Source organism: Adiantum capillus-veneris, chromosome 10, assembly GCF_014529385.1.
Source record: "Adiantum capillus-veneris isolate H3 chromosome 10, ASM1452938v2, whole genome shotgun sequence".
Classification (NCBI taxonomy): domain Eukaryota; kingdom Viridiplantae; phylum Streptophyta; class Polypodiopsida; order Polypodiales; family Pteridaceae; genus Adiantum; species Adiantum capillus-veneris.
In genome coordinates this window covers 95,616,250-95,688,338 of record NC_140940.1, presented here as the reverse complement: position 1 = coordinate 95,688,338, position 72,089 = coordinate 95,616,250, and the positions used below count along the sequence as shown (strand labels likewise).

The 72,089-nt window shown below is 43.2% G+C and overlaps 3 protein-coding genes and 4 pseudogenes across 3 annotated transcripts in view; 3 read left to right on the top strand and 4 right to left on the bottom strand.

The window, feature by feature from the left end:
• LOC147449293 (F-box/kelch-repeat protein SKIP20-like) overlaps positions 1 to 211 on the top strand; it is a 1,585-nt gene extending 1,374 nt beyond the window's left edge. Inside the window, exon 1 of the mRNA XM_086521777.1 lies at positions 1 to 211. This exon is cut by the window's left edge and continues 1,374 nt beyond it. The gene's annotated coding sequence lies outside the window, so the exon portion shown is untranslated.
• A 17,014-nt stretch (positions 212 to 17,225) lies between these two features.
• Positions 17,226 to 44,734, bottom strand: LOC147449289 (uncharacterized; annotated as a pseudogene).
• On the top strand, positions 18,319 to 19,398 carry LOC147449292 (uncharacterized). The gene has a single exon (XM_086522591.1). It carries the CDS (start codon positions 18,781 to 18,783, stop codon positions 19,396 to 19,398), a length of 618 nt encoding a protein of 205 aa, XP_086378717.1. The 5' UTR covers positions 18,319 to 18,780.
• Positions 24,929 to 25,593, bottom strand: LOC147449291 (uncharacterized; annotated as a pseudogene).
• Positions 25,874 to 26,509, bottom strand: LOC147449290 (uncharacterized). Its single transcript, XM_086522542.1, has one exon. The coding sequence runs from the start codon at positions 26,507 to 26,509 to the stop codon at positions 25,874 to 25,876; it is 636 nt and encodes a 211-aa protein (XP_086378668.1).
• Positions 44,735 to 44,747: 13 nt separating the features above from the next.
• LOC147449288 (uncharacterized) lies at positions 44,748 to 49,341 on the bottom strand (annotated as a pseudogene).
• A 557-nt stretch (positions 49,342 to 49,898) lies between these two features.
• On the top strand, positions 49,899 to 52,016 carry LOC147449287 (uncharacterized; annotated as a pseudogene).
• The last annotated feature ends 20,073 nt before the right edge of the window (positions 52,017 to 72,089 follow it).

The window sequence follows — 72,089 nt, the reverse complement described above, 5'->3', positions numbered from 1 at the left end:
TGTCATCGACCATTGACATTACACATACCTACCTGCAAGACCCTATGTAAGTTTACTCAAAGCATGAATTATGCCAAAGCATGAAGTATGCATAACTGTAGAACTTGATATCTACCATGATGTAAATTTTATCTTTGCCTAGTCAAATAATACTGATTCTGAAGAGGTCAAATTTCATTTATTAAATAGCAATTGCAATGGCATAGATGGATGTTTTTGTGTTGTGTTGTCAAGTCCGTAGCTTGATGGCTGAGCTCAATGCGTGTTGACGGAGTCATTTACAAAGGCCAAAGAGCTATCTTCTACTATGAATTTCTTTCTTCTTGATAGCTTATTCTCAAAACTTCAAATGGATTATTGGTTATTGAAACCAAAGAATAATCAATCTCATGGGCATTGGATGTCTTTGACTTGTTGTTTCGGATTGTAAGATAAATTGCCAGACAATGGGCAGCTCAATTGTGAAGGACATGAAACCATTGACCGCCATTAAGCCTCTTGGCCTATGAATTAGGGTTTAGACTTCATGGGGCCATGCAAGAAGATGAGCCAAAGAAGAACAAGTACATTGTGGTAACTACCTGCTCATCTGATGAAAACATTCCTTCCACAAGTTTCACAAGATGTTTTGGACAAATTCTCACAATAATTCCCACATTGCGACTTACCTAAACATCATGAGCTTCGGTGAGGGAGGCATTGCATACCTAGCTAGGTATGCGGTGACTCTCGAGCAGAAGCTCGTGATGTTGTGCATTGTACAAAAAACATTGTAAGAGACTCCGTTTTCCTACATGAGAAAATTTCTAAATCTTCCTGTGTTTGCGTGGTGAGGCAGCAAGGTATTTGACAGTGTGAAACTTTCTAGGTTGCTACTACTTCAAGTGGCTTGGTTTGGCAAGAATAAACATTAAGAAATGTAGTCGAAGGTGCAAATGATACTAATCAAGCACATTCGTCAACCTCTTTACAGCTTTGTAAATTTGCCTCTATCAAGGTTGGCCATCATTTCCCTAGCTTATTCTCATGGTCACTACTGTCTGCCCTCGCTCGGCCGAGTTACTACAAGAGCCAATACATACATGACTCTCTTCTCTATACCCAAGAAATTCTGAAACACTTCTTGCATACAATTGTTTCCTTAGGGATTCAAGGATGTTTACGAGACATTGCTTCAGAGGGAGGCAATGTCCCATCATTTATAGCATCGGGACCATGGAGCACATGTGGCTAGGTGCATAGAGCACATCATGGGTGCCATGGTTCAGGCGTGGAGGCGGGAGACCATGGTTGGCGAGAGGAGTGTGTAGCTTGGCACACCAAAGCTTGAGTCATGTTCGACCAAGTCTGAGGAACGGCCAAGGCCCACATCAGGCCAGTCTATTAAGATGAACTCCTATGGTTGGGTGATGAGCGATTGTCAGGGCTCCTTGCAGAGACAGAGCTTTTAAGGCGAGCTCTTCCAAGCGGCTTTCCTCTACGTTCACCTAAACCATAAACTTAAATCATAATTGCTTCCCTAAAACATAATTCTAAACTTGGATAGTGTATAAAACTTACATGCAAATCTTAAACTATAAATATAAATCTAAAATCATATACTAAAAAACCATATATCACTACTTTTTGCTCTACGTTCTTCTTTGCGTTCCTCTAAATCTAAATTTAATCCATAAACTTCAATCATAACTGCTAACTTAAAATCTGAACCTAAACCTTAACCATATATTAAAACTTAAACATAAACCTACAATGCAAAATTTAAACAAAAAACCTAAAATTAAACTATAAATGTAAAACTTAAACTTAAATTTGGAATCATCTATGAAAATTTAAACTTAAACATAAACCCTAGACTAGAACCATAACTTAAAATCACATGCCATTGCATTTTGCTCTATATTCACTCAAACTTCAACCATAAACATAGACTTAAAACCATATACCACTACATTTTCTTTGCATTCACTTAAACCTAAATTGAAACCATAAAACTAAAAACCAAATACCACCGCAATTTCTTTTGCGCTCGCTCAAACTTAAATTTAAACCATAAACCTAAACCATAACCACTAACTTAAAACTCAAATTTAAATTTAAATCTTATACTAAAACCTAAACTTACTACAATGAGCTGGTCACTTTTGAAAGCTATTCACGTTGGAGACTTGGAGTTAATAATCAAATCAGATATAGAAACCACTTCAGACTTCAGATAACACAGAAATCAGATAGAAACTAAAATGGAAGTACAAAGACATGAATTGAACAAGAGAAATGGACTTGGTATATTCATATACAGATAAAAGTATAGTAGCACTAGGTAAATCTATAAGAGATCTCAATAATGCTAAGAGAAATTGCTCAATGATTACAAGGGTTAGCTCTAGTCTCTACAGAATGATAGCCCTGTACAATGAAGTAGTGGGTCCTATTTATAGGCACATGGTGTTGGGGTATAAAGCCCAATGTGGTCGCCCAGGTAAGTGGGCAGGCCGCCAGGTATGTACACATATTCTTTTGTAAAAACCTAATAAGAACTCACTATGCTGTACACATTACAGTAGAGCGAGTTCACCATATCGTCGTGCTCTTCTTCTCGCACTCTTTCTCGTGTCGCACTTCCGCTCGTACTCCTTCAACTGGTATCAGAGCTCAGATCGAAGCTCGGGGCAGCACTGCAGGAGGCTAGAGTCACCAGCTCAGATTGGAGTGAAATTCGACAGGCAAAGACACGAACCCAAATCTCGTGGGTGACCCTGAAGGGCTCGGTGTTGTCAGAAATTCATTCTGAGGTCATCTCGGCCACCGTTCGGCTTCGACAAAGGTCTGTGCAGGCCATTTTCGACTACGTGGTCTCAGCGGGTGCAGATCCGACTCTGCAAATTTGGGATTTTCGGCCGACGACTGCAGGTGCTGAGGATATCGACACTCCCAGAGTGTTGATTTGTGGCTGTCTACACATCGAAGGACGGCTCACAGTTCTTGGAGGCGTGTCACATACGACACGGGCGCATCTACACACAGACTGTAGGCGACATCCACTAGTTCATCAGGTAGCTTGTGTTTGCTGCTTGATATTCCAGATTTCATCCTGACATTGCAGGTACTTCCACATGGGATGTATTGTCAGAGATGATGTATGTCTGTTGAGGGTTTGCTGGCTGTGAGTCACGCAGCAAACAACCGCCGCAGCGGTTACAACATACAGTGGGAAATTTGTGGATGCATGACTTTGTGGGAAGTCTATGTACTGTCAGATTTACTGCAGCCTTTGTTGAGGGTCGAGTGAGGTTTTATTGAGCTGGGGGATTCTCGAATGTTGAGATCCTTTCGGTGATACAGGTCTTGGAGCGATCCCTCAAGCACTCTTAGATAGGCAACTAGGATGTATTGACTGTGAGTTAGACAGTTGGGATTGCATATTTGCTTTATTGCCGTTGAGGCATTGTCGCAGTCTATGCTTATAGGACAGTGACAGGACAGTGAGAGAGAGTACAGGTGCAGGACAGGTTTACCCGCAACTTACAGTGTCAGAGAGACAGTGTTTTTTGAGCTGTTTTTTGGTCTGTTTTTAGTACACCAGAGCCATTTTACAAAGGAGACTCTGCCAAAATTTCTGCAGAATCTGAAGCTTTCTTGGTTCATTTGACAGGTTGATATTGGTTCAGAGGTCAGTTTACAAGGGAAACTCTGCCGAATTTTCCCCAAAAAAGTAAACTACTGTGAAGCGTAGCTATGGCTGGATCACAGGACACTGCTCTTTACAATATCAAGAAGCTGGATGGAACCAATTTCCCATTGTGGAAGAAGCAGATTTGACACGTGTTGGTACAAAAGAAGCAGATAAAACCTATAAAGCTCAAGGGGATAAAACCAGAAGATATGGACGAAGATGAATGGAGCGAAATGGATGAATTGGCACTTTCTACCATTATGCTGACTTTGGCAGAAAACGTTTACTTCAATGTAGCAGACGAGATGTCGGCTTATCAAGCATGGTTAAAGCTGAGTGATCTTTATGAGAAGCAGAGTGCAGCTTCACAGGTATACTGGCTTAAGAAGCTTGTTGACTTGAAGATGAAAGAAGGGACACCTATGTCCAATCATCTGAATGAATTCAACACAATCTATAGTCAGTTGTCAGCTCAAGGTGTCAAGTTTGATGAACCTGCTAGAGCTATGGTCCTGTTGATCACATTGCCGGAAAGTTGGGACACTTTTCGCACAACTTTGAGTAATTCTGCACCTCCAGATGGTTTGAACATAGCAGGTGTAGAAGGAAGTCTGCTTACTGAAGAAACCAATAGAAAGACAATGGACAAAGGCAAAGGAACAGCCTTAGTTGTCAGGGGAAGGACCAAAGAAAATTACAAAGGTGGAAAGAGGAATCAGTCTCGTAGCAAGTCCCGCAGTGCTAAAGGCAAGAGTGACATAGAATGCTACCATTGTGTCAAGAAGGGTCACATGAAAAGAGACTGCAGAGAATGGAAAGCAGAAGAAGGCAAAGAGAAAGCTGAAGACCATGGTGAGAAGAACAAGTCCTCAGTGAAGATTCAAGAAATAAATGTGACAAACACTGTTGCAGAGGATGACAGTCTAGTGTCAGGAGACATCTAATTCTTGAAGAATACAATGGACTCAATTCTTCTTACAGCATCTGATGGAAATGCACTGAGTGACTGGATTATAGACTCAGGGGCATCACTTCATGTGTCTCCAAACAAGGAGTGGTTTACTTCTTATGTGACCACTAAAGATCATGTTCGGCTAGGCAATGGGCAGACATGTGAGATCTTAGGTGTTGGAGATGTTCAATTGAAGTTTCAGAATGGCTCTTCTTTCACGCTGAAGAATGTGAGACATGTTCCCGCAATTACAAAGAGCTTGATCAGCACAAGTTTACTAGATGATGCTGGCTACGTCACCATTTTTGGACAGAACATGTGGAAGATATCCAAGGGTTCTATGACAGTAGCACATGGAGTAAAGTCTGGAGGACTTTACATGATTTATGTATCAAATGTCTCTAAAAATGTAACCAATGTAACCGAGCAGCTGAACGTTTCTTTGTGGCATAGCCGGTTAGGACATATGTCCAAGAAGGGAATGGAAATCTTGTCTCGTTCTGGTTATTTGCCTGGCTTTTTATTTAATGATTTTGAATTCTGTGAACATTGTCTATATGGTAAGCAAACACAGCAGCCACATAGCATAGAAGCAGTAGAAGAGATACACAGTTGGCACTTGTTCATAGTGATTTGTGTGGACCTATGCCTAACCTATCTGTAGGGGGAGCTTCTTACTTTATGACATTTATAGATGATTACTCGAGGAAAGTGTGGGTTTACTTTCTCAAGCACAAGGATGAAGCGTTTAGTGTTTTCAAAACGTTTGTGACACTTGTGGAGAATCAGAGTGGCAAGAAGCTTAAATGCTTACGCACTGACAATGGTGGAGAGTATGTTTCAAAGGCCTTTAAGGACTTTTGTGAGTCAAAAGGTATAAAACGTGAACTTACTGCTCCTTACAATCCTCCTCAAAATGGTGTTGCTGAGAGGATGAATAGGACCATACAAGAGAAGGTCAGAAGTATGTTGTCTAATGCACAACTGCCAAATGGGTTTTGGGCTGAAGCTGTGGGCTGAAGCTGTATCAACAACTGTTCATCTTGTAAATAGATCTCCTAGCAAGGTTTTGCAGAAGGATTCAGTGCTAGAGATGGTATGGTCAGGCAAGGTGCCCTCATACAAGCATCTCAGAGTCTTTGGCTGTGAGGCATATACTCACGTTCCAAAGGAATTTAGGAACAAACTTGAGCCAAAGAGTAGAAAGTGCATCTTTCTAGGCTATGGTAATTCTGGTGAGATGGGGTACAGACTTTGGGATCCCGAATCCAGAAAGGTTGTCCGCAGCAATGATGTTCACTTTAATGAATCCAAATATCATTCTAAACCAGAGAGGGTTGAGGAGATTAGAAGAGTTGTCTTCCAAGAAGATGGACCTGCACGTGCAAGACAAAATGTCAGGGCTCAAGAGGAGCAAGGACAGGATAGAGTGGAACCACAGGTTGTGGCTGAGCCTGAGCCACCTATTGTGCGTAGATCTGGACGTGTCACGCGACCTCCTGATAGGTTTGTTCCACGCGACCTCCTGATAGGTTTGTCATGTTGACTGATTGCAATGAGCCTTCATGTTACAAGGAAGCAGTGCAAATGAAGGACTCTGGGAATTGGCAATTGGCCATGCAGTCAGAGATGACAGCTCTGCATAAAAACCAGACATGGAAGCTAGTTAAATTACCACGGGGCAAAAAGGCTCTACCCTGTAAATGGGTTTACAGGTATAAGATCACCGCTCATGATAGTCAGCCAAAGTACAAAGCAAGGCTTGTTGCCAAGGGCTTTAAGCAAGAACAAGGCATTGACTTTGATGAAGTCTTCTCTCCGGTGGTCAAGATGACTACATTGAGATGCTTTCTTGCATTGGTTGCCATATTAGATTTGGTGTTGCACCAAATGGATGTCAAGACAGCGTTCTTGCATGGTGATTTAGATGTGGAAATTTACATGCAGCAGCCAGAAGGGTTTGTTGAGAAAGGCAAGGAAGATTGGGTATGCCAGTTGTTAAAGAGTCTTTATGGCTTAAAACAATCACCGAGGGCATGGTACCATAAATTCCACAAGTTTATGCTTTCTCAAGTCTACAAACGTAGTGAGTTCGATCACTGTCTATATACAAAGAAGGCTAAGGATGGCAGTTGGCTGATCCTTATTTTGTATGTGGATGACATGTTGATTGCTGGCAAGCACTTGGAAGAAATTTCAGCTTTGAAGTCAAAGATGGCAAAATCGTTTGACATGAAAGACATGGGTGAGGCAAGTCATATACTTGGTATGCGCATTGAGAGAGACAGATCAAAGAAGTTGATTTGGTTATCTCAAACAGAGTATATTGACAAGGTTTTGCAACGTTTCAATATGGAGAAGGGAAAGGCACTGAGTGTTCCATTGCCACCATATGTGAAACTTAGAAAACAAGATTGTCCTGTGTCTGAGGAAGAACAGGCTGAAATGGATAAGATTCCATATGCGTCTGCAGTGGGTAGTTTGATGTATGCAATGATTGCTACTCGCCCAGACATTGCATTTGCAGTGGGAGTAGTAAGTCGATACATGTCAAACCCAGGCAAGAAACATTGGGAGGCAGTGAAAGGAATATTGAGATACCTGAAAGCTACAAAGAGTATGCGTATATGCTATGGGAGTCAGGAGCTAAGTGTAAAGGGTTTTACAGACTCAGATTATGCAGGTGACTTAGACAACCGAAGGTCTACGTCAGGGTATGTCTTTACATTGGCTGGTGGAGCAGTATCATGGCGTTCTAGATTACAAGATTGTGTTACTCAGTCTACTACAGAGGCTGAATATGTTGCAGCATCAGAGGCATGCAAAGAATCAATTTGGCTTAATCGACTAGTAACAGATTTGGGAATCAAAGAAGAGATGCCTGTGTTAGATTGTGATAGTAAAAGTGCTATACAATTGGCTCGCAATCCAGTTTATCACTCAAAGACAAAGCATGTGGATGTGAAGTATCATTTCATCAGGGAAATGCTCGAGGATAAGCAACTTCAGCTTGTCAAAGTTCACACCACAGAAAATCCTGCTGATCTACTTACAAAAGGACTTCCCTCAAAGAGCTTTGCGCATTTTCGCAAGCAGTTAGGTGTAGGGTAGTACATCACTTCTCTACATCTCTTGTATATTAGCTTGTATAGTAGCTTCTCTCACACTTAAAGTACCACATTGGACTTTAAGTGGGAGGTTGTTGGGGTATAAAGCCCAATGTGCTCGCCCAGGTAAGTGGGCGGGCCGCCAGGTATGTACACATATTCTTTTGTAAAAACCTAATAAGAACTCACTATGCTCTACACATTACAATAGAGCGAGTTCACCATATCGTCGTGCTCTTCTTCTCGCACTCTCTCTCGCGTTGCACTTCTGCTCGTACTCCTTCACATGGAATGGACTTCTGATTGACTGTGCACTATACTTTTACTAAGGCAATTACATCTGATGACTTCCAGATTCACTTAGATAATCTGACTATGAACCAATGCCCGATTAAGGTCTGTTTCCACCGTCTACATTCCTTCTCTCCTTTCTTTGAAATTTGGCGTATTTCAAAATTTCAGATATCCATCTGATGTTAATAGGGTACACATGGATGGCTCCATAATACTTGTAGGTGGAATCTTGGTTAATCCAATATGAATTGAGCTCTCTCATTCTTCCCAATCTCTTTTAAACTCGCTCTTCTACAACTGACCTTGGGCTCTTGTAAAATGTTAGTACTTCTATTTATCTTGATCCAAATTACATGTTCTCTTCTGAACCGTCTCAAGTGGAACCTGAAATTTTCCAAGTTGACTCATTCCTTGAACATTGAAGTTAGCATAGTCCTTTTGAATGAGCCTGAAGATCGCCTCCTGCTCTAGTTGCTCCCTGCGGTCAGCCATCATCTCGACTTCCACTACAAGAGGTTGTGTGCACTTGTGACGCTGTTAGCGACGGAAATACATTGGATTTTTATACTCCCCAGCGTCGCTAAGACCGTCGCTAGCAGCATCGATACGAGAACGTCGCTATGAGCGTCGCTATAACCGTCGCTATATGCGTCGCAATAGGCGCTGTTATATAGCGACGCCTATAGCGACGATCATAGAGACGGTTTACAAGCCACCTATAGCGACGTTTATAGTGACGCTGCAGAGCCTTATATAGGGACGCTCATAGCGACGCTCGAGAGATTTTTTTTTGGTGGCAAGGCATTGAATGCCTTGCCACCCATCAACCATATTGAATGTTTCAATAATTGAGTAAACCTAAATGAATCCAGTAGGCGACCAAAACGTCTTTTTTTGGGTTCATTAAGTGGCATCTACGGAGATGCTTTGTTGGTTTAATATCAAATGGGAGTGGGAGAAAATATTTGGGCAGGGTTGAGGGCACGTGGTGGAGACAGATGAAGAGATAGAGTAGATATTTTAATGTGGGCCAACACATGAAGCGAGGTACAAAAGGATTCGCATGCGGAGCTGCAGGGGGGCAATGCTCGTTTGGAGCGGATGGCCCGAGTACAAGAGGCGCAGAATCTCTCTCTCTCTCTCTCTCTCTCTCTCTCTCTCTTTATGTCTTGCGCTCAGGTGGCAACAATGCATGGTCTACAGCTTTGCACCCGAGCACTAGGAGGAGATGTTGGGAAGTCGACAACAGGAGATTGAGCCTCTTTCTCTCTCTCTCTCTCTCTCTCTCTCTCTCTCTCTCTCTCTCTCTCTCTCTCTCTCTCGTGCTCTAGGTGAGGATACCCAGGTCCAGTGGAGCGCATGTGGGACTGGCTGCAAGGAGAAGGCGAATACCAGAGAGTCGGGAAGGATGATGGTTGCCTGAATTGAATGCAAATTTCGAGTTGAAAGACTTGGGACTTTGCATGATTACTCCCACAAGCAAAGCCGAGTATGCACCAAAAGCAGACCAGCTCCAGATGGGGAGATTGAAGGGGTGGGTGGGATAGCCAGAGCTGTGCAGACAGAGTGTGTGGAGAGAGAAAGGGAGCGTGCATGGGAGGGCGGCAGATGCACTGAGGAGTATGTAGAGGAATAGTAGCGAACCGGTGCTCGTTGAGGTCGAGGGACGGAGATGGGCGCGAGAAGACGAGGAGACAAAGGAATGACTGATTGAGGGTACAGACGCTACGGGAGAACGGGGAACAAAGGAACTTTTGCTTTTGAAATTGTTAAGAGATATGGAATCTCGTTGCTTAATTAATTAATGGGTTCAATTTTGGAGCCCGTAGGAGTCCAAGATAAGCTCAGATTCACCTTTGAGAGAAAGTGCAAGCTTAGATATAGACCCAAAGTAGTCACCCAAGACAATATAACCATTAACTCCATCATCCATAGTATTGTTTGCAGAATAAAGATACAAAACTGATAAAAGTAAATCAATGACAGTTGTACACATTATAGAAAAAATCACTTAATTGTTAAACTTTGCAAATGTAATAGTTACAATACCATTGTCATTATTGAAAAATATACATGGTTTTTCAATAGTTACAAAAAGACGTATAAACGTCATCTCATGATACATATGCTATGACAAAAGGAAACTAATGCTATCTAGCTACGGCTAGACTGATGTCATCCAATCAGACGTCTCATCGCGTCCAAGCGGTGTATCTGTCGGATTCTGCAAAAAAAAAAACAATAAGACACCTTTCTATAAGTATAAACATATAATTTATAAACAATACAACAAATAGAAAAGAGTAAACCCTAATACTAACCATGCCGCCCGCGAGAACTCAGAATGTCTATCAGGGCGTTTAAGCCCTTTCTGCCTACGTACTTGCACTCGTACGATGTGGGGTCACGTCCTGTCAAATCGACCACTGTCAAAACATACAAAGAATCCATTATGTTAGAATTTAAAAACCCCTAAACCCTAAACTGTCAAACCTAAAGAGAAATACAAAAACACTTACAAAATCGGCCTCAAATGATACCCACCCGCCGCTCGCGCTTTGGCTGCCTCCTTTTGTTGCCTCCACTTGTCGGGATTCTCGCGCGCTGCTTTCTTCGCATTCTTTCAATCTTCTTTGACCAGCCAATCTGGTCTATTTCACCCATGCTTAATTGATTTTTGCACTTCGGAACGCTTGTGCTTGCAGTATTCGCGCATTCGAACCTTCGTCAGGTCTTCATTGAAGCGGTCATCCCGTGTTGAAACGGGAAACTCGTCATGCAGTATGCTGATGACTGTGTCTTTTAAATCACTTCGTACTTCACTCCAGGTGTTTAGTATGTAGTGTATAAACACCTGAGAGCAAAGACCGCACATGCACAAGATCACCTTCTTGCCTTCATCATACAAGATGATGCCGCTGCTGAAGTCAACGGAGTAAGGCAAGCCCTCTCGCCGATGACGCATGAACTTGGGTGTCCCGGCAGGGATCTCTAGTGACATGTCGATGGGGGTACGGATGTTAGGTGTCTCCACTGGAGTCTGGGCTCCGAAGCGAGGAGTGTCGATTGGAGTGACTCCTGGAGGAGTAGCTAGTGGTGTGTGGCTGCTAGGTATGGCCGTCAGCCGCGCAAAACCTGGTGTAGATGGCGATGCCGTGTATGGTGTGGGGGCGTACAAAGAAGGGGTGGGTAAAGAGCCTTGTCGAACACGAGGCGGTATCGAGGCATCGACGGCGGCATCCCCACAACAACCGCCGCCGCCACCACTAGAGTGCCGGTGCCTAGACGAGTGTGAAGATTGTCTCGTCGACACCAAAGCTTTGGAGCGCGCTGAATGCTTTGAAACAGAGGGAGACGCTAAAGGAGTAGGAACGCGTGATGGTGCTCTAGAGCGATGACAGTCCATGTACCACTGTCTCTACTGGGGTGACAAAGAAGAAAGAAACTTATCATCATCCATACCTGCATTAAACACACGAACATTTAATCTTAATATTAAATGAATGGAGAAAAAAATATGGACAAGTAGAGAGAGAGAGAGAAAGAGAGAGAGAGGACTCATAAAGGGGGAGGGATTCCAATGTAGAGAGATTTTGTTGAATTTCTGTGAATTTATAAAAGCACTGCACTTCGGGTGCGATGGAGACTGAAGCTGCATCGCGAAGGTCTACTCATAGAAGTTGCTTGCCCCACCACTAAATCTAATTCATCGGGTGAAAGAGACACTGAGAAGAAGTAGTAGTGCTTCTTAGTGTCTCTTTCACCCGATCAACTAGATCTAGTGGTGGGACGAGCAACATCTATATTGACCAGACCTTCACAAGTATAGCTTCAGTCTCCATCGCACTCGGAGCGCAGTGCTCGTTGTCCCTACTTGTGAGAACATACCTAGAGCATACGTACCTGGAGTGGACGCAAAGACCATTAAAAGAAGAAATGGACAAAAAGCCACGTGAATACATTATATATTATAAAATGGAGCAAAATTGTTCAAATACAATATTTATGGCTTTAAGAGGTCTCCCTCTCATTCTCACAAAGCTCAGCATAACTTCCTATTTCTATATAGAGCTCTCCGTTTAAACAGATGTCCTCCGTTTCATTTTGTAGATCCTCTGTGTGCACCCCATAGAGAGTAGCAGCTTGATGCTCGTCTGGCACCACCTCAGCGGCTTCTGACTGAGCATCTTCTTCGATCTCCTCCATTGATGCCTCTGTGATTGGCACATGGTAGCCTTCATACGGCCGTGCACTATGAGAGGCTACCTCTATGACGTACCACCAGTTTGATGCAAACTTTGTAGGATGAAATATCACCTGCTAGATCCACATAACTTCTAAAATTGGATGATAACTATTTGTATACTTACTTGTTCACAATGCTCGGGTAGTACGAAAGTGTCTCTTAGGTCAGTCCATTTCTTAGTTGAATCCACCTCAAGAAAACCAGACTCTCCTCTATGCACAGTAGCGTTGCGACCCTCCATGATTATCTTGAACCATTGCACGTCGAACAACTCGACAAAAAATCCTCTATAATCGATCCTCAAAATCTCTTGTAGCGTGCCGAAGTAAGTGAGTTCCGCCACCACAGGATCTGCATCAGAGGACCTTTTGCCATGCTACCCTCCGGACGTGCCTTCTGATGCACATATCCCTTGAGCGTTTCCATGAAACGTTCTAAAAAGAACATCCATTTGGAATTTACTGTGGCAGCTATTTCCACCTCATCAACTATGTGAACAAGAAGATGCACCTGAATGGTTAGCATGGTAGTAGGAAAGTGTTTCTCAAACATGCACACAACCTCCGCAACGTTTAGTTTGGCAAATGGTATAGAGTATACGTTTATCTCCTTTTGTGAGATCCATTGCACCAACTTCGCAAGTTTGTAGATTGTGTTACGGACGCCAAGAGACAAACATCCCTCAATGGCCATCGATAAAATAAACTGCAAAACACGTGCAACAATGATATTAAAGTCATGCATGGTTCACATTAGAATACCTGTGATCAAAGCATTCCGTCGACCTATGTGTTGACTCATATCCACCACTTCCATGCCAATCCACAATTGTTGTAGCTCTTCCAATAGTGGACGAAGATACATATCCATATTCTTCACTTTCTACCGCCTCGGCACAATCAAGCTTAGCCATAGGTGCCCCTTCTTTGTAGTCAACCACGGGGGAATGTTGTAGTTGACGATGACAACGGGCCATACACTGTAAGATGTTGATCTTTGACCAAATGGATTTATGCCATCCATAGCCAGGACTAGGCGCAAATTTTGAGTTTCCCTGGCAAAATCCGAACATGTTTCATCTATATGTTTCCAGGCTGCGCAATCTGCAGGAATCTATAGAACACCATCTGAAGATTTATTCTCCTCATGCTAAATGCTAGGGCGGCCATGGACTTACATTCGAAGAAATGCTTGATGTGAGGAAGCAGAGAAAAATGTCGTAAAAATTTCGTGGAATTTTTGTTCCGTAGAGATCTACTCGATATCTCTCGGAATCACATTTCGGACACCTCCATGTCTATGTATTCCCCTTCGAAAAGAATGCAGTCGTTAGGACAAGCGTGGATCAAATTGTAATCCATCCCCAAGTTTCACAAAATCTTTCTTGCTTCCTCTCTGGAATTTGGCATCACATTATCAGCTAGCAGTATGTGCTCTTTGAGCAATCTACATAGCGGAAAAAATGTGGTACAATTGTGTAAAAATCTATCAGATCATTATACATATAGTGTTTTTTATTAAAGTAAACACATTGTAATAGATCACTTGAAAAGCACTGTGACGCTAGTGTCACTCCATCCAAAATTTGTCTGCATGTTGAGAAGAACCAGGAGCGCCTTCAATCTAAACACACGTGCTCCATCATACAATGGCGTATTGGCTTCACTTTTCATATCATCATAGATAAGCCTTTTTGAATCCATGATTGTCTCGATCATTTCATCGATCTAGGGCAAACATTGCCTCATTGGGAATGTGGTCTGCATGATCATCCCCCGAGCTGTCACAGGCTACATCTTGTGGCCTCACATATGATGCCTGACCAAAGAGCCTGCGAACACGTCTATTGGGTTGCAAGATTGCTACCTGTTGGCTAGCGTCAAAGTCCGACGAGTTATAATTGGCAACAACTCGATCTATAATAGATGGATCAAACTCGCCAAATTTGCGAGCGTGCTGCAAAGAAACGCGTCTTGTCCGTCGCACAGCATGCTTGCATTGATTACAAGGACATAAGATCCTTGTTGAGAGATAGGTGTTTCGGTTGGATGGCCCCACATCCTCGTCACTACTCATAATGAGGGTGAAGACCTTATAACTTGGACATAAATTTAATCTTCTATTGGCATACTCCGTCTTTTATCTCTCTCTCTCTCTCTCTCTCTCTCTCTTTGTTCACACTATAAACTACCTCACATTCTCTAGTCATGTCCAATCCCCACACACCTTGGTTTAGAGGTGCACGGAGATTAGAACCACCAGGTTACACTACTACATTTGCCCCCCATATAGCGACGGCTACAACGATGAATTATCGTCGCATTAACAAGGGAAAAAGGCATCGTTGTAGCCGTCGCTACTGTACATCGCATAAACGAGGCATTTAACGAGGGCTATAGCGACGAGTTACCGTCGCATAAGCAACATAAATAAGACGTTTACTTTTCGTCCCATAAGCAGACATGTTATAAGCGACGCGTTGCAAAATGCGTGGAATAAACGACGCGTGGCATAAGCGGCGAAATGCTTAAGCGATGAATTGTAAAAAAACAAAAAAGACCGTATCAGCGACACTTTGAACATGCAACGACTATATGACGTGCAGGGTTTCATAAGTGATCTCTCTCCGCTTCCTCTCTCTCTCGCACACACATAGTACATACAACAATCTAGCTCTAATGCTCTCTCTCTCTCTCTCTCTGTGGCTATTCTACACATCCATACAAACTCTAGCTCTCGAGTGGAACACACACACACACACCCACAAACTCTAACTCTCTCTCTTGTGCCGGTGTTCTTGCATTTGTGATTGATCTCGTTGCTCATATATTTGTTGGCATTTTGCATAGTAGTGTGGACGTTGATCGGACCGGTGCGTACGTTCGATATAAATTTACAATTTCGGCTTCAAGATGAATTATGGTAAACAACTCTCTCTCTCTCTCTCTTTTTGCTAATTTTTAAAGTTAGAACTTTAAATTAAATAAAAAATAGACGATTATGTTTGTTTATTAAAAATATATATTAAAATAAAATAACAGGCCCTCAAGCCAATATCAAATCTCAAACCCATGATTTCTGTCACGTAGCAGACGTTTCTATAAGTCCTAAATCGGCTCCCTTTGTTCAGTTAAGAAAAACGTTCTTGATGTATAACAGAAATAATTCTTGCAAACTTCTAAAATGATCCATTGGCCAACCGCTTTAGATCTTGTGAGCCATATAGCTTGCCAACATGCCTCATTGGCACGTGGACAAGCTATGTGGGCTCACAAAAGCTCAAACGGCTCGCAGATGGGCCATTGTCAAAGTTCAAACAAGCTGTATAACTTGTTCACATGCCTCATTGGCATGTGGGCTCCATGCGCTAAAGCTCGCCGATCGACCATTTCTGAAGTCCACGACAAAAAAAACGCTCGCGGACTACTTTGGAAACGGCCCATTGGGGAACCATTTAAGATTCTGCGAGCCCACATAGCTTTTCCGCATGCAAAAGAGGCATGTGGGCAAGCTATAGGACTCGCCGAGATCTCAAACAGCTAACTGATATATTGTTTCTGAGCGTTTTTTGCTCGAGGACTTTGAGAACGATCCATATATCGACGAGTTGTTGGAGATCTTAGCGAGCCGTATAGCTTGCCCATATGCCTCATTGCTACATGGACATTCCATGTGGGCTCAAACGGCTCGCCGATGGACCGTTTCTAGAGTCCACGAAAAAAAAAAACTTGTTCCTATTTCATACAACTCGGGACATGTGGGTTTAACATGAAAATAAAGAAAACTTGGTACATGTTGGTACTTGGTACATGTTGATACTTGGTACTTGGTACATGTCGATACTTGGTACTTGGTCCTTGCTTTAATTTGGCTATAGGTTCGATAATGAAACTTCGTACTTGCAATTGGTACATGGTCCATGATACTAATTGGTCGGTGTAACTTTGTGGTACTGTAATAAATTAACATGAAAACAATAAAACCTCTTAAGTGTTAGATTTGGTATAAGGTACTTGCTACTTGCTACTTGGTACTTAGTACTTGCAACTTGAAACTTGGCACTTGATTTGATACAAGATATGTAGAATCTGACACTTAGCGTAAAATTTGCTACCTTTACAAAAAATATGAAAATCAAAAGCTTGTTAATACTAGAGCCTGACATAGAAACCAAGAAAACTTGTTAGTGTTAGATTTGGCAGTTGATTTAGGGTTTGGTATCAGGTTCCATAATAAAACTTGATAGTTGTAGTTGGTGCATGGTACATGGTACATGGTACGTAACTTAAAACTTGGAGCGTATGATGCTTGTAGTTGGTGCATGGTACATGGTACGTAACTTGAAACTTGGAGCGTATGATGCTTGGTCTTTGAAATGTCATAGTTCAAATCTTCATCTTCAAAAAAACATTAGAAGCCTTTTAACAATGTGTAAACCAACCGGGCGAAAAGCCATAGGCGGTGACCCAAAACCAGGACAACAACAACTGAACAGAAAGACTAGAGTCCCTAGTGATATTTCTTTTATATTCTTAAAGACTTGCACAAGAGTTCTATAAGATCAAAATGCCTAAATTTTGAGAAGTAGAGCAACTAACAGAAAACTTAGGATTAGGTTTCACATGCCACATCATCATTTGGTAGCACAATGACCATGATTTCAATCCATTGTTTAAAAAATATATATATATAAAGACAAATAAATAACATTGAGATGGTTCCTTAGGTTAATTATCTTATTGACAAATAATTAATTGTTTGACAATAGACAAATTCAGTGATGCAACAAACACATGTCAGTATATATCATCAGTAAGTTTATGTACATGTGTCCAAAATGTGTGGTGATCAATCCTCACATATACAAAACAAATTTCATCATCACATACGATGTAGTAATACACACTGAAAAATACATATATAACGATCCCAAATATGCAAAAGAAATCTCTACGCAGGATCACTATGTGATCCGTCACTACTGGAAGAATCACTATCATCGGTCTCATGATCGCTAGTGCCACCACCACTGGTCCGAACCGTGGGACTACGACTGTCCCCATCTCCGCGATTGTAACCATCATGGGTAGTGATTGGGCCGTTGCTCCTCTCAGCCTCTTGATGTCGCCCCTTGGCCTCCTGTCGAGACCTCTGTCATATCAGCCTCCCCATGCTGCTCCTATATTAGTTAGTGAAATAAAAAAAGAATATATTACAGTTACCATGAAAAAAACTACAAAGAAAAACAAAGATACGTACAAGTGCATCTGGAGTGTCAGTAATCGTCTGACACAAAGCACGGTAGCCGCAGTATGTGGCGTACTCTATCTCCTGTGCCGTCGGTGCACGACCATAGTCTTTCGTCTACATTAAGACACAACCAAAGACTTATTAATTTTTGCATTCAATAATAATACCTTTAAAAGTTAAAATGTGAACGGTCTATACTCACAACTGTGGCCACAAATCCATCCCGTCCCATCTGCCCTAGTCTAGATGTGTGACGTAAAGCTACTCTCTTTCTTGCTACCTCCTAAGCAAATTTGAATAAACAAAATAACATAGATTAGAGAAAAGTTAGAATCAATCTAGGAAAGTTCATATTAGTTCTAATATATATTACCAAAGGCACACATCTTTTTTTGGGGAAAATTAATGCGTAGGCGCATCTCCTTGCGGAAGAATTTCCATGTCTCCATGCAAATGGTTGCCTTTCTCTTGTTTGACGGCACCATACAATAGCGCATGTTTATTTTTTAAATTACAATAAGCGTCAGAATATACCATATAACTATTAGACTTCAATGTTTTGTTACTTTTATTGAATTTTTTATTTTGGTCATTTGATAAATGTCTCATATTTTTATGGTGATTGAAATCTAGATTTGAATCAATCATAGGGTACACCACCACCTCCTACTAGTGATAGCTAGGGTGCACAAATTTCGGATACTGCACATGAACCCGTTTATGATGATTTCTACTATGATGAGCCTATTATATACTGGTGTGCTTGTTGTTGTGGCACGTATCGCAGGCCACGACGGGAGTGCTTTTCACATCAGATGACTTATGGTACTTTTGAGCAAGCACCACCACATGAGGAGCGACATCGACCTATGGTATATTTCTTATCTCCCTTTTGACATCAGATGACTTATGGTACTTTTGAGCAAGCACCACCACCTGAGGAGCGACATCGACCTATGGTATATTTCTGATCAGATGACTTATGGTACTTTTGAGCAAGCACCACCACCTAAGGAGCGACATCGACCTATGGTATATTTCTGATCTCCCTTTGCTTGATATTGGAGTTTTAAAAATCAAAGATTGATATATATAATGTAACTAGATTATATATGTAGGTATCTTCACTTGATGACGAGGATGACTTTACTACCAGTGGTGCACATGTCTCTTGCACACGGCACGGACAGGTCATTTGTCAGTTTTGCAGCTTGAGGTTTCTCGACATCCTCTACCTCCTCCATTGGAGGCTGAGATGGGTGGAGATCATCTGTTGCCTACTCATTTACAGGATCTAGTACAGAGCTATGGTCGTAGACAATACGGAGGCTGGCAGGGAGGACCACTTCCTTCAGATGGAGTGGTTTTTGGCTTTTGGGGCAATCACTACATGATTGCTCCATCCACCATCACTAGAGTGGGACGAGGCGTCTTTATTGCACAAGATTTGCATGTGCCCCCTCATTTAGAGGTCACCCTTATGTCTTTTTGTGGACCTATATATAGATGGGGTCCATGGCATCAGCTCACTCGCTACATCCAGAGCATGACTACTTATGGATTATGTCTCAATGCAACCTCTCTTTCTGCTAGAGGGATTACACATGCAGAAGGCCAAAGACTCTATGTTGATGGAAGACCTTACTCTCAAGGAAATATAGCAGGTTTAATCAATAGTAGTCGAGGGAGAAGTGCAAGAATCAATTGCACATTTGTGGAGTGTGAGAATAGTTATGAACCAAGACACATGACTAGGGATGTACCAAGATATATAGTTGTCCATGCTATTAAATCATTATGTGTTGGTGATGAATTGCTAGTCAATTATGGATGGCGTAGACCTCCACGAGCACCCTTAACAGATGAGGGTTAAGAGCTCATTGTATACAATTCCTAATGTTATTTTGAACTCTTGTACCCTAATTCTACACTTTAATTTCCATTACGTTTCATACTATCGCTAATTTATTTTGATATTATTTTTGTTGTCTCCAAATGTTATTGAATTCCATGCACATCTCTCTCTCCTTTTATAACATCACAAATCAACATTCACATGACGTATCTCAAATGTCAATAGAGTGCATGAGGATCCTACGTAGGAGTGATCCTAATACGTATGCAAGACTAAAGGAACAATATTCTAAGGACTTTAATGGACGTGATGATATCTTTGATAATGACGATGGCATGGCTGATTTTATTGAGGATTGGCATCAAAATGATACTGCGAGCGATATTCCTAACAACGAGAAGTATCTTCGAGAAGAAGCTCTAAAGCATATCTATGAAGGAAGCCAACTGAAACGACTAAGTGTAAGCTTACTTATTCTTAATCTTCAAAACCATTTTGGATGGAGTAATGTATCCGTTTCAGCACTATTGAAGTATGTATACATCTAACATATTTGTTTGCTACACTCTAAACATTGGTGCTTGTTATTGATCATATTTTTAATCAACTTGCAGGCTAGTCTCTCAGAAGTTCTTGCTGACAAGTAATTCCCTTCCTGCATCACACGATGAGGTGAAGAAGATGATAAGTAGTCTTGGACTTGACTATTCTTCTATACATGCATGTCCCAACGATTGTATTTTATATAGACATCAGTACCAGGACAATGTGATGTGTCCAAAATGTCAAACGCCTCGTTATAAAGATGAGAAAGGTAAGGTCCCTAGAAAGGTATTGAGACATTTTTCCTTGGCTCCGCGTATAAAACATATGTTTCAAAGTCCCGAATTAGCTAAGCTTATGACATGGAGAGCGGAGCATAAGAGCAAAGATGGAGTAATGCGAATTCCGCAAGATAGTCCTGCATTTGAGCATATTGATTCGCTATGGCCAGATTTTGCAAAAGAATCACACAATTTAAAGATAGGTGTAGCATTAGATGGTGTGAATCCATTTTCTATAAAATCAAGTAAATGGTCAACATGGCCGGTGGTAGTTATTAACTATAATCTACCCCCATATCTTAGTATTAAGAAAGAGCATTTAATGCTCTCACTCTTAATCCCTGGAAAGCGACAAGTTAAATACCTGAATGTATATTTGGCTCCTCTCATTGACGATCTTCAAGATTTGTGGAGAGGGATTGATGTCGTGGATATGTCAAGAAGCATTGGTGAAAGACAGTTCATTGTTCGTGGGATTTTAGCATGGACTATCCAGGACTTTCCAGGATTTGGTTTTTGCTCAGGTAAATGGTTTAGATATATACATTTTCTGATATGTTTTTTGTATATTTATTGCGCTAATAATCTTTGTTATGTTTTTCATGAAGGAATATGTACCAAGGGTTATAAAGCTTGTCCTGTGTGTGGTGATTAGTTGAGATCAACTTATAGCAAAATCCTCAACAAAAATATATATCTTCGACACAGACGGTTTTTACCTGAAGAGGATCATCTACAAAATAGAAGGCAAGCCATATATTTCAACGGAAAGGTAGAAGAAGGGAAATGTCCAGTACCAAACACACCAAAGTATTGGTATCTAAAGTGGAATGTTGGACCCGCTATCGATCCGGAGTCGGAGATCATAAGCGGTGATGATGATGACGCTCTGAAGGTGAGAGCCAGAGGAAAACGTTCTCTGGCTCAAAGTCCTTCGATATGGTACACTTTGGAATATTGGAAGGATTTGAAGATATGTCATCTTCTTGATCCTATGCATATATTTAAGAACGTTGGTCATTCGTTATGGCAACACCTTGTTGGCTTGAAAGACACAGTGGCAGCAAGAAATGACTTAAAGGATCGAAACTCAAAGCCTAATCTATGGCCACTTTTTGATGAAACTGGACGTGACATAACCTATGAGCCTGCCCCATGGGTACTCAGCGCAGAAGAGGTGCAGACTATCAACAAGAGGATTCAATTGATTCATATGCCTACAGGATATGGAGCATCTTGTCGAAACATGTTCACTTTAGATGAAAAGAGCTTGTCTGGTTTAAAAATACATGATTGGCACAATTTTGTGAAGGTAATGTTTTATCAATCTTCGTAAGTATTTATTTTCTTCCATGTTTTATTGATTGGATTAATCATGTATACATCATGTTCTACCCCTTGTTATTGATGGATGTACTACCCAAGGAGTCCGAGACGTAATATATCGCTTTGGATCGCTTGCAAGGTATTTATCGCTCATTAAATTTTAGTGTAAAATTTAGTTGATAAGTTCTTAATTCAAACATAACTTTAATATCTTCTTTCTTTTATTGATAGATGGATTACATCTAAAGAAATTGACAAAGGGTTAATTCCACAAAAGAAGCGTGAATGTATAGATATTCTTTGTTTAATGGAGAAGGAACTTCTAACCTCCTTTTTTGATATCCAAGTTCATCTACTAATCCATCTAGTGGACGAGATAGATCTTGCTGGTGTTGTTTCTACTCGATGGATGTTTTGGATCGAGAGATTTATGGGAGTACTGAAAGGTTATGTACGTCAAAAAGCAAGACCAGAGGGTTCTATGGCGGAAGGATGGATGCTTGAAGAATGCATGTATTACGTTTGTGAATATCTCGATCAAACCGATTTTGAAGCTCCATGCGTATGGACAAATGTGTCTACTTCTACCATGTCAGACGAGGTATTGTCTGGTAAGGGAGTCCCTTTTCGACTTAAGATCCAAGATAATTTGGATATTTCTACTTTCATTGTCTATAATAGCAAATGCATGCAACAATTTGTTGAGGAGTACGAGAAGAAACTTGCGAACCAACGAGTTGGCAGACGTAAAAATAGGAGATCCAAACGTCAAACCAACGTAAATAACATTGAAGACGTACCTACTTTCATGGATTTGTTATACACCGTATGCAACGGGCGGATAGAGATCATTAGACAATCTCAAGGGAATAGAGAGAGTTTATGATCGGATGTGAAAGAAAGGTAACTTTTGGGTTTTGAAAACTTTAAACTAAACAAGCAATATTCCTTTTTTCTTATATCATTTATATATTGATCTAGGCTCGAATGCATACAAACATGTGGGCTTATGGTCAACATCTTCGAATAAAAGCTATTGACGACTTACTTCTAACTCAAGATTCTTCCGTTGTTGCCTCTTTCAAGCAATTATCACGTGCAAGTTCAAGAGACAAAAATCTTGTTGATAGTAAACTGGGTTATGTGGGAACCATAGTCGTCATTTATGAAATATCATATCGGATATTCAAACAGGTGAATGAAATCCCTCTTCATACAACAATGACATGTAGATTTCTTGAAGTTATACATAATTCTAAAGTTTTGATTCGTGCATTTTGATAGGTGATTCTGAAGGTGGATTGGTTTTGTGCCGAGTATAAAGGCAATAGTGCCACAATGAGAAGAGAACCGTCCAAATTTTGGTCCGTCGACTCCTCAAAGTTAATGCGTGCAACAAGAGAGCTTTACATTCTACCAACTCATGTTGAGCAAGCGTTCTTTTACAAGAACCCAGATTCTCATCCGTGGTGGCAAGTTGTGCATGTCCAACCTAGAGGTCATTAGTTGTTTGATAGCTTTGACCCTGAGGAAGCAAATCAGGATGAATTGGTAACATCCTCGAATCTAAACACATCCATGTTAGAGACGTGTAGAATTTTCCTTGCCAATCATGATGACATTGTAGATGATGAGAACGACAACCATCCGTACTCTGGCACTACAGACACCGAAGAGGAAGAAATAGTGGATGTTGAGCACATGGAGGAAATGAACGTCAACACAGATTTAACGACTGCAGAGGAGTTTGAAGAAGTAAACAAAGATGAGATTTTATTGACGGTTAATCTCAGAGATGATGATGAGGACTATTAGGCGTGTGTATCAACTCACAAATCAACCTATATTGGGTAAGATTTAATCTCACAGTAATTCATTTTGTTGAGTAATGATTTTTATTCTTTTGAAATCTTACTGATAAGGGTGGGTGGTGGGGAGTCTTGTGGTGATAGCCTCATATGGCTAGTGTCAGGGTTCAATTCCCTTCAGGCTCGTTTTTGTTTTTGTAGCTATGTACAAGGTAATCAAAACACGCCGCTGTCCAAGATATGAGGACGCTGCCACCGACAGTGAAGCCCATTTGAAAAGCCTAGCATTTTTGCATGACAGATTAGCCCTGGCATTTTTGCACTGCAGATCAGCCCCTACAGCAGCAGCAGAAGACAGATCAGCCCTAGCGTTAGCAGATTCCACAGCAAGATAGCAGATCAGCCCTAGCGTTTTTGCATCAACATAACCATCCAACATTTTGTAGATCTACCGCGACGAAACCCAGATCTAGACCAACGTTTTCAGTTTTCAGCCAATCAAACTCCGCCGTAGAATCATCGAACCTCGCAGAACTCACCTTCCTGCAGTAGTTCCTCGCCGCATGGTCTACTATTGATTGCACAAAGTGGTACAATGCGGATGCAATGGACGATGACGATGACGGTGATGACGCCGACGACTTTAGGGCTGAAATCTGTGGCCTTCTATCTGCTGAATTTCGGGGCTGTTTCGGTGGCTGAAAATGATTGTTTTGGCTACGTTTTCGAGGGCTAAAAATGGAGATCTTCTGCAACCAACTAGGGCTGATTTGGGGCTATTAAAAACGCTGATCTGATGCGTTTTTATACTGCTGAATTTGCGTTTTTTTATGCTTGTATAGCTTCCCTTCTCGAGTGTGGCTTGTATAGCTTCCCTCCGCAAGGGTGATCACCCAAGGTAGAGACCTCTCGCCGGCCAAGGGCCCTCGACGTCGCGTCTCACAAAGTCGACTCAAGAGGACGAGTGACTGTGGAGGGTCTCGGAACTCGCCTATGCATAGAGACTCGTAACACTCTCCCCGCCTATGAGAGAACTCGATGTCCTCGTCGAGTATATTTGATTTGAGAAAAATTGTAGCCTTGTCCCTACTGTCTACTTTAACCGAGCAGGCTGCCCACTCTTTCCAAGCAACCATCCAAGGAACTTTCATTGTCCCCTGTTTGAGCTGACGACCCTATCTGCTGTCTTTGGACTGTCCCAACCATGCGTCCTCATCGTACTTTTACCCATCTCCGAACATTCACAATGCTTGCGAAGTGGAAGGATCCATCGTGTATCTATGGCTGATGACAGTGCCAACCCCTGCGCATTCGTCACGCCCTCGGGTATGTCTTGAGTGATTCTCTACATCATTTTCTCCCCGTTGGAATTCCTCCCTTTGCATCGCCCTTGACTGTAACCTCCATGAAGTGCCAACCATACCAGTAGCATAACCGTCATCAGTGTGCCCCCACTACTTACTTGGGGACCCCACGTCCATAGGCCTGCTAGTAATCTCATCCAAAATTGCCTGGCATACAGCCCGCTGCCCGGTGTCGAATCATCCCATTCGGGCTAGTGCCGGTTAAGGTATAATAGCATGTGCCTAATCACTCGCACAACATAGCTCCCCGAATGAAAGGCGGGCTGGTGCTCATCTGAGCCCGCTCTCTTGCAATGCGTAGTCGTGTTGCATTCGCACTCAGTGGCTCGCCCGTCTCTTTGAGGCTTGCCCGTCTCTTCGAGGGGAAACACATTGGCCATACATAACCTACCCTAGCATGCTGTTCTTCTCGTACCTGCATATTTCACCCTGTACCTTAGTTGTTTGCTGGCCCTCCGACTCAGCCCGATACCTCCTAGTTGTGGTACATCCCCAATTATGCAATCTAGTCCCTGGCTGCCTAGTATGATGTCGAGTCCACCTGACTCGCTCCGCATCCTCTTGCAACCTGCCTTGTCGCGGTGGGATCCAATGGCCATCTGTGGCCTACATTCGTGCCAGCACTTGTCTTGCTACATTCCGTCTGTCAGAACCAGAAAATGGCTCTAACCCTTCGGGATTAATCCCGCATCGGCCAAGTATATTCCAACGTGCTATCAGCTCAGCACCTCTGCGCATTCGGGTCATTCCGTAAACAAATGCATCCTTGCATGGGTAACCTTCTCCCAGGTCCCATATGCATATCTTCACCTCCAATAGGTCACTATCCACAACCCCAAGCAACCTTGCTTGCCACACATTACTCGGACAGTCGCATCTTTTAACACCCATCATCGAACCATGCGGCGAACTGTAACCACGCGGTGATTAATCCCACTGGGTTTGCCTCAGCTAGCTTATGGCTTGTGTACACTAGTCTATAAGGCCCCTTCAGGGACATTCCCAATCGGGTCTCCATGACCTCTTTCGTGACCCAATGACCTTGGACCACTGTCAATTCATAACCCCAGTCACACCTTGCTGTACCTCGCACCTCAATGACCACTTGCATCACTGTCGCACTCATCACTACCGGCATATCCCTGCTCGTTTCTCGCGGTTGCGGGGAATTTTACCACCTTTTCCGGGTAATTCCACAATCATCCTTCCCATATGTGCTCCAAGCCAGTAGGCTTGTTGCTGACCTTCCTGTTTTCCCGACCGCCATCTTAACCAAGCTATTCGCAGCCATACTGTGAACACCATTTGCTGAGGGGTTCAGCCTCATGCACACACCCCAACTCAATGGTATACCATAGGTTATACGCATATCAGCAGACCCTGCCCGGCTCACATCCTTTATCTTCACTTCACAATCAAGCATCACGACCACAGTGCCACATTCCAGGTTCGCCACATCTCCTCTCAATTCTTTGCATACGAATGGATTATCACCACAAATTTCCACAATCCCCTTCTCGGGCAATTCGAAGGTAGCAGCCTGTAGGTCGCTGCGTATTGCATGCTCCAGCTCTCCCCTCTCGTGTGGGGGATAGGAGTCCGCAGGGTTCACCTGGTGCTCCTCCTCAATTTCTTCACTGGTACAATACCCACCATTTAAGTATGGCTCGCAAGCCAACAACTCCCCATCCAACAGGGTATGACTAGCACTACTTCCGGTTTCATGCAATACTTTTTCCTCATAACGGGCATCAACATAGTCGGGAAACATCACATCCAATTTCTTCGTCAACTCTTCCTCACTCATGCATTCTTCTCCTTCGTCCACACACGGGACATCCATACATTCTTCTGCTTTGTCCATACACGGGGCATCCGTCTCCTTCTCTTCTTCTGCTTGTTTTTCCTCTTTGCTCAGCTTGGCATGCATCATCGACACCTTTTAAAAAAACCAGGTCATCACTTGCTCTTGCCGACGGAGCTTGGCATCCATAAGCATTTTCTTTCTCTCGAGCTCTTTTCTTGTTCTTCTACTTTCCAGCCGCTGCATCGCCTCTACATCCTTGTAGTAATTCTCAGTCGTCCTCAAGAGTGTTTGAGTCGAGATCTGCATAGCCTTTTGCACCGCATCCCAGTCATATCCTGGTTTTCCTTCGCTCCATCCAGCAAAGCGTTCCCTCACGCATCATATCGCTCTTTCAAAGCATAAGAAGGCAACCTCCACGTTGAACCATGCCTTCAGTGAGGCCATATCCAAAAGCTTGAAAAAACAGATTGGCCCTTAAAACAATAGAATCAGTCACGCCACTTCTCCTACGCAATTGCAGCTATGAAGTCACTTAGTGTAGATGCATATCCATCGACAGCAGAAGCTCAGCAACCTAGCGTTTTTGTCAGTTTTCAACATGGCGTTTTTCAGCAATGAAAGACCAGCAGATTGAGCCCCTAAAGAGTAGCACATTCAACCCAAAGAAACCTTAGTTTTTAGCCCTAAACCGACAGATTTTCAGCGTCAAAGACCTACAGAACAATCCTAGAATCAACGTTTTTGGCCATAGTCGCAGATTTCAACCCATAGCGTTTTTGGATAGTAGATATGAGATTGCATATTTCAGCCCTTAGGACGGTGTCGTCATCCCCTTCGTCATTGCCGACATAGCCTAGACTTGCATCAGTTCCATGCATTCAGCTTGATCCAATTGGTGCTCTCCTACGCGATTGCAGCTATGAAGTTACACCTTCCTCCAATGGGTTACTAGCATGGGAGCTTTTGATGGACCAGAAAAACCAAGTCGATCTTGTTCTGACGGAGGTCGTGATGCCCTGTTTATCAGGCATAGGTCTATTGGGGTGAATTATGAACCATGGGGCCCTCAAGCACATTCCGGTTATCATGATGTCCTCTCATGACTCCATGAATTCCATTTTCAAATGCTTGTCAAAGGGAGATGTGGACTTTCTTGTGAAACAAGCTCGGGGGGTTCACTATGTGTAAAACTACCATATCACGTGCGTTCAAAACATGTTTGTAAAACCCCTTATCTGTAAATTTTGTTAGGAATATAGTGTACCCTTTTCTTTTAAAATCTGTAAGATTTTTTTAAATTTGAAAAAATAATGTCCTTCTATATATATATTTTTGTAATTTTCAAGAACTTTAAATACCCTTCTGTTGAACTCACGTGATAGGTTACATTTTTCTTAGGTGACCTCCCCGGGGAAGCAAGTAAGGAAAAATGCACTGAAGAAGCACTTGCAGCATCTTTGGAGGAGGTGCCATAGTTCAAGGACCTGAGCATTGGGAAGATAAAGATTTTGATCGAAGAGGAGTGGCTGCTGCAACGAATGCACCTTTTCTAGAACTTGTGCCATCAACACACGAAAATTATGGGACAGCTGGAAGTGTTGAGGATGCTCATTTGGCTAGACACCATGTACATTTTATTTGTCTCATATGGTCCCAAGCGGCGAGCATGATAGAAGAGAGGAAAAATCATGCACCCCAATAGTGCACGGTGCACCCTTGCGAGAGTTGCCTACAACTTGCCTCTACTATACGCTACACCTAGTCAGAGAGCAGCTCCGATCGATTTCCACCTTGATAGATCGAGAGTAGAGAGAGAGAGAGAGAGAGAGAGAGAGAGAGAGAGAGAGAGAGAGAGAGAGAGAGAGAGAGAGAGAGAGAGAGAGAGAGAGAGAGAGATAGATGTTAAAAATATTTCTTTCTTTCTACTTACCGTGCTGCTCATGTCGATGACCCATGAGTTTGCACATTTGCTTGACCATCCACTTGTAACTCCATCCTGTCCCATACTCCGTCTCTAGTGTGTTGATAACATATTTCTTGTCATCCTCATGCTGATCACTACAGTGCAAAATAAAGTCGATTAGTAATTCAACTAACAAACTAAAATTTATATTTTTTATGTTAATTAATACTTACTCCCATGGTATATGAACCTGCTTTAGATAAGACGAGCAGAGGTCTCCCATCCGACGTTTGAGGGCGATGCCGGCTCCGAGCTGGAGGACAGCCCCGTCAGGCAAGATGTTGCATGTGACACCCAAGCTGCCAATGCACGTGCACATTGGTGGAGGTGGAGGCACTGATGGGGGAGCTGGCGCGGCTAAGGCGGTGTCTCACGAGTCGATCGGCTTGGTGACGTGCTACTCTGCCGGTGATGCCTACATGCAATATAAACATACATCAGATTAGATGAGAGTTCTTAAAAACTACTTGATATATAATCCATAATCACCATAATAGATATACCTTTGAGACTGACGACCACTAGCCTGTGAATCAGGTGTCAACTGAGTACTAGGAGGTACATTAGGAGTAAGGCGCCGACTCTCATGATGTGATGTGTAATAACCCTAGGAGTTAGAGACCTGGATCCTCCACCCAACCGCCCATACTTATAGGCTCTTAGCCCTAGGATCCCCTATCCACACTGCTAGCTGGCCCGTGTCCGGGGTCCGTGACCCCCCTTTAGGGTAGGGCCCTGCTCGTAGGACCCGTGTCCTGACATTACTCCCCCCTTTGGAAGAGTTTTCGTCCTCGAAAACACAAGTGGTGGTATCTTCATAAGAACACTAATGTTTTCCACCGTGGTATCCCTCTTGGATCCAACGGTTTGTTGAATCGGAACCTGGTTCATTGGGAGGTTCAATGAAATCAAGAATAACATCTTGATTTTCCACATTGTTGTCCCTGTACAACTGTCTTGGTTAACCGACCCATAACCAACATAATGTGAAGACTCCATTTAGAACTCACTTGAGTATGTTAAACGAGTTATCCTAACTAAGAGGTGTCTAAATGCATACCCAGGTTTCAGACTTTCTGAAGGTACTTGAATGTGCAATATAACCTTGGCTCATCTTTCCATGAAAGTACTATGCTGACATACTCATCAGCAGTAACCAAGTCCTTGACTTGCTATGGTTTCTTGCCAGTAGTCAACCCCATCAAAACTGATGATTAAGGTTGATAACTTGAGAATAACAGGCAGAGACTAAAACTAGCCGTAACATGCCTTTCATCATATGAAGCAAACTCCAAACGAGAAAGGTAACCGATCCAGTTGTTTCGCTTCTTGCTAATGTATGCACTTAGCATATCCTTTAGCATGGTTTACTAACGTATGCACTTTGCATATCCTTTAGTACTAAATAGAATGCTTGTAAGCTGCCCATCCTACGCGGGATGAATAACAGTAGTAAGGGTGAGGTGCTTTTACCCCAACCACTTACACAAAGTCGTCCACGACTGACGACAAACTATGAATCAATCATTGAGTATCCAGCCATATACTCGATATGGAATGGAGACAACCAACTAAGTTGAAAGCAGATTGGAGTTTTAAGCATCCAATCACAGACACCCATACTTAGACATCACCTTGTATGGCACCCATACTAAATCTGCAAGAGAGATTGCACTGACAGTGCAAAAAATTGCAGAAACAATAATGTCCATGAATTTGCACGCCGCTCCGAATAAATTTGTGTTAAACACTAGGGCCCATAACACCTAGTGTGCATGCATTTAACACAAACATATCCGAACCGCAATTCCATGACGAGACTTTCCACTGTACTTACGTGAAAATCTTGCAACAAAAGTTGGACCATAATAGAATGTGACAACCCAATCACACCTAGGAACCAACCATGAGACCTTCTCATGAACGTAGCATACTTTGCTATATGTAGAAACAACCCTCCGTTAAGGTGGTTCACAGCACTTGTAATCACAACAAGTCTGTACTTAGTACCCGACAATTTTTGGCCACTGAAATTGTACCTGATACTGTGTGCTGTGAATGGTCTAATGAACGGATGCGACCAGCACCTAGGTACTTCGTCGCGACACATCATTAAGAATTGGGCGCCAGTGTCAGTCCCAGAGACTCATATTCTCCACATGTGGAATATGTCTCAAGTAAGGATGTCAGGAAAAGTGACATCCATCAAGTACGAGCTGTACTTGTGTGTGGAGGTAACTGATAACACTCTGTGACAAGAGTGAGAGGGACCCTCATTATCATGCTCCACACTGGCTAAACCGAACTCCTGGAGTTCCTAGACCATGTTGTATCCCATGTGACAACATGTGCCAAATTGGACCCTACAAGTAGGTTCGTAACATCATAGGGTATAGTGGATGCTACGGTCCAAATACTCCGTTCCAACATGCCCTTGGCATGGCTATGAAACATTCAAGCCTATGTATACGACTTGTAGTGGAAATCGTGGGTGTTGCCTGCGCAATCCGATCCCGTTGGGTAACATCTACGTAGTCAAACCTCATGGTAAGACCCTCTGTAGAAACTACTCTACTAGCAGGCAACAGTAACCAACATAGTTAACTGTGTACATAATGATTGGAATCAACTCGAAAAGTTGAATTCGTCCGCTACCGTGTGGTAGATTGCAGAATTATTTCCTTGAAAGTTTAAATGGGAGAGATCAAACTGTGATCCTCAATGCCTATGGGGTGATTTAGCAGTCACCCTCCGGGTCGTACCCCAGACAATATGTCCGTAGACACTCTGTAGTGCTATAGAGAGAGCAGGGAATCCACACAAGTGAACTGCCTAGCTCTGGTGGACAGCCATGCTGTCGGAACTGATTGCTGCATCCATACTTCCTTGTAGAGATCAGGGGATGTGAGTTGAAGATTATCAAAAACTCAACTTGAGTGTCGCACTGAAAACATGTAGTGCAAAAATGACACCTTAATCATCCGTAATGACAAGACTCTTGCTTGCCCATTAACATTGATGTGTACTTCCTTGGGTAGATCTGTTTGATCGTGAAAACAATCACCCGAAGAATGCCAATAGTTGGGTCTTACCCTTGGCCGAAAAATGGCTCTTAGCCTGTGTGGCTCATAGCCCTTATGCAAAGTTGTGTTCAATGGATGGACCGATGAAGACTAATTTGAGTAGCATCTTAGCCACGTGTTAGCTGAGAGTTAGATTCACTATGCAAGATGCATAAATAGAAGGCTTGCTTCACCTAAATTGGTAGCCAACTGATGTGGCTGCCAATAGCATGACAAAAATAATCGACCTTGTCGAGCAAGTTCAAGTGAAATTAACTAGTATTGTGTGGCAAGCATCCTATGTCGGCTTGTATAAACAATGACAAGGAGTCGGCCATGCCGAGCAACTTGCTGGCCTCCACAAATCCAGTAATAGGCTATGCGTGTCACCTTGAGATATTGAAAAACCGGCCCTTGACCCTGCCTTTGAAGCAAAAAGTAACTTGTGACGAGTGTGCTCCATTAAGGTACTCAGGACAGGCCATGCTTCATATAAGTATGTCTGGCCTCATTGCCAAGAAATGCTATTAGCAATCGATGACATAGCATAAAGAGTCAACTTGCCAGGTTTGATTGCTATTGTGCATGACAATCACCACTCCTAGCATTAGTGTTTGCATCACCACAAAGTGTGGTTAAACTTTGTATAGGTAGAGAAGCCTTGCTTCTCTGCAAGCCCAAACTCAGGGCTCTTTCCAGTCGCCTTGAAATCGGCCATGCCGATCAGCGATCCAACCATGCAAAACAACTTTGCACGCATGAGCCGAATTAGCCGCGGCCTTGCCGTTGCATCAAAGATGAAGCTTGGAAATTCGATATGTATACGTCTGCAAAATAGCATCACATAGAGATTAAGAAAATCCTTGGAAGTACGAAAAGACCAAACTGATGAGCATGGCGTTTGTCCGTGTACGCGGCAAACATATCCGCCACTTGTTCAACAATATCGTCTTTGCCTAGGAGCTTTGCCCCTTTGCCAAGTCGAACAACAGGCCTTGCCTGACGAGCATGTTCCATCAAGTTACTTTGTTGGATTCCCCTCATAGGGAGAAGCCATGCTTCTAATGTAGATTGTCGTGTCCAAGCCGTTAACGTCATGGCCTTGCCAAAACCGTGCATAAGCATGCATACCTTGGAAAAGCCGTCTTTGCCTCCCTTCGAGGCTTGCATGCAGCCTGAAAAACTGGGGACGGTCCAATGGGCAGGCCTTGGATTCACCTTGTAGTCCTCGCCGGGAGATATTTCAAGCGCTCGAATCTCCTCATTAAATTGGAATTTTTTGTACATGATCAAAAATCTGGTTTGCCGCTGCTCATCCCGGACCTCCAAGGTTGTGGAGCTGCACCCAGAACATGATGGTAGAGGTCCATCCTCGGGTTCCATCCGTGGGCTCCTTGTGGGACGGAAAACCTGCTTGTGGGCGGCCCTTGGGCGCCCATAATCGGAAATGAAAAGAAGAAGAAAAAAAAAATAACGCAACCCCTAGCCTCCAACGATGGCGGCCGCGTAGCAGAAGAGAACAGGAGAGAGATAACGCGCCACAAGCCTCAGCTTGCCTTGCTACTGAAACGCGTTTTGGCCTTCTGTTTGTCACGCATCTGTCAAGCTTGAAAACACCCAATTCCACGCAGGTCAAAACTTGACCTCGGGTGAGTGCAAGGCGTGTCGTCGACTGTGTTCGGCTCTGCAGGAGCCGCTTCCCATGGACAAGCTTGCTGTCGGGCCCTGATGCCTCTTCCGCCATGCCACTTGATGCATGACCTTACCCTCCCTTGCATGGCTTCTCGCGAAACTGCCATGGCTGCGAGAGAGATCGAGAAGGATGCCTTGCATGAGAGACCGAGAGGGAACGAGAGCCATGCTTCTTTCCCTCCTCCATGCCTCCTCCTCCCCTGGGCTCTGATACCAATGTAAGAACACTAGGAGCTAGAGACCTGGATCCTCCACCCAACCACCCATACTTATAGGCTCTTAGCCCTAGGATCCCCTATCCACACTGCTAGTTGGCCTGTAAGGTCTCCGACCCCGATCAAAAAGAACACCATTGTACCATGAAATGAACATAATGGAAAAAGTTACTATTTTTAGCAATTTTCCAAATTCTGTCAGTGCCATGATGTTTAGAATGTTTTAAAGCTCCGAAATGTGAATTAAAATAATTTTTGTAAAAAAGTTCCAAAAATAGCAAGTTTTTGGTCACCCGACCCGTCCAGTTTTGATCGTCTCGAAAAACACCACCCGTACCCCAAATTTGAAAAAATGCATTTTCGGACCCCGAGGGCTGCTAAATATGGCAGGTACTCGGGCCAGTACGCCTAAGTTAGAGCTTGCTATAGCAATTTTCGGCATCAAAATCCGACTCGTATGACCCATTTTAGCCTAGAACCAAATTTTCTCAAAATTGCCCGGGGAGGTACCGGGGGCCCGAGACAGTGTGGGAACAGGTTCCAGCCCACTCCATATGAGCTTTAGCAGCTAGGGGGTGCTCTCTTGCTTTGTGGGAGTCCTGGGAGAGTCTCCAAGCCAGTAACTAAGTCTCAGAGTCAGTTAACCAAGCCAACCTGACACTTGGTGGGTAGGGGAACTGGACTTGCCAATGCAGAGACTGAGTGCTCACTCAGATGCTTATAGAAGCACAAATCGATTTTCAGCCTGTAGGAGCCTATTTAAAGGACTGCACACAGACACACACACACACACACACACACACACACACACACACACACACACACACACACACACACACACACACACACACACACACACACAGACATGCTCACACACACACACAATGCACACACTCACACACCTACACACACTCTCGGACGGTGCTGCCGGAACACACACCTTTTGAAGGGGAAGCAAGGAGGGAGGTGCTGTCGAATTCTCGCCTCAAGAAGCTCGATTAGATCAGAGAATCGAGAGGATTATCAGCCCTTAATCACGAGGACTCGCTTTGGTGGAGCCCACGACCACGAAGCAGGAACGAGCAAGGTGAACGGAAAGGGAAAAGCTCCCATGGAGGAACAAGTACCGGCCATCTCACGGGTCATCGATGAAGAAGTGGAAGAGGTAGATCATATTTTTATTCAGGTTGTTTAAATTAACATTGCATACGCTAGTTAGGAATGCTCATATCCCCAAACATGTTGGAGAAATTCGACGGAAACCTCGGCATTGAAATCATTGTACATTAAGTTCTAAAGTAGGAAGGTAATGTTTGATGGGTATGTTGTTTGCAATAGGAAAGAATGTCTGCTAGGGAAAATTTAGCTCGACATGTTCATTTTAATTCCGATGCTGAATCAGTCCTGACCCCCCTACTGATCATAGGGGGTAGAGTTCCTCGTTAAGGACTCTTGAATCCACGACTTGCTTTCTATGCGGTGGATACCCACGACGTGCTTTCTATGCGGTGGGAACCCACGTCTTGCTTTCTATGCGGTGGGAGTGTCCATGACGTGCTTTCTATGCGGTGGACATACCTAGTTGTATGGGCAGGTAGGCGACAACGGGAGGAGTGAACTCTTGCTGGAGGGGGGATGTTGTACCTCCAGAACATTGCAACTTTTATGAATAAGTTTGAGTAGAATTTTTACTAGAATTCTGTCTTGGTGCTGTTTGCAATACTGGTTGAAGGGCTGTCTTAACGAATAATGTGATTTGGAATTAAACAAGGAATATCTTTGTTGAACAATCTTTGTGGTAGTAATTAGGTCACACAAGGAAGTGTGAGTGTGGGGGTGGAAAGTGGGGGCTTGGCTCAGGTTGCCAATGCCTACGAGATGGGTGGTCCCGATTGGTCGGGAACTCTCTGTCCCCATTGTGCTTACTTCGATATTAGTAATACTCATTGCCCCTAGAGCGGTGAAATCTCGAGAGTACGTGCCTCTGAAACATGGGGAAAAAGGCACTTGAGGTTTCTCTCCTCTTGGAAGGTGGGTCTTAGGATTGCTACATAGGTTAAATCACGTTTCCCCCTGCGAGGTGGAGCTAGATCTCCTTGCTAGTAGGCTCGAACTCAATTCACTTTGTGATGAGAGATCGTTCGCTAGATGAACCCATACCACTTTGTTTGCTTCCGCTATAGATCTAGTGGCCACCAGGTTTACCATCAGATTCGTTGTTGAGACGACGGGGTGGGGACCTCACACCTGGTATCAGAGCCTAGGTTAGGCTGGGAGATAAAGTCGTATTGTTTGAACATTTAAGAGGAACTGAAAGTATATAGGTAGTTGATCCGAATTCCTTGCATTGGTGTTGCAGGAAGACCCCGTGCTCGAATATCGGAAGTTCCAAGTGTTTGAGCTTATTTATGAGCAAGCTCGAAGATCCCCAGTTTACCAGTTCAGGTGAGATGTCATGGAGATACTGTTGAAGGCTTATACGCCACACTCCACTCGCATTGATAGAGGATGGGAACTTGATTGGACATTTCCAGGAGGGGTTTACTACATCAACGCTCGGAAGCTAGGATGCCTGGCTACCGACTTGAAGAAGATACGTTGGGAAAAAGAGTTGAGAGTAATAGAGATATTCTACTTGGTGCCTACACGATTGGACCAGACTGTTTCAAACAACTCCAATCAAACCATCAACGACTGGCTTTTGGAGAAGGTCACCAACGTGATCCCAGCGAACCGAGTCAAAACCTTTGGATTACTGAAGGCGGAACTCCGGCTTGATATCTTAGTTTATTATCCACTAAAGAATGAGTATAGAAACTATTACACGAATGAAATAGTGCATCACGTGAATACCATCGCCTAGGCGTATTGTATACGCAATCCATAAAGCCATGTAATAAGCTGATCATCAGTTATCCTAAACCTTGAGGGGTTTCAATTGTAATAAATTTTCATCAATAAAGTGCTTTTTGTCTCTGAATCTCTGTCTCTTGATAAAGTAGAATCTTGAATTTTATTTAAAGTCTTGTGTCTATCCAAGTAATGTATCAAGAATTCGTATAATCCATGTAGGTACTGCCTGTTGCTCTGTACTCGGCAACGCAAGAGAAGAAGCTCCTCCTTAAGAAAGCCCAACCTCCGACCTTTAAGGGCAAGGGGGAAAATGTGGAGAGAGATGCGGAAGTATGGATGGAAGCCATGGATGACTACTTTGAAGCTGCAGGGACCCAACCCGTAAATCAGACCATGCTTGCGATGTTCCGCTTGACTCGCGATGCCAAGATATGGTGGAAGCAACATTGCAGGGACATGGATATTAAGGGATCTTCCCAGTCCTGGGAAGACATTAAAGCTGCGATAATGGGGCGTTATTTACCGCCTGCCTATAGAACCTTGAGGATGAATGAATTCTTTTCACTTCGGTAGCTGAATTCATCTGTCGAAGAATACTATGCAAAGTTTGTCACTCTTCGGAGATATGCCCCTAAGATGACCTTGGAACAATAGGTGGCAAGGTTCTGCCAAGGACTAATCGACCCCCTGAATACTCGGCTGGAAGCTCTCAGGCCGACGACGCTACAGGATGCCTTGTTAAGGGCCAAACATCTAGCTCTCGAAGTACAAAGGGCTAATCAGAACAGGAGGAATCATTGGGCAAAGAGGGCAAGGACCACTGCTTGGGATAACACACCATCCAACCAAGCGTATAACCAGCGCCCTATTGTGGCTACCACCACAACAATGGAGTTCCCCGATGTTCGATGCTATGGTTGCGATGAGCATGGACATTACAGATCCAATTGCCCCAGGAACATTCAGGAAACCAACGCCAATGCCATACCCTTGAATACCCGTGGGCGTGGCCAAGCTAATGGAAGAGGAGGACGAGGAAGGATGAACAGAGGGCGAGGGCGTGGAGCTACCGCCAGAGTGAATGCCGCAGTGGTACAACCAACTGTGGGTGATGAAACAGTGGAGAGAGAAACCCTACATGCTGCAATTGACAATCCCAATGGTTGCAAGCAATACGCTGTCATTCATACGCCAGGATCTCTCACAGGTGAACAGGTTAATTTCCTTATAGATTGTGGTAGTACTCTTTCATTTCTTTTGCCCAGATGCATGAGGAAGCTAAAGCTAGAAAAGTATCCAACAAGCAAGCTAGTTGTAGAGTTAGCAAACGGCAAGGAAGTAGTATCTCAACATTCTGTAGGAAAAATCGACTTTGATTTAGGGGGACACCCAACTTCTGCCCAATTTAGAACCCTACCCTTAGGATTCTTTGATGGGATACTAGGGATGGACTGGCTAAAGCAAAATAGGACCCACATACATTGTGCACAAGGGAACTTTACTTTTACAGATAACTTGGGTAATGAAGCCTTAATCCAGGGGAAAAATGGGAGACCTAGGGCTACTCTAGTTAAGGCCAGCAGGCTTTTGAAGGGACTAAGGAAGGGTCAACAAATTTATGCGGTTAAACTCAACAAAGTGGACCAATCAGATACCTCACTTCGACCAAACTGGTTGAGGGAGTATGATGATGTATTCCCTGAAGACCTTGCGAATCTTCCACCACACAGAGAGGTAGATCATGAGATAGAGACTATTCCTGGATGTGAACCTATCTCAAAAAGACCTTATAAGATGTCACTTCCAGAGGCCATCGAACTCAAGGAACAACTTAGGCAACTCATTGAGCAAGGATTCATTCTACCCAGTACTTCTCCTTGGGGTGCTCCAGTTCTTTTTCAGAAGAAGAAGGATGGAACCTTAAGGCTATGCATAGACTATCGTGGACTGAACCAGGTAACTGTCAAGAACAAGTATCCAATTCCAAGGATTGACGAACTTTTGGACAGGCTCCACGGCGCCAAAATATTTACAAAGATTGATCTAAGGTCAGGATATTACCAAATCAGGATCAAGAAATTAGATATTCCAAAGACAGCTTTCAATACTAGGTATGGGCACTACGAGTTCACAGTAATGTCTTTTGGTCTAACAAATGCTCTTGCAAGCTTCAATCGACTTATGCAGGATATTTTCAGACCTTACCTGGATGATTTTGTCTTGGTTTTCTTTGATGACATTCTGATCTACTCTAAGAACGAGGCAGATCACGAAGAACATGTTCGCAAAGTACTTGATCTTCTTCGAGAACACCAACTTTACGCTAAAGAGAGCAAGTGCACCTTTTGCTCACCAAAAGGTCAACTATCTTGGATTTGTCATATCGGCTGAGGGGATTTCAGTGGACCTAGACAAGGTCAAGGACATCCGTTGATTGGCCTCAACCATCCACCGTCAGCGAAGTAAGAGGATTTCTTGGAATAACGGGATGGTACAGAATTTTTGTCAAGGACTATGCACGTATTGCTACACCTTTGACGGAACTCCTAAAGAAAGGAATGAGGATCGAATGGAAGACCGAGCACGAGTCTAGCTTTGCTAAGCTAAAAGAATTATTGGTCTCAGCTCCTATTTTTAAAGCTTCCAGATTTCAACAAGGAATTTGAAGTAGCGACCGACGCTAGCAAATTTGCTCTAGGCGGAGTTCTTACTCAAGAAGGAAGACCAGTGGCTTATACTTCACGAAAGCTGAGAGATCATGAGAAGAATTATCCTACTCATGATTTGGAACTTTTAGCAGTTATTCTTGCGCTGAAGTTATGGAGACATTATCTTCTTGGACGCAAGTTTCAACTGGTTACAGACCACAAGAGCTTAAAATGGATTTTTACTCAACCTATTCTCAATATGCGACAACGACGATGGATAGAGATATTACAGGAATATGACCTTGAAATAAAGTATAGAACAGGAAAGGAAAATGCAGTTGCAGATGGTCTTAGCCGAAACTCCTTTCTCGGAGCTATCTCTATTCCAAATAACCCTATCTGGGATAGAATCAAAGAAGCATCTTTGGTAGATCCAGAGTACCAACATATAGTATCTCTAGTCCAGCAAAATAAGATGCCTGAAGCTAAAGATTACTCTCTTATGGGAGGATGTCTTTACTACAGACATAGACTCTATGTACCCAGAGATCCAACCTTAAAGAAGGCCATTTTATATGAAGTGCACGATAGCCCTACATCCGGACATCCAGGCTATGCTAAGACTCTTCATGCTGTCAGGAGGAGGTATTTTTGGTCTGGAATGAAAGGAGACATACTTCGCTATGTGAGGCAATGTCTTTCTTGTCAGCGGATAAAGGCCGAAAGAATCAAGTTACCAGGGCAACTTCAACCTCTTGACATACCCCAGATGAAATAGGAATGCATCAGTATGGATTTTGTTACAGGATTACCTTCTACAGGAGGGTATGATTCTGTTTTCGTGGTTGTTGATATGCTCACAAAAGTGGCTCATCTAATACCTGTAAAGACAACCTTTACTGCTTCAGATGTTAGTCGGGTATTCATCAAGGAGATTTTTAGGTTACATGGTCTACCCAAGCGTATCGTCAGTGATAGAGATGCCAAGTTTACATCAAAATTTTGGACTTCTCTTTTCCAATCTATTGGGTCACAGTTAGCCTTTAGTACAATGTATCATCCACAGACAGATGGGCAAACTGAGAGAGTTAATCAAGTCATCGAGGACATTCTCAGAGCCTATTGTTCACAAGAGCCAAAGAAGTGGTTACAATATCTACCTTTGGTGGAGTATGCTTACAACTCTTCCGAACACAAAAGCATTGGAATGTCACCTTTCAAAGCTCTTTATGGACAGGACTTTTTAGCACCACTGAACTTCTCAGATCCAACCATCAGGGTAGAAGCCTCTAGAAAGATGTTAGAGGATATGGAAGCACAGACTAGAGCTATTCGCCAGGACATTCAGGCCGCTCAGGATAGACAGCAGCACTATGTAGATAAGAACCGTTCGGAAAGAACTTTCAAAGAACGAGATAAGGTTTTTCTGCGAGTTAGACCAAAGAAAAGCAACTTATCTCTAGGCAGATATAAGAAGCTAAGCCCAAGGTATTGTGGACCATTCGAGATCATTAAGGTTGTGAGTGACCAAGCTTACAAGCTAAAGTTACCTGCAAACTTGAAGGTTCATGATGTATTCCACGTCAGCTTACTCAAACCCTACATTCCTAACCCTGATCAATTCTTGGACTCAGATCAGATAGTCATGCCAGCACAAGGAGTTCTCGAGCTCCAACCTGACTACGTACTGGAAACAAGGGAAAGGAAGTTACGCAACAGAACTATCACGGAGCATCTAATAAAGTGGAAGGATTACCCTGAAGAAGATGCAACTTGGGAGAACGAACCAACGCTCTTAAAGGATTACCCAAACACATTCTTGAGATGAGGACATCTCAAATTTTTCACGTTGGGGAGGTTGTAAGGTCTCCGACCTCGATCAAAAAGAACACCATTGTAGCATGAAATGAACATAATGGAAAAAGTTACTATTTTTAGCAGTTTTCCAAATTCTGTCAATGCCATGATGTTTAGAATGTTTTAAAGCTCCGAAATGTGAATTAAAATAATTTTTGTAAATAAATTCCAAAAATAGCAAGTTTTTGGTCACCTGACCCGTCCAGTTTTGATCGTCTCGAAAAACTGCACCCGTACCCCAAATTTGAAAAAATGCATTTTCGGACCCCGGGGGTTGCTAAATATGGCAGGTACTCGGGCCAGTACGCCTTAGTTAGAGCTTGCTATAGCAATTTTCGGCATCAAAATACGACTCGTATGACCCATTTTAGCGTAGAATCAAATTTTCTCAAAATTTCCCGAGGAGGTACCGGGGGCCCGAGACTGTGTGGGAACAGGTTCCAGCCCACTCCAGATCAGCTTTAGCAGCTAGGGGGCGCCCTCTTGCTTTGTGGGAGTCCTGGGAGAGTTTCCAAGACAGTAACTAAGTCTCAGAGTCAGTTAACCAAGCCAACCTGACACTTGGTGGGTAGGGGAACTGGACTTGCCAATGCAGAGACTGAGTGCTCACTCAGATGCTTATAGCAGCACAAATCGATTTTCAGCCTGTAGGAGCCTATTTAAAGGCCTGCACACACACACACACACACACACACACACACACACACACACACACACACACACACACACACACACACACACACACACACACACACACACACACACAATGCACACACTCACACACCTACACACACTCTGGGACGGTGCTCCCGGAACACACACCTTTTGAAGGGGAAGCAAGGAGGGAGGTGCTGTCGAATTCTCGCCTCAAGAAGCTCGATTAGATCAGAGAATCGAGAGGATTATCAGCCCTTAATCATGAGGACTTTCTTTGGTGGAGCCCACGACCACGAAGCAGGAACGAGCAAGGTGAACGGAAAGGGAAAAGCTCCCATGGAGGAACAAGTACCGGCCATCTCACGGGTCATCGATGAAGAAGTGGACGAGGTAGATCATATTTTTATTCAAGTTGTTTAAATTAACATTGCATACACTAGTTAGGAATGCTCATATCCCCAAACATGTTGGAGAAATCCGACGAAAACCTCGGCATTGAAATCATTGTACATTAAGTTCTAAAGTAGGAAGGTAATGTTTGATGGGTATGCTATTTGCAATAGGAAAGAATGTCTGCTAGGGAAAATTTAGCTCGACATGTTCATTTTAATTCCAATGTTGAATCAGTCCTGACCCCCCTACTGATCACAGGGGGCAGAGTTCCTCCTTAAGGAATCTTGAATCCACGACTTGCTTTCTATGCGGTGGATACCCACGACTTGCTTTCTATGCGGTGGGAACCCACGTCTTGCTTTCTATGCGGTGGGAGGTCCCCACCCCGTCGTCTCAACAACGGATCTGATGGTAAACTTGGTGGCCACTAGATCTATAGCGGAAGCAAACAAAGTGGTCTGGGTTCATCTAGCAGACGATCTCTCATCACAAAGTGAATTGAGTTCGAGCCTACTAGCAAGGAGATCTAGCTCCACCTCGTAGGGGGAAGCGTGATTTAACCTATGTAGCGATCCTAAGACCCACCTTCCAAGAGGAGAGAAACCTCGAGTGCCTTTTTCCCCATGTTTCAGAGGCACGTACTCTCGAGATTTCACCGCTCTAGGGGCAATGAGTATTACTAATATTGAAGTAAGCACAATGGGGACAGAGAGTTCCCGACCAATCGGGACCACCCATCTCGTAAGCATTGGCAACCTGAGCCAAGCCCCCACTTTCCACCCCCACACTCACACTTCCTTGTGTGACCTAATTACTACCACAAAGATTGTTCAACAAAGATATTCCTTGTTTAATTCCGAATCACATTGTTCGTTAAGACAGCCCTTCAACCAATATTGCAAACAGCACCAAGACAGAATTCTAGTAAAAATTCTACTCAAACTTATTCATAAAAGTTCCAATGTTCTGGAGGTACAACATCCCCCCTCTAGCGAGAGTTCACTCCTCCCGTTGTCGCCTAGCTGCCCATACAACTAGGTATGTCCACCGCATAGAAAGCACGTCATGGACACTCCCACCGCATAGAAAGCAAGACGTGGGTTCCCACCGCATAGAAAGCACGTCGTGGGTATCCACCGCATAGAAAGCAAGTCGTGGATTCAAGAGTCCTTAACGAGGAACTCTGCCCCCTGTGATCAGTAGGGGGGTCAGGACTGATTCAACATTGGAATTAAAATGAACATGTCGAGCTAAATTTTCCCTAGCAGACATTCTTTCCTATTGCAAACAGCATACCCATCAAACATTACCTTCCTACTTTAGAACTTAATGTACAATGATTTCAATGCCGAGGTTTCCGTCGGATTTCTCCAACATGTTTGGGGATATGAGCATTCCTAACTAGCGTATGCAATGTTAATTTAAAAAACTTGAATAAAAATATGATCTACCTCTTCTACTTCTTCATCGATGACCCGTGAGATGGCCGGTACTTGTTCCTCCATGGGAGCTTTTCCCTTTCCGTTCACCTTGCTCGTTCCTGCTTCGTGGTCGTGAGCTCCACCAAAGCGAGTCCTCGTGATTAAGGGCTGATAATCCTCTCGATTCTCTGATCTAATCGAGCTTCTTGAGGCGAGAATTCGACAGCACCTCCCTCCTTGCTTCCCCTTCAAAAGGTGTGTGTTCCGGCAGCACCGTCGCAGAGTGTGTGTAGGTGTGTGAGTGTGTGCACTGTGTGTGTGTGAGCATATGTGTGTGTGTGTGTGTGTGTGTGTGTGTGTGTGTGCAGGCCTTTAAATAGGCTCCTACAGGCTGAAAATCGATTTGTGCTGCTATAAGCATCTGAGTGAGCACTCAGTCTCTGCACTGGCAAGTCCAGTTCCCCTACCCACCAAGTGTCAGGTTGGCTTGGTTAACTGACTCTGAGACTTAGTTACTGTCTTGGAAACTCTCCCAGGACTCCCACAAAGCAAGAGGGCGCCCCCTAGCTGCTAAAGCTGATCTGGAGTGGGCTGGAACCTGTTCCCACACAGTCTCGGGCCCCGGTACCTCCTCGGGCAATTTTGAGAAAATTTGATTCTAGGCTAAAATGGGTCATACGAGTCGGATTTTGATGCCGAAAATTGCTATAGCAAGCTCTAACTAAGGCGTACTGGCCCGAGTACTCGGCATATTTAGCAGCCCCCAGGGTCCGAAAATGCATTTTTTCAAATTTGGGGTACGGGTGCAGTTTTTCGAGACGATCAAAACTGGACGGGTCAGGTAACCAAAAACTTGCTATTTTTGGAAATGTTTTTCAAAAATTATTTTAATTCACATTTTGGAGCTTTAAAACATTCTAAACATCATGGCATTGACAGAATTTGGAAAACTGCTAAAAATAGTAACTTTTTTCATTATGTTCATTTCATGGTACAATGGTGTTCTTTTTGATCGGGGTCGGAGACCTTACATGGCCCGTGGCCGGGGTCCGTGACCCCCCTTTAGGGTAGGGCCCTGCCCGTAGGACCCGTGTCCTGACATGATGTACCTGGAATAGGAGTCCTCAGAAAACAAAGACATCATGGGAATACATATATTAAGATTTCTATATTAAAAAAAGAATGACATTACTACTTTATCAATCGAGAAGATTACTAATGTGCTATGGTCTGATCTGCATGAGAGGAAGTCTCCACTTTTGTGTGTGGTTGGGAGGATGTACCCTCTCCAGGACGTACGGGCGAACTGAATCGCCCAAGAAACTCGATGGAGTTGTCTAAACTGGCGTCATCCATCTCCATATAATCTGACATAGCCTCCATCAAAGCCTCTCCTGATAGTCCAGTGGTACGTAGCAAAGTCTTGATGAATGTCAACTTCACTCTATGACCCTGGTCACTCATCGTATCTGTATATTTAAAACAAACCATATGTCAGACTAACACAAACATCGTATCTGCATGTAACATCAATGCAAGTAAAAATATTAATAGATCAAGAATCTATAGATGAGGTCGAAGCAGCCATGAATGGAGTGGACTACAACAAAATAGATCAAACAAAAATTCTACAGATGCTTCAAAAGGTGATGAATCAAATGCAAGATCAGGTAGCAAAACTAAAAGAGAAACACGCTCATTAACAAATTCAATGCAAGAGTAAGCTACATGAGAGATTTGATGGTTTGTGGTCGAATGCAGCACGAGCTTATAACCATATGGTAGATGTGGACAAAATGAAGCAGACCTGGATGTATTCCTGGAAAGGACTCAACCTGAGTTATATGCTGTTGTTGGTAGCGCTTCCGCTTTCGCTTTCGCTGCCTACTCTCACATGGTATCAGACGCTGAGGTTCTTCTCCTAAGCTGACAATCCCCTGCTGATTGCTTCTGTCACGAAAAACTCCCTCAAAACTGAGATCGCTCCCCCTTTGGTGGCTGTGTTTTCTACAAACAGCAGCGTTTTCACCTCTCAGGCTGCGTTTTCTATGCTATGGAGCCAGATCAGCCATCGCTACTCCCTTCTCTCTCAGCCCTGAAGGGATTATCCCAGTCCATCGCTACTCCCTTCTCTCTCACCCCTGAAGGGATTACCCCAAATCAGCCATTGATGAAGCACTTGCAGCAGCGTTTTCAACATTAGACATAGTAGCAGATCAACCCCTTGAAGCATTGCAGAGAACCCCCATTTTCAGCCATAAAAGCGCAGTCAAAACAGTCATTTTCAGCCACCCGAACCAGCCCAAAGATTTGCAGAATTTCAGCAGTTAGAGGACCACAGATTTCAGCCCTAAAGTCGTCATCGTCATCACCATCGTTGTCATCGGCAGGTCCCAGGTTGCATCAGTCCATTGCATACGCATTGTACCACTTTGTGCAATCAAAAAGTAGACTAGTCTCGCCGACGAGAGTGGGGCCTTCGGAGGAGGGTTTTACAACGTCTTTGGTGTCGTATCTCTCTTCTCTCTATCTCTCAGTCTCATTCACTTGCACGCATAGTGTCCATTCACTTTGTTTGTGATCATAGCATTTTCTCATTAAGAACGGAAGACTCTACCTTCCATAAAAACAAAAGGAATCTTGAGCACAGTTCGGAGCACTCATCTTGAGCAAAGCGCAAACAATCATTCCGCTGCACCTAACAAGAGCTTTATGTCCGAGATGTCTCTTGAAATGCAGTGACTGCAGGATATGCCCAACGTGGACAGGGCCAAGGAGCTCTGGTCGTTTTTCACTGGACGAAGTGAGGATATCTCTCTAGACGCAGTCACATATGAGCAACAGAAATCAGAGGCCATCGAGCAGATCGACTCGAGCTTTTAGGACAAGTGGCTAGGCCGTCTCCCTCAATGTCTCACCTACAACTACCAGCTTATGATAGCCTACGCTCCTGCTCTCTTCCAGATGCAATCACATATGCTCTAGAATGTTTTTAGCTGATGCAGAGAGAGGGAATCTCTCGAAATGCAATGTTATCTCAAGGAGTGCATTGATTGCAGTAGTGTCAGGTCAGGAAGGGAGAGATTTGTTTTCAACAGATGCAGAGAGAGGGCATCTCTCTTCAATAACAGATCTTGAGTTTAACTCTCGTCGGATAGATCTTTGAGGTCTCTTGGGATAGTTTCCTACGACATTAAAATCCTCTTCTTCTTTTTCTTCTTCTCTAAATGCAATCAAGTACACTTGCACCTTGAAGGCATATGGTATTGCACAAGATGCTGATATGGAGAAAAGAATTCATTTTGATATTGTTAGTCAGTGGTTGTGCTTGGCACTACCTTGGTCGACATGCATGCCTAATGTGGTGCAGTCCATAGATCACAAAAAGTATACTTAAAGCAAGAGGTCAAGACAAGGGTTCAAGAGACTTCGCCTACAGGCTCGTTCTACTCGTTTCGCCCACTAAGAGTTGGGACGTCTTGCTGGGGTGGGTTGACGAACGGCACATGGGCTTGCAGTGGAGGTAGCGTGGATTGTGGGCTGAGGTCAAGACAAGGGTTCAAGAGCCTTTGCCTACAGGCTCGTTCTACTCGTTTCGCCCACCACTAAGAGCAGGGAAGGCTTGCTGGGGTGGGTTGACGGACGGCACGTGGGCTTGCAGTGGAGGCAGGGTGGACTGTGGGCTGAGGCCGATGCAGAGGACCGCCCTGGGTGGAGGCACTTGGCTGCAGAATCCTCTTCGACTACCCTGGCTCTTCATTTTTTGACAGTAGGAGTTGGCTTGCGCTCCTTTCTCCTTCGGAGATCAACATGTAAGCCTCGGTTCCTGGCATTCTGTTGGGTTTGGGAGGGGGTGTGGCTCCAGTGGCAAGGGAGCCCCATTCGAGTGGCACTCTTTGATCCATGCTGTGGTTTGAAGATGGGATTGTCTCCTTAGCATCCAGGAGGTTCTTCTAGCGGCGCAGATCGAGAGGGTTTGTGTGTGGCAGCCGTGCATTTCAAATCAGTGCATTTCAAAAGACGACATCCTGGACAGGAAGCTCATCAAGCACTTTTTCCGCTTTATGAAGTGCACCACATTTGGGATACATGTCGACCAAGGCAGTGCCAAGCACAACGTTTTCTTTCAACAACCACTCACTAACAATATCATCATAACTTATTTTGCCCATATCAGCATGTTGTGTACTACCACATGCCCTCAAGGTTCCACTGTACATGATTGCATTTGGAAAGATGCAGTCTCTCTGCATCTGCTTAAAAAAGCTCTCTCTCTCTCTCTCTCTCTCTCTCTCTCTTCCTGATCTAACCTTGTAGCAATCAATGCAATGCTTGAAATAACATTACATCTAGAGAGAGACCCTCACTTCGCATTAGGTGAAAATAGGCTAGAGCGTATGTGATTGCACCTAGAGAGACACCCTCACTGCATCCACTAAAGAATTACCAGATCTCCTTGGCCCTGCCCAAGTTGGGCATATCCCCCAATCAGGGCATCTCAAGAGACGACATTTCAGACAAAAAACTCCTCAAGCACTTCGTGTGCTTCATGAAGTACACTACATATGGCATACATGTCGACCAAGGCAGTGGCAAGCATGACGTTGCATTCCATTGAAAACAGCCTAGAGCTCCTGAGCCCTGTCCAAGTTACGCATATCTCACAATCAGGCGACATCCACGACATGAAGCTCTTAAAGTGCTTTTTGGGATCGCTGAAGTGCACCACATTAGGCATACATATCGATCAAGGTAGTTCCAAGCACAACCATTGACTAACAATAATCTTTTGTCCATATCAGCATCTTGTGCAATACCATATGCCTTCAAGGTCGACTCTGTAGATGAGCTCGCCGATGAGTTTTGACTCTTTGTCAGCCAAATGAGAGGCTGCAGGCTCTCACTGACTCCCCCACCAAGAACCAACGCCTAATTCTCATGGACTGCCGCCATGTCCTTGATGATGGTTGGACTCTCATCCAAGAACACGTACTGAGATCTCTCTCTCTCTCTCTCTCTCTCTCACACACACACACACACACACACACACACACACACACACACACACACACACACACACACACACACACACACACACACACACACACACACAAGCACTCTGCTATCACATGAGAGGCTGCCAAATGAGAGGTTGCCGTGCAGTTGGCCAGGGTAGCCATGGCGCTAGCAAATGAGGAGGCGATGAAAGGCAAGAAACACTCGTGCAACTCATGCAAAGAAAACACATCATCTAGCTCTTCTATCTTCACCCCTTCTCCTTCAAAGCTCACTACCATACTTGATGGTGGTGAAGATGATGATGGATCTTGCATGCGCTCGCATTGGTGACGTTGTTTCTCGATGCCTGCAACTCCATATTCAACTGGTGCTTCTCGTTTCACTCTCTTATTCTCTTTGTCTCCACCTCTTTCTCTAGCATTGGAGCCACGACATTGACGAAAAAGTTCAGCAATGCGCGCACCCCGCGCATCTTCAATGCTGCTCTATCATATGCCAAAGCTGCCTCCTCAACCGTGTCAAAGGTCCCTAGCCAAACACGGGCCCCTTGCCTTGCAGAGTCTCGGATCTCGGCTGCATATTTTTCCCACGGCCGACGCCGTACTCCTCGGTAATGCTTCTTGTTGGAGCTCTTGGCAAGATCTACGGGTGTTAATAATGAGCTTGAAGGGGTAGAGCACAATGTAGAGGCAACACCATTTTTTATACCTTTCTTTGGAGGAGTTGTATTTTTGGGTGTTGATGATCTGGGTGCAAGGTGACTCTCCGTCGATGCATCTTCGCATTTTGGGGTGCACGGAAACCAGCCTATCTTGTTCACAGCTTCTTTAAGAATGCCATACACCATCATGTCATCTGAGTCATTTTCATTCAATGGCAAACTAGAGCTTGTGCCCAAGCATGATCTCAAGCAAGTTGGGGTGACTTGAACAATCTGTATGAGCAAACGAGAGGGGGTCGAGGGGCCAGACTCGGTGACACCCATTTGAAGGATGTTTCTTACGCACTACCGTCCCTTCATTTGCATCACAATCTCGTGCAATGTACGACATAAACCTCGTCTATGCATTCATTATCGGTTAAACGACGTCCGTCATTTATTAGTCCCTCGTAAACCCCCCCTATGTCTAGTTAAGAGAGCCCTAAATTTTTGGGGGATCATGTTTACCTCGAGATTTGGGCTAGCCCCTCTCCACCGTTGATCACCTTACTCCATCCCACGTGCGGACTCGTTTCACTTAGTGCCATGTGGTCCCTCCCTTGTATTGTTGCTGATGTAAATTAACTTTACCAAAACGGAAGAGCATGAGCATCTTCCGAATTGAACTGTGCTTGTAATGAGTAATGTTGTATAGGTCATTTTCATGTGTAAAAATCTGCTCTAGAAAGGTTCCCCATCAATAATTATTAAACGCTAGGGTAAATTGTAGTGTAACTAATCACCTTCCAAGCCTACAACTTAGTTCTTAGGAAGCTTGACGTATTGAGGGAATGGCTGATTTGCTGAGCTTGTGATTAAGAATATTATTATTACTGCTGACTCCTGCTATACTTTTGGGCGAGCTTATAAGCACCGAAGCAGGAGCAGCGCACCAACACTCATAGCATAATGACAGCTTGTCGAGCAGCTCCTTCATGCATCTCCCTGTTGGATTCAACCTCAGCAACGGCCAGGTGAAGCTTGGGATGTACATGTGCAGTCTCGAGGGCGGTGTGTTCTTGCCATTCCTCAGCTCTCCCGCCTTCAACGTTAACTCCTCCAATTCCATGAGAGTCCTAGCATGGAAAGGTTCAACTCACCTTCTCTACATTGCCTTAGTGGGCCTTTATTATGTGACCACCAAATACGTGTCATGTATGAGAAGAAAGTCAAGGACATGAAGAGATCAGTTTCTCTCAATTGGAAGAAGACATTAGGGGAAATAGATAACATAATGTGCAATGGTAAACTCTTTGCCACAATCGAAGAAAGCTCAAGTGACATCGGTGATCTTTATGACTCCGACTCACTTGATGATCACGAGGAGGATAAAGTCTTAGTTGGAGAAGACAAGATGATCTTACAAAGCTATCATGGGCCCCTTGCAGGTGTCAATCTCTGTGTTAAAGATGCACTTCCTCAATTGACAGATAATAGATACGTCAAAGAGAATGTTTCACTATCAACAAGCAGCAAAGCCTCTAGTGACGCTGGCGCAAGCAAGACATCTACATCAGATTCGGATCAAAGTACCACGATGCGGAGTCTCCTCTCCTGGAAAAGGAGAAAGCTGAATTTCCAATCGCGGACGTCAGCACATGGAGAGCCGTTGTTGATCAAGGCATATGGAGAGGATGGTGGTGATGACATTGATCGCGATAGGTGCTTGTCAGGATGCCCCATAGAGCCATGCTGTTCTCCGGTACGTAATATGCCTGGATCGATTATATATGTTTTGATGGATGAGGTACCTTGAATAATGCAAAGCCAAGGCTAGTCTAATGTAAAAAATGCACAAAATCTTTGCTAACATAACCTAATTTATCACAAGAAGGTTTTGACATTTTCTTATGTAGGAAAATGGGCTCTTTCTCATTGTTTGCATGTACTGTTTAACATCACGAGCTTCCACTTGGGAGGCACCACATACCAAGCTAGTGCGCTTGGGGACCACTGGCTTGCCCACTAGGCTGGCGATCCCTTGCCCCTAGCCGCACCTAGCTACGGTATGCGGCGCCCTTGCTAATAGAAGCCCATGATGTTATGGTAGGTCACAATGTGAGAATTCTTAGGAATTTGTACAAAAGCTCTTGTATATGGAAATAAGTTTTTTTTGTGTTTGTCAGAATGAGGAGAAAGAAATGCTTTCTTCAGCGATATCTAAATGCTTGGACTTTGGAGAGGAGCTTTTCACTATAGGAAGCTCGGAACATAAAGATTTGGTGAGTAGGGTTGGTAACATGAAGTTCTCTACATCTGTATTTTTTGCCTCTATTGATCAAAGGAGCGAAAGAGCAGCCGGCGAGAGTGCGTGCACGGCCCTTGTTGCAGTGATCGCTGATTGGCTACACAAGAACCCAAATTGTATGCCCATCAAGGCCGAAAATGACACCCTCATCCGAGAAGAATTTGCAGAGTGGCGGAAGCTATTTGATGTTGAGGCCTACAGAAGCAAGTTTGTGGATGGCCACTTTGACCTTGAGACTGTCATAAACGCAAGAATACGACCACTAGCAGTGGATCATGAGCGTTCCTTCATTCGCTTTTTCCAACCTGAGGGGCTAGATGACACCTACAAAAATTTCTTGCAAGGTGCAAAGTGTTTTGAAGAGATTTGGGCAGCAATAGATCAACAGAGTGTAGGCTTGCAGCCCAATGGGGGATTTCAGCTCTACATTGTGAGCTAGAATGATCATTTTTTCCTTTGAAGGTATGCAAAGAAGCTTACTACATTATTGACACACTGGGGGAGAGGCTTTATGAGGGATGTAATCAGGCATACGTTCATCGCTTTGATAGCAAGACGAGCCTCTACCATGTGCCAAAAACGGAGGCTTCAAAGGAGCCTGTTAAAGATAAGAAGGAGGTCTTCCCTACCAAAACAGAGGAAAACCAGTCGCCTCAAGCTCAAGATGTGGGTGTATCCTTCCACCAGAGCAACACCTGTAGCTTAGTTGTTGCCAAGCTGCATGCAGGTGTATACACATACACTGCTTGAAGCTAGCTTTTGCCCCTTTATATATTGCACTCTGCTTCTTCTATCTGTATCAATGCGCACTCTTACTTATATGCTGGTGAAGCTGTGTGATGATAGAGGTTTGGTTTTGAGTTGTCATTGCATATGGTGCGCGCACATACACACACACACACTCACTCTTGTACATGCATGCAGTATTAAGGTCTCCTTCATACACAACCTGCATGCCTATACACATGCACACTCACACGTTGAACTGTTTTTTTGAAACATGCTCTGAACCTATTTTGTAGGCACTTTCATCTGAAGACATTTTGAGGTTGGGTATGGACTTTGCTTTGGATGTTGTAGAAAGTCCCCAGTGCTCGGATCCCCTACCCCTAAGTTTGGTCACACATTTGGATTACAGTAAACCTGCGGTATTGCATTTTTCACTACTCTCACACCCAAAGAGGCAAGTGATGAAGAAGAGGAGGGGCAGAGGGGGGGGGGGAGGGGTACCTGCTCTCGTTTTGCTGTAGCGCTGCCATGGAGCTCGCTATTGTGTAATTTCCCACAAGTTACATTTCAAAGGATTGCAACAATATTATAAAGGTGCCTCGTCGCATGAGAGTAGGGCAGTGTGCAGGCGTCGCTAGGAGCCTCGCTTCACAGCGTCGTTTAAGCAAGGCCAATTTGAAGCGTCGATTATGCCACGGCTACAAATTCAAGTCTTCGATTATGCAACGACAGTGGTTGTTTATGCGACGTTCGATTTTTTTTTAATAAAAAAAAGCCTTTCTTATACGACTGAAACCTCATCTATGGGACGCCTTCGTCATCGGTTAAACGACGCCCGTCAATTATTAGTCCCTCGTAAACCCCCCCTATGGCTAGTAGTGTTATAATCTCATCTTTATTGGTCAATACCTATATTTGTGGGTACAAGAAATATATACACCCACGTCTACATGATAGTGCATGTAGTGGACAAACCCCTTTGCCTCTGCTCTAGCTGTAGCATTTCACAACATCTTAACATCTTTTCAAAGTAGATCTTTGTCTGTAGCATGCAGGTATGCCATTCTTGCAATGTAGCTGATGCCTGCTCAAAGCACTTAATTCTTACTCTAGATTTTACGGGCTGTGTAGTGTGTGTGTGTGTGTGTGACCCTTGGAATCGTCATCTTGCATCACTAATTTTTGTGTAGGCTCAATTTTCTCTTTCATTGGCTGATCATGACGGCTTATTGTATGGCAGCAGCAATCGAACATGCAGGTGGAATTGCTGGTCCGCATGGACTGTCGAGGCTGTGAGCGCATGAAATTTTCTCATGTAGGAAAACGGAATCTTTTTCAGTGTTTTTCACATGAGCAAGTGTTTTTCATACAATGCTTAACATTATGAGCGCACCTTCCTTGACATGCAAAGTGCACCTTCATTGACATGCACTAAAATCTAACCTAAATATAAAAAAAGCTAGTCCATCGAACATAAATCTAGATCTAATTTAATCTTAAACTCAAAATAAACCTAAATATAATCTAATCTAACATAAATCTAACTCAAAATAAACCTAAATCTAATCTAATCTAACCTAAATAAACCTAAATTTAATCGAACATAAATCTAAATCTAACATAATCTTAAACTCAAGATAAACATAAATCTAAATGTAATCTAACTTAATCTAATTTAAATTTTAACATAATCTCTTTCTCTCTTTGTTTTCTCCCCTTACCTCTCTCTTTCGTCTTCTCCCCCCCCCCCTCTCTCTCTCTTTGGTTTTTTATTCTCTCTCTCTCTCTCTCTCTCTCTCTCTCTCTCTCTCTCTCTCTCTCTCTCTTTGTTCAACAGGTCTTGACTTCAACTCCTTGTCGGCTAGATCTTTAAGGTCTCTTGAGATAGTTTTCTACGATGTTATAACTCTCTTCTTCTCGGGTGTGTGTGTGTGTGGTTGCTAGTGTGTGCCAATAAAAAGAGGAAAAAAGAGGAACATGAGAGAGAGAGGAGAGGGAAGGAGCATATCTAGCTCTCCTTCCTCTCCTCGTGTATGTGTGTGTGTGTGTGTGTGGAGAAGAAAGAGAGCGAGAGGGATAGCGCGGGTTACCTCTTTGCTTTCTTGAGCGCCGAAAACTCAGATCTGAGATCTGAGTTTTTGGGCGCTCTCGGTTTTTTTTAACCCCTGTCTCGGCGTTGCTATGAGCGTCGCTATGTTACAAATAAACTAGCGATGCCCATAGCGATGCCGTGAATTTTCTCTTTTAAGCGTCGCACTGCGAGTGTCGCTAATGTGAGGTACCTCTTATAGTGTTCATATGGTTGGATAAGATCTCACTTTGTCCCCGCAATAACCAAAGCCATCTATTCTGTAGTTTATACTTGTTGATTTTCTAGATTAGCAGTTTGGTCCTTAGATGCTACTCCCCCCACTAATCTTTGCTAAAGCATTTGTAACATTGATATGCAATGATATCCAACTAATTGTGGGATTAATGATTTGAAACACAAACTTACAAGCCTTCCCTCCAAAAACTTGGTTCTTAGTCGTCAATCTTGAGCTATCAACTCTAAACATGGGACTAATGATTTCAAATGCAAACTTACAAGCCTTCCCTTCAAAACTTGAGATATTTCGTTAGTCTCGATGAGTGTATGTCTCTCTATTAACTCTAGGCATGAAGAGTGCTTATTTTTCTGATGAGAGAACCAATTTGAACTTGTATCATCAACCTCTTCATTTTCAACACTTACCCAAAGAAAGAAGAACACACATCATCTTCACGTTGATGTATTGCAACATTACGCACCATTGCAGAAATGCAAGAGGGAGTCTTTTTTATCTCCATAGGAGAAATAACTTAGAAGGATAAACAAAGAGCATCATTTTGATTTTTGAACCAATGGGTACATTTGGCCACCTCTCTTTGCTATATCACTAACCTTTTACATTTCACAGGCAATGGCAAGGATGAGTTATTGGACTATACTGAAGATTTGGAAATGCAAGGATTGAATGCAGAAAGCAAATAGACTTTCTAGCGATGGATAACATGCAACTAAAGAAACTGAACGAGGCATGCGCTTAAAGGTTTCATAAAACAGAGAGACAATCCAAATCCTTGAGAATAGGATCATAAGTTTGCATGAAAAATAGGCCATGCTTGGGCGTCAAAAACGAAAACAAGATCTATGTAACATAGAGAATATGAAGATTGGTAGTGGTGGGCCGCAAAAACAAATACGAGCTTTAAGGTAACTCAAAGTTTTTTTTTTGCTTTTTATCTAATATATGCTTATACTTTCTTATTTTTTTATCACGACGCATAGTACTTTCATTGTAGACCTTTGCTACATCCAAAATTGAACATAGAAGGTTCTAAGGTGAGGCTCCTTGCTTCCTTCATGAAGAAGAACCAGTTGGAACCAATGGAAGTGCATGCAATAATTGACGAGAGTGGCATCCCACAGATGGGCTACATGATACTTCAAAACATTAGCTAAAAAGTCTTAAAGTAAGTTACAGAGAGGATCATTGCTGCCAAATCCATCATATGTAAGGCTACACGTAAACAATGAGGTGTTTGAGAAACTTGGTTCACCATTCTATATTGAAGCAACATTCTTGGGCAAGGTGATAGAGAGGTACAATATAATGAGCATAACAATCTCTTTGTTGATCTTGAAGCATTTCAAAGGTATGTACTTTACTTGTTTGATATGAGTCGCGAGGAGTTCAATGGGGTTCTCAAGTTTGCTTTGAAGCTTGACAAGTGCGAGGTCCTAAAGAATAGGAAGCTGGAGAGATTTGCCATTATCCTCATGAATAGAGCTTTCGATCCATCAATAACCAAAGAGAACCCACAATAGTTCAGTGTGCACTCCGAAAACAACATTTTTTGATACTAGGATCATTTGAGGTATACTTAATTCAAGCTATAATAACAAAAATACTCCATGTATGGTTCTCGGTTTGATGTTCTCATTTTTAATTATAGGTTGATAAGGAAGATTTTGAAGTCCTCCATTGGGTTTTAAGTCGAGCCAAAATTCCTTCTATCATGAGTGATGCACAAAGAAAGGGAGGAGTGATTTTGGTGGAAGGTTTTGGTGACTATACAGTGGAATGACACATGATGGCAGATGACTTAAAGACTCTTAAGTGCATTTATAACATAACACATGGTGCAACTATGGAAAATTGATGCTTATACTGCATGGTTGATGCCCAATGTATTGAGAGTGTGCAATGGACTAGAGCTCCCAACATACATCTTCAAGACAAAGTTTCCGGCCAACGCTTGATATTCCTCTGAGTAGAGTTGATGGATGTACACTTTATGCACTTTGCATAATAATTGAAAAGGTGGTTCATTTATACATATGTTTTGCATGGAACTTAAAGCTAGATAATGAGTAAAAAAGAGTCATCAAAGCATTAGAGGGAGTGCTCTCAGACATTGGTTTTCATGGAGGAAATTTCAAAATTGAAGAGGACCCTAAGTTTTCTCAAAGTCGTTACAAAGTACCTAGGAAACCATTAATAGGCAGTGTCAAGGCTAGAACGTTTCTTAGAAACTTCTTGGATTTATCCTTAAAGACTTTGATAGACAGGAGAGGAGAAACCTGTTCAACAAATGGAAACAACTACACAGAGTGGTTAAAGACAATGTTGGTGGTGGGGCAATCCAAAAGCACAAGGCAAATGTGTGGAAATGACTTGATAAAATCTTTCACTATGTAGAGAAACATTCTTGGAATGAAAGTAAACTCACATCATTTCAAGTAGCCTTGCTAGATTTAAAGAAGGCATACCTGGCAGGGTGGGGTGGGCAACATATCACTCATTACATGGAGCATTAACATGATCAATATACAAAAAAAATTAAAATCTCTACTCATCATTTTGTTTTATTCCAATGCAGCATATACTGTTCAACCATGGTCCATACTTTGCTAAGACATATGGCTCATTGTCAATATGGTCCACACAAGGCATGGAAAAGACCCACTACATGGCAAGAACATGCTACTTTAAGCACATCAAATATGGGGGAGACAATGATAGAGACAATAGCCTATTAGAGTTACACCAATGGACTTATAGATAACTCATCCATAGAGCAAGACAAAAGGAGCTTCTTAAGAGCTCATAAATTACACGTTCTTTACAACACATCCACAAAGAAAAAAGACAAAGGGCTTGGGGAAACTCAAATGCAGGGGAGCTCCATGCAAGGTGGCAACAATCACATGTCCGGAGCAAGAGAAGATGGGCCTGAGCCCATTCGCTTTTACCCTCTTCACAACACATCCTTCTGCCTCACTGCATCCTTCGTCCTCACTGCATACATCTTCGACCTGCAACCCCCTTAGACGAATTCATTCCTCTGTTGATGGAAGCATCCCCACGGGCACCAAGCACCTTATTTTCCTAAAAAATAGCCTTTTGCTGTAGAGTATAAGCATGTTAAATTGTCATGCTTTTTGGTGTCCTGGTCAATGCTAACTAGCACAATTTTGACATATGCTAACTAGTACAATAACATGAGCTACATCTCCAAGATCTATGACATATGATATATCAGTAGAAAGCTCTTGAAACAAGGAATCCAAATGTACAACCTCCGACAAATTTTGATACGAATTGTAAACATTTTACCGGACGCCTAACTTTTTTAAAACGTGCTAACTTGAAACTGCTAACTAGCACAAAAAGCGCGACACGTTAACATGCTTTCACCCTGTATGGATCTAAGCTCTCCGGATCTTTAACTCCTGCCGCTAGAGCCTAAGTTGTGTAGGAAAGGAAATACGGGGCTTTGAGTGCTTGGCACCCATACTCGATGCCAAAGACGCGTAGTGCAAATTGATTCTCTATCAGAATTAGCCTTTTTGCATTCATCGACCACATAAACTTGTAATGACTTTCATTGCAAACAGTGGGAACTTTGCATTGTCCTCAGAGTATTCCTTGTGGTAAATTATGATCTGCAAAACAATATCAAAACATTCATGGGTCATAAGTGAGGTGAGTACAATGGAGTCAAGTCCTTGAATTATTTCTACAAACCTTTTTGTGGTTGAAACATTCAATGTAGTGAGACACACTACATCCTTGCCTTATACTCCAATGACAAGGCCTTGTCTTGAGCCTCCTGCTCTTCTAAGGAAACTATTGTCATATACAAGCACATGTCAACAAGAAGATTCATCTCAATATTGCATCATTACCATACCATACTCCAATGACAAGGCCTTGCCTTTGAGCCTCCTCCTCTTCTAAGGAAACTATCGTCATATACAAGCACTTGTCAACAAGAAGATTGATCTCAATATTGCATCATTATCATCTTCAAAAACATCATAATGCCTAAAAAGTAATTACCACCTAATTCTCGTAATTTCGAGCATGGACCTTCCCCACAAGTGAATAGAGTGACTATTCTCTATCAGGGCTATATGCGCCACAAGGATGCCCATGTTTTCCAAGCCAATTTGTCTTGTGGTCGATTGAAACTGCTCCTTTGTTGGAAATTCGACTTCTTTGGACGTTGCTTTGTTGAATGTATCTTTGAGCAATTGTCCCCTTGGAGTGAACTGTGTGTGTTGGGTGGACAATTGTGTCAACAAGGAGATGTTGGTCCACTCCATCCTCCACAAATCCCATGTCTGTCTCACAAAAAATTGTGATTGTAGCTAGGTAGTAGTCCTTCCGTATATTCAACTCATGCATAATATCCGTGAGCAAAATGTAGTGAATGTTGCCTGCCATAGCAAAGATGGGAACACAATTTAGAGGCAAATATCCTTCCTCATTTGGGCTCTCTTGATTGCTTCCTAATGCTACATTCATAAGAGAAGCAAGAGTTAAACTTGCATAAAATGTTTCCTTTAATACCTTTGCCCGCTCTTCTTCTGGGTCAAATTGTAACTCCACATTTTCTACCTCTTCCTCTAGTGTCAACAAGAAATTACCAGAATATAATGATTGGGAAGCCTTTGACTCACCATCTGTCAAGAAGTGCTAGTAACAGACAAATCCATGGATGAATTTCCCTAAGGAACACTTTTTAGAGTGCCTTGGGCATCTCTTTTGGACAAGCAATGCATTGGAGGGACACCTTTCTAGATAATAATTTAGACTCCTTGTTGCACACTTCTCACGGGCAAGATCGATTGGGTGCACATATCGCATGCCATCAATTGTCAGGGAGTTACCGCAAATGATTGCTTCATTCTATTACAAATGCATTTGTAGGTACTCAATTGAGCAATCAATGATCAACTGGATAGAAAATTCTGCATTAAACATTCTTGATAGCTCTAGTGCATAGTGATGAGCACGGGCGCTATATAAGAACATGTATAGGCTTTTTGCACATGTTTCCTCCTTTTCATCGTACAACCCTAGGACTATGTTGTTCATGTCTAAAAGAAACAACAAGACAAACTACTCTTTCCATATATTGAACGGTAATGGGTGTCAGAACCAAGCGAATGGGGAGCATGCATCATCCCCCAAGGTCCAAATTTTCTTGGTTCTGACTCGTGTATTGAGGTCATTATAGGTCAGGTGGTGATGGGGTTTAGAACTAAGCAAAGAGAGGCCTGGAGAATTCCCCAAGGTTTGCTTGGTTTTGACCCATGTGTTAATGTCATTACATGTCTTTGTGGCACAAAGAGTTAGAACCAAGCGAATAGGGAGCATGGAGAATCCCCCAAGGCCCCTATTTTACTTGTTGTGACCCATAGACACCAAACATTTGTTACAAGTTTTCCCTTACTTAGCCTATGTTCACGTGAGGCTTAGTTATCAGTAATAGATAACTAAGTCCACTATGCCAAAACATAGCATTAAATGAATAACCATACCCTTGCACGGTCATGCAAGGCGTTATTCATTGAATCTCCCAACTATGATTTGAACCTCACAACTATGCCTGGAGAATCTCCCTATTTTTCTTATATGCAACTATGCAAGGCCATTTGTAACTATGCCAATTTTAGCATAGTAGCATAAGTAACATCTTACTGATAACTATGCATCACGTGACCACAACATTACCATACTACTTGAACCGCAAGCCTTATAGCCCTAACAACTACTTTCCCTTGAAGTATTGTTCCGTTTTTTCCCTAAACTTGTGATGTAGAGGCTTTAGTGCGCACAAAAGTGAAATACAGAGTAGAAGAGATCAAGCTAGAGAGAGAGAGAGAGAGAGAGAGAGAGAGAGAGAGAGAGAGAGAGAGAGAGAGAGAGAGAGAGAGAGAGAGAGAGAGAGAGAGAGAGAGAGAGAGAACATGTCAAGGCCATATCCCATGTCACCAAGGTGGATGGCAAAGCGGCATGTAACAGACACAAAGCTTTGGAAGTCACTAAGAGTAAGATCGTGAGAGGTGGCTGAGAGCAAGATTGCGAGATGGTGAAGGGAAGGGAAATTGGTTTCTACTATTTGGAGATGGAGATGGCATTTGCAAGGGCAATCAACTTCTAATATTTCTTTAACTCTTTTGAGTCTAAGTGGCCACACCAAATGGTAACTCAAAAATTCCACATGGGTTGTACTCACAAGGACAACCAAAGTAAAATGCAATAAATAGACTCACATTCTCATGCAGTACGGTCGATCAACCACCATCAAATTATAAATGTGGCTTATTATGAGGCGTATTATCCAAAGCTTAGCCTCTTTTATGCCTTAAGCCTTTGAATGCTACTACTCCCGCCTACAACGCTTCTACTCCCAAGCCTCTTTTCATGTCCTCTTCTGTGTCTCTTGTGCTCCCATACCTCTTTCTGTTTCCTCTTCTGCCTCGCTTCATCAACAAAGCACTACACACACTGCAGAGGTATGATTTTATACTTTTGTGTAGTGCTGATTTGGGAGGTCACTACCAAGTACAGAAGGGTGGGAGAACTATGTTTGGAGCTCTTCTTCGCTTGATACTGACCATCATGCTTGCAATTGTCGTGTTTGTCGCTTAGAGCCCCCTTTTTTGCTAGGGACATTTGCTCATAGAGTGTGGTGTGGTTTTTATGCTGTTTGTAAAGCTGACTCATGAAAAGGCCTTGCCTACAAGAGCAATAGGTGAGTCCTTGCATGCTTAATCAAGAAGGCACCAATAAGAGGGGCACATATATGTCCTACAAGAGTTGCAAAGGATTGAATGACACATGCAGCTAGCCATCCCGTGGATTCTATTCCAATGAGCAGTGAGGGAGATATGCAAGCATTGGAGAGTGGAAATGCAATGGGCCAAAAATCCTCTTCTCTACCTGCAAGAGATTGCAAAAAACTACCTCATTGAGTTCTTCACTGATGGCTACATCCTAGCTGTTTATGCCCATCACGTAACAATTATGCCTCAGGATTTAGATACCCTTCGAAGACTGCAATTTTGCTACAATGTGCTGTTGAGGTAAGCCTTTTATCTTACATTTGATGCATGAATAATCCCTAAAGCCAAGAAAACTTGCATGCACCTCTATGTGCATGAATACAACCTCCTACTTGGAAATCCCTAACACATGCTTCTCGTTCCATGCACACATGATACACTTCAAAGCCACAAGCTACATGTTGTATGCCACATGCTGCTTACCCCTTCTTATTTGTGGTGCATATCCCTCTTCCCTTGATTTCCACTTTCCACCATTGAGCATTTATATGGCCACTATGGTCACTTTTAATTCCCTCTCTCATTGTTCAATCAATCAAGCAAGCTCATTTTATTGCATTGAGTACACTATCACTCATCTACTTTCTCCTAATTGCTATGAATCTCTCACTATGATGAATGCGTCGTTGGTCTATCCACCATAGGCACAACATGTGGTATCAGAGCTAACACATGATTAGAAGTTTTTTATCACACTGGTTAGATCCCTATGCTAGATTTAGCACACTCTCTCTAAGTACTAAATAGATTCATAACTCTTTAGTATTCGATTAGTATAATTTGATTCTAATCATCACTACCATTATGTTTGGGCAAGTCTATATGGCTAGTACCCTAACCAATGTTTAGGGATAATACGATTGAGCTTTAGGTTGATTTTGTGCTTTTTTTTATAAGACTTGCGTGATTGTGTGTATTTAGTTTCTTGCTCTTCTCATTATTTGGAGATGTTTGCTTTGTTTGAAAGAATTAATTGATTATTGCAATGCATTTGCAAGCATAACATTTTCCACAAGCTTGTAGATGCACCAATTTATGTTGTGATGCATGGTTTTTAAGACCCCTTCTGAAGATGCAATAAAGGCACAGTCAGTTGTTGGGGAGATGAGGATACTCTAGTCCAAGGGATCTCAAAAGAGAAGAAAAATCTACTTCACAAGCACCAAAGAGTAAAAAGTGCCATGGATAGAAGATACGTGGGAACGAGCTCTTATGCATGCCTACAACCTATATCTTACAGAATAGCCCATTCTAGGTGTGAATTTCTAGTGAAATTTACACGAGGATGTTCGTGTGGACTCACAGCACAGCATACTCCGTTTTCACTTTTTTTACCGACAGTAAATATTTTTTACTACAGTAAATATTTTTCACCTACATGGTAAATACAAATCACTTTTTACCTACAGTAACTTTTTTTTACCCATGGTAATATTTTTTACTGCACCATAAGTATTTGGTAGGTAACAGTTCACTGTTACTAGAAGCAGTGATTGGGCATCAACAATGCAGTTACAGGAGGAGAAAAGGGGAAAATCTTATGGTAAAGGTGAGTCAACAGGGATAAAGACTTTTGAGTTGAAAAGAGACATGCTGATTTTTTCAAAGAACACATGTCAAAAGAAGCCATGGTTGATATTTTTTTGAGAATTTGATATTCAGGAGGACCGAGCAGGTCCCCCCCTGACATGTGCAGAACCTCCAGTTTCAACAGCCACCTTACCTGCTCTTAAATGCTGGTCAAGGCCTTATCCCCATGTGTCACAATCAGAAAAATCAGCATTCACCCTCCCCTCTCACATCGCTCTAGAGAATATCTTGATGGTGACATATCAGGTGACCTCAATCTGCTGACCACCCTAAGCAAAAAGTAACCCCAATCAGCGGATTTAAGCATGTTTATCCCTAATCCTAAACCCTCTCAGAAACCTATATAAGGAGGCCTTCTCTCACTCAAAACCAACACTTCACCCACTTCACCAAGCAACGAAGCTATGACGACATTGCTCACAACGAGGAGCTATGGATGGAGCTCTACTCTCTCTCCCTCTAGTATGCTATATTACTAGCCCTAAAACCTAAATAAGGAGTCTTCTCTCATGCTCCATGGCCACTATCCTCGCCATCATTCTCTAAGGTATTGATGTGTTGCTAGTAGGATCATACCTACTTGCTGGGTTGATTGTTTTTTTTGGACAAGAGATTATGCCATCCTTGGCTTGCTTCTCTATATCCTTGTTGTGTATGATCAGATGCCATTGTATTGTTAAGCTGATGTCTTGTGTATATATATGCTACATAAGGTCCCTAAGCTTCGTTTCTATGTGTTTTGCCATATGTTTTGATGCCATCATAATGCCAGAAGTCTCACTTGCCTATGTGCACTATGTGTGAGGTCCCTAAACCTCTTAATTTAGGGTGGTGCCCCCTTTGTTTTGTTCTTTGCTTGTTTGCATGAGGCGTGGTTTGTGGAGTGTGCACGAGTACAGAGGCCACCCGATTGCACTGCTCTTTTTCCCGCCACCATTTTGGTGCCCCCACTGAGGAAGGCTACACAGACCTTCAGTCCACAAGCAATGAAGATGTGCAATCTACAACATGGACGAATGGCGTGAGGAGTTTGGAAATTGGAGAATAGAAGAGGAGGAGGCTTTAGAGGCCTTAAAAGCTTTCATCGAGGTCTTGTTACCAGGTTGCAGTGTCATTGAAATTCAAGAAGTAAGTTCTTCTACATGCTTTGTTCGTGATCGTCGCCAACGAAGGAGAGTAAGAAGAAGAGCTTGATATACCTCTCCTCTCAACCTATGAGTGCTCCAGAAACCTCCAACGCACACGAGCTTGAAATATTCTACATCAACATACACGAAGGTACTGTGACACACATTAAGGGAAGAGAAAGCATCACCAGACCTCTCTTTCCTGAGGAGCCGACTAAGAGGAGGAAGATCACCTCTACACCTAAGTGGCCCAAGGCCGCAGCACGTGCTCAAGCGTAAGGTAACATTTGGCTTAATCTCATTAATAAGGATTACATGACCACTACAGGCAAGAAAAAGGCTAGTGAGCAACCAACTTCAACCTCCAACCTGCAACCACGACTCTCACCCCTAAATCCTCCTCAAGCAAAGAGGCGAAGGCTTGCCTACAAGATTGCCGCCCGTCTGCGAGTGCTCCCAGTGCACTTTGTGAATCCAGACACCACCAATCCCAAGCCAACCTCCTGTCCGTGTGAAGATCACTTTGGATATTGTCCAAAGTGCTTTGGAGACCGGGTGAAAAGCCTCCTTGCCCTACCTTTGCTGCTAATTTTCAAGAAGTTATCTCAATCTAAGGAAACTATCTTAGTTGATGATGTGCAGCACATTAATGGTGTCACTTTCATTCGTCATGCTGATTATGGTAATAGCATCCAATTGTTGCTTGCTAAAAGGCTCAGCATTGTACAAAGTGTTGCCATCACGCCTTACGTCTTCACAGATGCATCAGGAAGAGTCGAAGTGATCCGAGGTGCTGACCTTCTGTGACTGATCAGGCTCATTGGTCCCAAGGTGGTGCAACTAAGCTAGGCTCTTGTGTGTAAGTATGGATGCCAATAATGAGAATGATGATCCCCGCATGTTTCCTTTCCATTTTGTGCGTCATATCCGTGTGAATATTTGTATTGATAGAAAAATCTTTTATCAGCAAAGAATAGCCCTGCTGTTTGGAGCCGAGAGACTTGGGGAAATCTTGCGCTCTCCTCATCTTGTCATTCTACCCTTACTAGACTATTACCATTCCTTTGATGTGTCGATCTTCATCCTATTTTGAGCTAAGTTGTGCTAAAGCTCCAAATTGTAATTACCATACTCTATTTTAAAATAAATTGGAGCTGTTTGTGTAATTGTTTACTCTCTCACTTATGGCCTTCCCTAATTTTTATGGTAAGCCTAGGGAGGTTGCTCCAGACTTTTTGGATAATTTGGAAATGGCCTTTCTGGTATCGGGAAGGGATGACGAAGCTACTAAGTTAAGGGCCTTTCCTTTGGTCTTGAGGGAAGGTGCAAAATTATGGTATCAAAATTTGGCACCTGAAGAAAGAAGAGACTGGGAGTCCTTAAAGATGGCCTTCATCGAAGAATTTCGCCGCCATGAGCCTCCAGAGGAGATATGGAGACAGCTCTTAGAGCTACGCCAAACATCACCCAATGACTATAGAAGCTATGAAGGAAAGTTTTCCAACCTGTGGGAGAAATGGTGTGCATCACTAGGTGAAGGAGAAAGGGCACCAGAATGCCTAAAGAAGGACTGTTTCCTGGCAGGGCTTTACCCCATCCTTCGAGAAAAGGTAAAAGGTAAATTCCCAGATACCTTTGATAAAGCTATGACTTATGCAAGGGAGAAGGATAGGAAGTTAAAATTCCAAGCTCAACTACAAGGAGGAATGGAGCCTCCACCGCTAGCTCAACCTACGGCAAGGGTAGTAGCAGGGACAGGAGCAATAGACCAAGAGTCCTCTCAACAAGAATTACTTCAACAAATCACCAATCAACTAGAGAGCCTGTCCATCAATCTGGTTCAAGGTGTAAGGGCTCCCCAGCCAGGAAATGAACGAAATAGACAAGAAGGACAAAGGCAAGTATGTGAGTACATTTGCTACAACTGTGGAGAGGTAGGTCACGGCATGTATTATTGCCCCCATCCATGACGCTATCAAGGAAATGGTAATCAAAGACGGCCTCCTCGCCAGCAAGTCACTCCTCCTCGAGCTAGGCCACTAAATGGACAAAATGCACATGTGGCTCCACCAATCCAAATATTGAGACCCCCTCCTCCACCACCACAAGCACCAGCAGAGATCCCTCCACTACCATCGGGAGGGGAGGACAGGGCTGTCTCTGTCATAAGTCTTGACAATGGTAAGGATAAAGGGAAAGAGAAAATGGAGGAAGCTGTTGACATGCCAATAAAGAGAGTTAGGAGACAAAGAACCGATGAAATGGAAGCTTCAGAGCCGGATAAAGGGAATGAGGGTTCCTCCCAAGTGATAGGAGACAAGAAAAGGAAGAGTAGGTCAAGGAGGCACATAGTAGTAGAAGACTTTCCACTTGGGGTAGGATCCATACCTTACCACCTGGTAGCAGATGTGAGTAATCAAGGACCAAAGATTTCATGGCAGCAACTCCTCCACCTTTCCCCAAAGATGCGTAGAACCTGGTCTAAGATGGTCAGCACCAAGAGGGCTAAGGCAAAGTCAGTTGGGTCTATTAGTGCAAGAGGCATGAAGGATATCGTGCCAATCATTGATGCAGAGATTAAGAGTCAGCGAGTCTCCAATGTGTACGTAGATGGTGGAGCCGAGATTTGTGTTATGACAGAGAAATTAATGCACAGGTTGGGTTTGGAAGTAAACGAGAAAACTTCCTTACAAGCTAAGATGGCAAATAATGTAAGGGTGGCTTGTGTGGGAAAGGTTAATGGAGTGAAGGTTTCAGCTTTTGGTGTGGCAATCTCAATTGATGTTTATGTGATACCAACTAAGGGGGAGGGCTATCCGCTAATCCTTGGAAGACCTTGGCTTATGGCTATGAAAGCTAGGCAAGATTGGGAGACAGGTTCCCTTGAGTTGCGACCAAATCATAAGGTAGGTGGCAAGCAACAAAAAATTGTGTATGTCATGAAGCAGGGTAGACAACAAGACCTAGAGATGGAGACTTCTATGGATGAATGGAGCACAAGAAACTCTTCATCTGAGGATGAGTCATCTGAGGATGAGTCATCTGAGGAGGATGCTAGCTCTTTGGAAGTCATGGGTATAATACTGCGAAACCCAGAAGGAGAAGGTGGTCAAGACTCTCTAAACAAGGAAGAAGCCACAGGCTTAGAGGAGATGCTAGCTAAGGACCTACTAGAAGAAGAGAGAGAACCCTATTTGCAGGTACTAAAGAAGCATGCTGGCCTCTTTATAACTGATTACGAACACATTAAAGGAGTGACGGTAACCCAACACCATATCCAATTAAAGGAAGGTGCCAAACCAGTGGTGCAAAGGCTAAGGAGACTAGGGCTAGTGCAACAGGATGCACTCTTAAAAGAAGTAAAAAGATTACTCAAGGCAGGATTTATCTACCCAGTGGAAGATTCTGAGTGGGTGTCTCCAGTTGTGGTAGCACCAAAGAAAAATGGGAAGTGGAGGGTATGTGTGGATTACAAGCCTCTAAACGCAGCCACAAAAAGGGACCATTTTCCTTTGCCTTTTCAAGATGAAATACTAAATGAAGTGGCTGGTCATGAAAGGTACACAGTGTGTGATGGGTACTCAGGCTACTTCCAAATCAGAATTGCAGATGAAGACCAAAGAAAGACTACCTTCATAACACCTTGGGGGTGTTTTGCTTATAGAGTTATGCCTTTTGGTTTAACTAATGCCCCAGCTACTTTCCAGAGGTTTATGAACTTGGTGTTTCAACCTTACTTTGGTAAGTCCATACGAGTCTTCATCGATGATTTTTGCATTTACAGCTCTAGGGAAGTACATCTGTCCAAGGTTGATGAAGGTTTCACCCGTCTGGCCCAATTGGGTGGGCAATTGAATAAAGACAAGTGCCACATAGGTGAAAGCAAGGTCACTCTACTAGGCCATGTGTCTCAAGATGGTATTGAGGCTGACCTTGAAAAGGTAAAGACATTGTTAGCTTTACCTACTCCTTCAAACGTGAAGCAACTAGTCTCCTTCATTCAAAAGGTTCGCTACATGGGACAATTCATACATCTCCTTTCTTAGGCAATCTATCCTTTGCAGTAGCTCACTAAACACACTACATTGACATGGAGTGAGGAGGGTGAAAGGTGCTTTCAAGAAGTTAAAACCATTTTGAGCTCATTGCCTGTTGTCCTACAACCCACATGGGGTGAATTATTCTATGTAAATCCTAGTGTAGGTCCAGAAGCTCTAGGAGCTGTCTTGATGCAAAAAGACCCAAAGACATCTCTCATGAGACCAGTCTACTTCTCTAGTAGAGTGATGACAGCTGCTGAAAAGGGTTTCAGCGCAACTGAGCAATTGGTGCTAGCTCTTAAGTTTGCAGTGGAGAAGTTTCGGGCTTACTTACCTCCGAGACAATTTGTGGTGATCACAACTGAGGAGGTTTTTCCATATGCCCTACAACACATGGAATTGTCTCAAAGAATAGCAAAGTGGGTGGTGCAGCTTCAAGAGTTTGACTACACACTACAAGTAGAGGATTCCACCCGTGCTTGTTTGGCAGATGTCCTCACACAAAGGTGCTATGAGAAGGCCAAGAAAGAGGCACCTAGTAAGGTACCGCCTATCGCGGAGCCTGAAGTTCTACTGGGAGCACACAGTCTGTATTTTGATGGGGCTTACAAGAGGACCAAAGACAAAGCATCAGCAGGCATAGTAATATTAGGTCCAGAGAAGGAGAAGATCTTTGCAAAAGGGTTTCATCTAAAAGAGGTTCATTCTAACAATGAGGCAGAGTACCATGCCCTTGTTTTAGGGTTGCAATGTTGTCTTTCTCAGGGCATCACAAAGCTAAATGTTTTTGGTGACTCCATGTTGATTGTTAAGCAAATGGTTGGTGTATGGGCCTGTAAAAATGACAAATTGTCTGTTAAGATGAGGGAAGCAAAGGCCTTGTTGAAGGGTTTTAAAGAAGTTCGAGTGCACTTTGTACCTAGAGATCAAAATCGAGAAGCAGATGCCTTAGCAGGTGAAGAACTCTCATAGTAGGTGCTATCCTTGTGAAAAGTCCTTTATACCAGGGAAAGGAGGAGCTGCATGATTTACTTTACTTTCTTGAGCATTGTGAAGCACCCTCTGGTATGAGTAAAAGTGAACGTAGGTGGTTGGCAAAAAAGGCTACCAGCTATAGCTTAGTGAATGAGGACTTGTATTGTAGAGGGAAAGATGCTGTCTTAAGGAGAGTTCCTTCATCCCAAGAGATAAAGGATATTTTGTTTAGTTGTCATGAAGGTGTGTGTGGTGGCCACTTTGCACAAGAGATTACTAGCAGAAAGATTTTACAAGTAGGGTTCACGTGGCCAAGCCTCCATCGAGATGTACAACATTGGTGCCGCACATGTGAGGTTTGCCAAAAAGCTGGACCAAGGCGTCTTACCCATGAAAATCAGCATCCAATCAAAACCTATGGGCCATTTGAAAAATGGGGGATAGATGCAATAGGGCCACTACCTTGCACTCAATCAGGGAAGGAATACATCATTATGGGGGTGGAGTACATGACCAGATGGGCAGAAGCTCGTCCCACAAAGCGCATCACAGCCAAGGACGTGAGTGATTTCATTTTTGAATGCCTTTGTTTCCGTTTTGGCACACCTTTGGAGATTCTCTCGGATAGGGGACCGGGATTTCGAGCTGATTTAGTCGGGCAATTGATGAGCAAGTTAAAAATCAAGCGCAGGCACTCTACACCATACTACCCTCAGTGCAATGGTCTTGTGGAAAAGGTAAATGGTCTTATATGTAAAATCATCACTAAGCAAGTGCATTTACATCCTAAGACATGGGACAAACACCTAGATGCAGCACTTTGGGCCTACATAACATCCTTTAAAACATCCTTGGGGTATACACCTTTTCACTTGGTTTACGGGCAAGAGGCACTATTGCCTATAGAAGTGGAGCTAGCGAGCCTCCGAGTTCTAAAAGCACATCAAGAGGATAGTCAAGAGAAGCAGGTGGAAGGAAGAATCATCGATTTGGAGAGGTTAGGGCTAGATCGAGAGTCAGCAGTGAAGTACTATGCAGCCCAGGCAGAGAAGAAACGAAAGAAGTTCAATCGCAACCTTGTCAAGAAAGGTATCAAGGAAGGTTCTTTAGTGCTCAGATACGACAATCGCTTTGATCGCAGGAAGGATGGTAAGTTCTTGCTTAAGTGGGAAGGCCCTTTTGTAGTGATACAAAAGTTCTCAAATGGTAGTTACCAACTAGGTGACCTAGATGGTAAGGTACATCAGACCCCAGTAAATGGTTGGCGATTGAAGGCCTACCAATGTCGTCTTTCACAGCCATATGCTGGTGAAATCAATGCTAAGGATGGTTCAGAGGAGAGCTCATCATATTCGAGCTCCAACTAAGGTAACAATCATGTACATAGTCGTTTCAAAAAAAAAAAAAAAAAAGAGAAGAAAAAAAGAAAAAAAGAGAATGCTACCAGTGAAAGTGGATATTGACAATGGATGGGATATGGCTTTCAAGGGTCTAGGAGACCAGTTGTTAGTCATGGATGGATACAATTATTCATCAGAAAGGACTAAACAGGGTGCATCAGCCAAGAAAGCAGTAACATGGCAAATTCAATTGGTACCAGGTAGGTAAGTATTCAAGAGAACCCTATTGTAGCACAACCTACAGCTAGAGGCATCAAATACCTCTAGCTTAAGGGGGAGGGCTATATGATGCATGGTTTTTAGGACCCCTTCTGAAGATGCAATAAAGGCACAGTCAGTTGTTGGGGAGATGAGGATACTCTAGTCCAAGGGATCTCGAAAGAGAAGAAAAATCTACTTCACAAGCACCAAAGAGTAAAAAGTGCCATGGATAGAAGATACGTGGGAACGAGCTCTTATGCATGCCTACAACCTATATCTTACAGAATAGCCCATTCTAGGTGTGAATTTCTAGTGAAATTTACACGAGGATGTTCGTGTGGACTCACAGCACAGCATACTCCGTTTTCACTTTTTTTACCGACAGTAAATATTTTTTACCACAGTAAATATTTTTTACTACAGTAAATATTTTTCACCTACATGGTAAATACAAATCACTTTTTACCTACAGTAACTTTTTTTACCCATGGTAAATATTTTTTACTGCACCATAAGTATTTGGTAGGTAACAGTTCACTGTTACTAGAAGCAGTGATTGGGCATCAACAATGCAGTTACAGGAGGAGAAAAGGGGAAAATCTTATGGTAAAGGTGAGTCAACAGGGATAAAGACTTTTGAGTTGAAAAGAGACATGCTGATTTTTTCAAAGAACACATGTCAAAAGAAGCCATGGTTGAGATTTTTTTGAGAATTTGATATTCAGGAGGACCCAGCAGGTCCCCCCCTGACATGTGCAAAACCTCCAGTTTCAACAGCCACCTTACCTGCTCTTAAATGCTGGTCAAGGCCTTATCCCCATGTGTCACAATCAGAAAAATCAGCATTCACCCTCCCCTCTCACATCACTCTAGAGAATATCTTGATGGTGACATATCAGGTGACCTCAATCTGTTGACCACCCTAAGCAAAAAGTAACCCCAATCAACGGATTTAAGCATGTTTATCCCTAATCCTAAACCCTCTCAGAAACCTATATAAGAAGGCCTTCTCTCACTCAAAACCAACACTTCACCCACTTCACCAAGCAACGAAGCTATGACGACATTGCTCACAACGAGGAGCTATGGATGGAGCTCTACTCTCTCTCTCCCTCTCTCTCTCTCTCCCTCTAGTATGCTACATTACTAGCCCTAAAACCTAAATAAGGAGTCTTCTCTCATGCTCCATGGCCACCATCCTTGCCATCATTCTCTAAGGTATTGATGTGTTGCTAGTAGGATCATACCTACTTGCTGGGTTGATTGTTTTTTTGTTGACAAGGGATTATGCCATCCTTGGCTTGCTTCTCTATATCCTTGTTATGTATGATCAGATGCCGTTGTATTGTTAAGCTGATGTCTTGTGTATATATATGCTACATAAGGTCCCGTTTTGCCATATGTTTTGATGCCATCATAATGCTAGAAGTCTCACTTGCCTATGTGCACTATGTGTGAGGTCCCTAAACCTCTTAATTTAGGGTGGTGCCCCCTTTGTTTTGTTCTTTGCTTGTTTGCATGAGGCGTGGTTTGTGGAGTGTGCACGAGTACAGAGGCCACCCGATTGCACTGCTCTTTTTCCCGCCACCATGTTGCATTTGGTCCAAGCATTAAGAGATGGTGCCTT

Coding starts and splice junctions, on each gene's coding strand:
- LOC147449292 (XM_086522591.1), top strand. CDS start 18,781: ATGGGTGGAGATCATCTGTTGCCTACTCATTTACAGGATCTAGTACAG.
- LOC147449290 (XM_086522542.1), bottom strand. CDS start 26,509: ATGAGTGAGGAAGAGTTGACGAAGAAATTGGATGTGATGTTTCCCGAC.